The sequence below is a fragment of the Botryllus schlosseri genome, chromosome 15 (genome assembly GCF_051294905.1).
Source record: "Botryllus schlosseri isolate E-star chromosome 15, Bs_hap1, whole genome shotgun sequence".
In the NCBI taxonomy this organism is placed as follows: domain Eukaryota; kingdom Metazoa; phylum Chordata; class Ascidiacea; order Stolidobranchia; family Styelidae; genus Botryllus; species Botryllus schlosseri.
In genome coordinates, this window is record NC_137250.1 from 16,855,595 (window position 1) to 16,927,051 (window position 71,457).

Sequence of the window (71,457 nt, forward strand, 5' to 3'; positions counted from 1 at the left end):
TACATACAATTTTAATCAACCCTGATTGGTACTGCAGGATTATTCTCGTTATCTGGTCATGCATAAACCTACGAGTTGCTTTGTAACTTGATACGAATAGCATAATATAGTCTTCGAATCTCATATAGTTGCGTATTGTTAGGCGGCATTGATATTTCAACAAAACAGAACGTTCCCGCCGAGAATACTGCCTTGAGAAGTGGCTGTAAAGAGAGATCTGTCTTTGTATTGAATAGTAAACTATTGTTCGAATTGTATGCTTTGGAACAATGTTGATGCCAGGAGTAGGCCGCGTGTCTCCGCTACAAACCGCGGAGGTGTCTGAAGCTGAACAGCTAAATAGTTAAATAGCGATCATAATAGCGAGGTGATAACTGGAATCAAAATGGAAATGCAGACAAATAGCAAAATATATGTAGCAAAGAGTAAGAATGAGGGTAAAACATGAAAATCACACATCTTCGCGGTAATCTAAATTCAGGTACAATGTAAACATTGAACTATATACCTATACCGCCCTACATGATAACATGCATTTCTTACGTAATGGCTTCCCAAATGCATTCATTTTGGTTTACAGGCGTTTGCGCTAACATAGTATGGGCACGGTCATGCGTAGTTCGAGTCCATGCTAATTCAAGGATTCTGGAAAATAGTCGTCTTAATGCGTATTACGATATGCTGAGCGATCGATCAGACAACGCTGTAACATTTCAGTCAAACTCTGACACGGTGTATTCTACTCGCCGTTTGTCTTCTAGTTCTGCAAGCGTCCAAGGAAATACGAGTGGTTCTTCATCATCATCTTCCGCGGAGAACGCAAATGGCCGCTCGGTGAACCGAGGTGCCCCACTCCCTGGTTACACGAGGGAGGAAGAAGACTGCGATCAGTCACCCCCGGATTACCCGAACTCTGCCATGTCGACGCCTAACTTCCGAATTAGTAGCGGAAGCCTGGCAACGATGAGGTACTCCCAAAATGGAGATGCAACTATTGAGCCGCCGAATTATACAGAATGCACCTTTCCGCCACCAACATATGACGACTTGTATACGACACGTTCCGTGGAGCCAAAACGAATCAACGTTCAAAGCAAAATGCAAGGTTATCAATATGCACTGTGTGTTGTGTATACTATTTATAGCCTACATATTTTTATGGCTACTATTGAAATATTCGATCCCGATATTAATACGTACGTACACGTACAATTGTGCAGCGTGATCATGCGAATGAACATTTTGGATTGGACTTATACAACCACTATTCAGTGATGAAGTGATGTCACTTAAAAATTGTCCGAATCAACGATGATGATGATGTCACATATAGTTATACTCATGCCCAATTCGTGTCATGTAAAGTAACTGAGAGTGGTGATGTGAAAACGAAATCTCCCCGAGAAGCAAAATGTGACACGATTTCAAAATTTTGAAAGTAGAATTATTTTCAGCAAACCCCACCACATATCGCTGTGATTATAGATTTTCCGTGTTAAGCGTAAGAAATAGAAAACTGTCAATAACTACGATTCAACCTTATTTTGAATTTACAGTTATGAAGAGATCTTTTGTATGCTTTTGCATCATTTCCCTGTCCGTTGTCCTAATGGCGATTGGTAAGATGATATTATACGTACGTAACCTAAGTATCATATAACAATAGCTACCAATATTCACAGGCGCGAAGCATATGGTACTGGGAACATGTGCAAGTCACCGTTTTCTCGAGATTTGGTGCATTGCGACGGGAACGTTTCTTATTCTATGCGTGGTGGTTGCCGTATGCAAGCCGTTGCAAAATGCGTTATGGAAAATTGAGAGTTTGGCGCCAATACTGGTTTACACCATATCCGTGCTAGCTATATCTTGGTTCATCGGAGGTGAGAATTTTTCGATGCAGTCAATTAAACGTAGTTTAGAAGCACCGGCATACAAGAATAGAATGAGCTAAACCGGGTAGAGCCATGCACGCTATTTCCACACATGAACCGCATAGTGTATTTGCAGAGGTGGTCAAAGTAGTCAAGAAAGCTACTCAAGTAGAAGTAGAAGTAGCGACGAAAAAATCTACTCAAGTACAAGTAGAAGTACTTTTTCCATGAGCAACCTAAAACTACTTGAAGTAGAAGTAGAATTGACCGACTTTAAATCTACTCAAGTAAGTAAGTAGTTGTGAAAACGATCCTAATTCGGTCTCATGAATTGTCAAAAGGTGCAAATTGAACTATGCGAAAGGTGCCGAGCTCGATCATGGGATGAAAATAATAGTATTGGTATGGAAATGCGATACTAATCCTCTGTTTTCTCAAACAGCACGTTTTAGAAAATATCATGGTATGGCAGCCTCCGCCATATTATAAGACCCGTAGTTTAGTCGAAGAGCAATACGGAGAAGTTGTATAGGATACGGTGTAAATCAAGCCTGGGCAAAGTGCGGCCCACGGAGCTATTCTGTGCGGCCCGCGAAAGGTTGCTTGAAATTCAAAATAATACACCTATTTTTTAATGCTGCTGCGTGGACGAAAACCATAGGATGTATTAATAACTTACAGCAAATTCGTTTACTATCAAGCATGTTCATTAACATGCCGCGATGATTAAGCAGCCTATTGCCTACCTCACGTGCGTAATCCAGATTCAAAATAAACTAAATGTAGCAAATTCTGCCGTTACAATTAAAGTCACAAGAAGTCTTTGTTGCCATTGTCACATTACGCATTTCACGTTCTGTGTTTAAAATTGTTACGTGATGCGTTTTCAAATCCCTAATTCGTAAAACAAGTAAATCAGTGCCCGTGATTTTTATGAGTCATCATTACCTATAAAAGACGTCAAAAAAGAAAGCCTAAAGTTGAAGTTCAAAGAAGGTTCGGAGGGGGAGTCAGAGGTAACCCGTCTTTTTAGTAGTTATTGCCGAGCAGGTCGCCATAGTTAAGGAGTATAATTTAATTCGGTTCTGTGACAAAAACACAAGGACATGCACTCGGTCAAGGGACGACGAATTTCGGAGGAACTGCAAGCTTGGCTCAACAACAAGGTCACTTCGCCAAGCTGCACTCTGCTTGGAAACCAGCGACCAAGACAATTGGCTCTATAGTATGCTCAGAACCGTAACTGCCGCTCCCAAAACCCCCCATTTGGAGGGGGCGAGCTCGAAGATGGCCCGAAATTATATCGTGAAGGAGCATAAATTATAGAATATTTCTTTATAAATTTATGCAACTTCTTTCAAAATTTAGATTTAGAAAGCAATGGTTTTAGCAATGGTATTTCGGTGTCAGCTATTACCGCGCCACGACGCCCCAATACATATGAAGTTTAGACCAACACGGGACTCCGAGAAGGCACTGCAAATGCAACTGCAACTGCTGATCAAATTAACTAAGTAAAGGGAAAAAAAGTTCGACAACGAAAAAACCTTGGCTAAGAAGCAATACCCTTATGTTGACCGAAAACCACGGTGTCCAATTGTCCCGAGGCAATATTTGGCAGTGAAGAAATACCAATTCGGAATCGTGGGCGTCTTTTAGTTTAATACGCTTTCACATAGCAGACGGGATGTCACAAAATATGTAACGAAGTAATTATATCAACGGGCCTTTCCGAATATTTCGAACACCTCACTCATCTCAAGCGGTAAAACATGAGTACGTGGGTTGAGAGAGGTTAAAATATGTAGCAATATAAATGCAATTACCAATATTATTGACCGATTGAATCATGAATCATTGAAAAATTAGTGCATTAAATGCTACCAACTAGTGTATACAAGGAATCTTTTTCGGAAGCAGTGTTAAAACGTCAATCCTGATAGGGTCTGGTCTAGTCTGGCCCCCATAAGTTTGTTTTATAACTCTATGGGGGCCCAAGACCAACGTTTTTTGGGGTGGCTGACGACGTGCTGTATCGGCCATCCCAAATGCATTTTAATGTATTGATAGAAAAACGCCGATAGGGGTTTAAAGAGAGTTCAAAATGCATCCTGTTTAACATTGTTTCGAAATATGACGGCAATCAAATAGTTTTTTTGTTGGTAATTAACCGTCCATTTCTCATTCCCCAATATCAGCACATCCACTGGGCACCATTTAGTGTGATTCACTGCTTTCAATTTAGAAAAAAATCAACACGCTGAAGAATAAAGTTAGAATTTTTGACTCGGTCCGCGAACATATTTTCTGCTTCTCATTTGGCCCACGGAGTAAAATAATTGCCCATCCCTGGTGTAAACACTTGGCGCGATTAGTAAACGGTAATAAAAAAAATGGTGGACCGTAAAATTGCCACATTGTGTAGCTTTATTTCCGGAAAATAAAGGCATTGCTACACTTGCTTTTATACTTCAACATGTATGTTATCCAGACAAAAGAACTGATATTAATTAGAACTCAACGTATATGATACTGGGAGTTGAAAGTGAAGTATAAATACTATTTCTAAAAGCAGAACATGTATTTCATGTCTTTAGTCCAGAAAGTTTCAAAGCCCAAAGGTGGTATGCTGAAACAGCGCTAAAACTAAAAGATAAGTCAGAGTCCACTTTTTCAGATTATGACACACCATGGACATGCTAGATTACGATATGATATGTTAGATTGCGAAATATCAGTTTCAAACGTTGTGATGGGCCATACATACTGTGATGAAATCTTTCATATGCGCGAAGGGCGACAATGTGGTGTGAACGGAACCACGCCAACCCGCTACCTAAATTATATTCACCGATAATCTCGTGAAACCATAGTGGTTACTCCATATCCATTGCGCGCGAAGCGCGACGAAAATTCTGGGCTCTACTCTACTTTTATGAAAATTAAATGTTAATACTCCATGAAAACAGCCCCGAAAATCCTCAAGCTATCTTCCTGATTGGAGGATTGAATTACTTCTACTTGACAAACTGAAAATAGCGAAAAGTAAGTAAGTAGATCACAAAATATTATGAAGTAGAAGTAGAAGTAGCGAAAATCATATCTACTTGAGTAAGTACCAGAAGTAGAGCAAAACTACTTGAGTACTTCGAAAAAGTAGAAGTACTTCGTTACTGACCACCTCTGTGTATTTGTCTACCTAACTTTACCATGTTGTCCCCCCGCCCACACATATAATCGTTGTGATTAGAGGCGTCAACCAAGATGGAAAAAGACTGTACTGTAGACCAAGATTAGACATAATCATTTTTAGTATATGGAGCAAAGAATTCCAGTAACGATGCTTGTATAGTCTTGGTACTGACCGAAGCAAACGTCTTTGCGATATTGGAAGCGGGAAATATTGCTTTGAACAATTACGATGTGCAATGATTGGCGAGGAATATGATTGCTGGTGTTTGACAGTATGGAATGCCCACTTGCCCAGCCCAGGTATACCCTCAGCAGCAGCTGTCTTGTATGGTCTGGGGTCGTTTATGGTACTGATCGACTTGTGAAATATTTTTCATCGACTGGAGCGAATTAAACATTATGACACACTTCTTGTGTTTTGGGGTATCAATGTGAGTTAAAATAGCGGTCTTTCCTATGGCCTTAGGTTAATGTCACAATTGCAGATATTGCAATGTTCGAAACACTCAAGCTTCGTTTGATACCTTCGAATTCTCTCTCATAATCGTCACTAAAAACGTGTTTACGTGTTTACATTTTATCCAAGCCGATTTACCTTTATTAGTAGCTAAAACTATATGCACAATATAATTTAGATAAATTTATCAATGATTTATAGCTTTACTGCTTTTTAACCCAAGTTTCGACTGCACTCACTGCCCTATAGCTATCTCACCACTTCGAAGTCATATCATGTGGTGTGTATACGCCACGGGAGCTCCTTTCATTTACGATGTCATGAAATCTCGACGCCAAAAGCATAATTTTATAATATTATGCAACACAGATATTAGAGGAAAACGATCAAAGTTCTGTAGTTGTTGAAACTAAGAAAAAATATGGACGCAAGTCGAAAACAAGGACTTTTCTTAGAAATAAGGACAGTTGAGTTTTCTAAGACGTGACCCTTCAAAATAAGGACAAATCTTAGAAATGAGGACAGTATGGCAAACCTGCATATAATGCGTGTAGCCTACTATTTATGGAGGTGGTTAAAGCAGTCGTTATCACTCGCGTAGGAGAGGAATTAATGCCACAGATTTTTACTCTATTACAATGGGGGATATCTTTTTACTTCACCTAGAAGTAGAAAACGAAAGTCCTCGCAAGTATCCAAGTATAAGTATATTGAAGAATTGCATTGGCACGAGAGGGCATATACTTTTGTTGGTCAATAACCTGGGACAGTTCGTAAAATCGAAAGATGGATCTTCGCGACTAATGAAGAATGTCTAATGGCGATCAAAATAGCTGCAATTTCAGAAGTTATAAGTTATAAACATTCCGCATCGCTATTTTTTTTGGAAATTCACGGGTGAAAATGATCCGAATCTTTGGAAATCCTACTTTTAAAGATGTAACTGCGTGAGTACGTATAGTGGAAGTATAAACAAACCCACTCGACTTATTCGAAAAAGTATAAGAAATATACTTCGCTATTCTCCCCCCCTGGGATAACTGAAATCAAATTATCTGTAATGATGTCTTGACTAAATATTTCATCCTCCCAAACTGAATGCAAGTTTCAGATGAAAGGTCGCCGTCGCTCTAACAGCAGCCGAAGACGCAGTGATGAGCGGATATTGATTTCTGAGAATCCTAATCCGTCCAACAGCTTTGGTCTCTGAGGAACAATCCGTCCGAATCCGAAAAACCTCATCTAAAAATCCATGCGAATCCTAAAATTATCCACCATAATCCTAAAAAATCAAAATTTAAATATTTTTTCCGAAGAATCCTAATTGTACAGCTCGCGATCTAAGATCCAGCTATAGCTAGGGCATATGGTTAGGGTCACCTTTTATGTGTGTTTATATCTTTGACTGAACAACTTGAGAGTGCTACCAGTCCTAGCACAAGGTAATCACATGTCTGTTTTTTGGTGTCAAGCTGCAGATTTTTCTTTCGGCTTGATATCAAAATTCGTGTCTGGCCGGAACTATCCAGAAATGTCCGAAGCAAACGTTACAGCTATCAGAAAATATCCGAAATAAAATCTACAATAGAATCCGAATTCGACTGTCTCAAAATTGTACAAAATCCGGTCCGAATGCTATCCGAGTCCATCCGATGCTCATCACTGAGACCAACACAAGTCGTCTTCATCTGTTTTCCTTCCCAAAGGTTGGAGCTAACCCGAACAATGCCATTAAAACTAAATTAGGCCATGTCCGATTTGTCCATTGGTCGTCGAGGACTCAGTGAAACCGTCATCGCTATAGGTGATCGATTTGAGGCTTAGAAGTGACGTATTTATGGCATGTTACTTTGCATCCGTGACGTAGATTTACCTACCCCTGTCTTAAGGCATTCATTCACAATTCGACAGTGTTTGTCTCGCTTTCAGGTCTGATATATTCCTGGGACCAGCTGCAAGATTATCGCTGTGATTCGGAGGTTCCAAGGGTAGCTTTTACGGCATGCGTTTTCATATTTTGCTTCGTGGTGTTTGTATGTTGTTGCGGGAAGGAATTTGTCCACCGCGGCAGAACCGGACCAGATAACTGAAGGAAGATTCACACCCGTCTTAACCTGCAATAGCCCACTCCACCATCGCGTTGTTTTTGCAACTAATACGATCGGTATCGTCCTGTAAGATAGGCCGTCTGGTTTTACTTTGATAGACATCGCTATTTGCTCGACCTTGGACTGAGTATATTATAGTGGGTACCTCGAGTCACGTCATGCTAATTGCTCGTCAACTCGAGCATGATTCCCAATACATCGACAATGAATGGCGCCACTATGTCTCTGGGTATTGTGATAACAAGCGCAACGCGCAGGAAGTTCAGTCGTACCTATTGATCAGTATATTTGAAACTATATTAGTTTCTTTGTCCTTTCGCACATATATACGAATTGCCTTTTTCATACTCGTCAGTGTTACTTGAATTGATTTACTTCCGAGGATCCTATGCAAGAGTGATACTTGCTTCACAAAAACGCGAATTGTGTGCCCGGGGCACTGTGTGCCATTTTCCTGATATATATATATATAAATCTATTGTTGATCAGGATTTGTGTTTTGTTATGACTTTTGTGGCCTACCTCTACCGCGCACGATGTCGCAGTATTCGGATTTTATTGTTATAGCGTCAATGTGTTGGTGATCTACGATTGTAGTTGACGTCTACTGTAATCGTATCAGTCAATTGATTGTTCAACCACCAGTATGTTATGACTCTACGTTCCCACTCTCTGGTTACGAACGTAAAGTATATTTCCCTTACCGAGCTATGATGAAATTCCACTAAATAATGATAATACCGCCGTGATCAGCAGTTTTGTCGATATATTTCATAAATGCTATCATAGACCATCCCCAAACTATGCAAACACCGCGCGTCCACTCGTGTACTCCTGTGACTTGGCTACACCCGCTCACATAGAAAATCGGCTAAGTTAATTCCATTGTTACGTTTCATAACGCGAACGCTAAGTCCATTGCTCCGAACAAAAGACCTATAAGACGGTTAGAGTTCATCACTAGAGGAACGTCTAGTACCATGACTTGTCACTTCGTGGTGACAGTGACAAAGTATACTTATACGAGCCTAAGCGTGAGGCTATATTGTGAGCTAAACGACTTGAATTATTCAATTCGACTTGAAGGAACCTACGGGACTCACATGGTTGTAGGCAACTTGCCAGTGATTGAATATTTCATCGTTTGTTCCCGGAGTAGTTTGTTGGTATGTATTTAACAAGTGTTTGAGAACAGGTCAGATCATAAGCTACTCGGTTGCCATTTAACTGGTGAATTTTTAAACCTCAGGAAGGAACAACCAGCAGCATTCCCGCACTCAAGTCATATCAAGCATTAGGATTCTGTATTAGTGACGTGCTATTCGCAGTGGTTGATTGTGCACTGTGCAGTGCGCAAAGAGTCTTGTATAGCAACAAATTGATGATCCCAAGCCCTTTTGAGGAGTATCCTACAGCGTTTAAAGCTGGAATCATGTCATAATAACAATTCCGTGAGAATCGGACAATTATTAACGTTGTCTATTGAGAGACCACTTTTACGCAAGACATAATATTAAGCAAATATAGTCGGAAAGTTTTAAGCGATGTTGGAACGATGTTAGAAGTTGCTTATCAATGCCAAAACGGTGTAATGAATTTTGGGAACATAACTTTCGATTAACGATACTATTCATAATAGTTATGAAATACCTGTTGATCCTGAATATCCGCGACAGGTGACCTACTAATAACACGCCGTACTGACTATGGCAGTGGTTCTCAACCGGGGGTCCGCTAAGCAATTTCAGGGGGTCCGCGAGACCTCTAAATTTGCAAAATGATTATTAACCTAATTTTTAGTTTTTTTGAATTAGGGAAAGAATGAGGCAGTTATCCTCCACAACCACTAAAACCTCATTACTCACATTCTCACAATAATCGTCTGAAATGAAATATCCTACTGTGCAAATCCATTTTAATTGTCAAATTGCTAATAACCTACTGATACGAACATATTGCTGTTTAGAGACGTTTTGTTGGGGTTTGTGGAAAAAATATAAATGTGGAGATCGTAAGATAAATCAGGATGTCTTCGTAATGTTTAAGGAACCTCTTCGATTTGAAGTTGTCAGTGTCATCAAATTAGTGAACAGTCGTTTGAAATAAAGCTCCTGAAGTATTTCGCCTAATTTCCCGATGGAGGGATTGAAACCTCGCCATGAAATCCATTATATCCTGTGATATACATAACCACCATTCGATAATAACTTCAAGATGAGATGCTAGATAAAAAGAAAAGTCTTTGAGTTGCTGTTTATCACAAGCCTACAGTTCATGTTTGCACAAGACAGATGACGGTCGCACCATAATTGAGCCAAATTTCATCTAAAACTTGAGGGGGTCCGCGCGGGTCCGTGACGGTCAAAAGGGGTCCGCAAAGCCAAAAAGGTTGAGAACGACATGACTATGGTTTACGTTCAGAATAACAAGTGCCCAAGAGTGTCATAATACCGTGGCATTCAACACAGCAAATGCTATAATAGCACGGCATGAAGTGAGACATTAAAATAACTTAACCGCACCGCCAACCCTATCACAAACTGATATGAACCAAACTCCGAACGTCCATGTAGCAGGGAATAGGCTAAATGCCTAAGTCTAGAACACAGAACGTCATATGTAAAACACGTACGATAAGTTGCGATAAATTGGGACCAAACAGTCTGTACTGTTGGTAGCTAGCCGCTATTCATGAATCGGCGAGCTTTTACCAACGCTAATCGCTGTTACAAAATTGTCGAAGACTAAAGTCGTTTCTCCACATTCCGAATGTGCAAACTTTCTAAAGATCAGCCGATTGTTAAAATGCGATCGTGCGACGATACAAATAAAACCACTCTTGATCATAAATTATATAGGCTAGCTAGACTACACAATATATAGATGTGTGCCTACAAGTTTTGTAAATAGCTACTTAGTCACGCCCCATGCAGTCATACATATCCATAATTTGAAACCTCACAGCTATATAGACATATGGATTTGTTTTCGAACTGCTAACCGCTGAAGATGGACGAGAAGACTGCGTCTGCACAGACGGGCGCGTCTACCAGTCGGCGGCACACGGAGTCAACAAGCTCTCTAGGATCATCACATCAGACAGAGATATTCGCAGTTTCTCTATTCGATCCCCAGGAAGGGTATATTAATCCAGCTTACGATTATGATGAACTGCACAAACTTCCCCCGCCTCCACCGTTTCCTTCGTCGCGTCCGGTGTCGTCGATAAGTCGGCGAGTCCATCTTCCTGGTTCCGTCGTAGATACTGAGGATACCAGTGTTCCGCCGCCTCCAAACTATGTAGATTGTTCTTTCCCGCCTCCAACCTACGACGATCTTCATCCAAGTACGGAGAAAAATTCAACGCAAACACCAGAAAAAAGTGAGACGCGTCACTAGCCATCTTGGCCGCTTATACATGTAGATCAGTGGTGTGCACTGCTGTGCTACCTCTCAACCTCTATAAATAACGTATTAACGTTATGAAATCACCGGTCGTATATAGACTTTCTAGTAGTTGCAATTGCAATGCCCGCCATCCATTGAGGAATTGACAATAATGATGGCGAAAATTATCAATAAAATACGGTATTGGACCAATACCATAGAGCAAATCGTGCGAAACAAATTTTCATATAATCGAGTAAATTTTGTCAAACGGTGATTTATTTTCAAAGGCAGCATATGCCTATTTTAGTAGTATTTTAACCTTTCCCTTATCCCATAGGGGTGTCAAACATGCGGCCGGCTGGCCGCATCCGGCCCGCCAGACGATTTCATCCGGCCCGCGAAGCAATTCGGAGTAGATTGCAAAATGCTTGTCATATCCAGCACATTTGTAACAAATGTTGGGATGTTTTGAAGCAAACCCTTCCATTGATTAAATAATCCCTCAAGAAAGAAAAAGTTGAATATGCTTATAGAACGCTCGACTGTAGTTGTTGTGGTTTCACTCTAGTTCTTGTTAACACTATAAGAACAAGTCGGTTACATTGACACCCTATTTGAGAAAACAAAAAGTGCACATTGAGTTCAGAGTTTTTAAGGAAAATGGAACAATAAATAGTTATTCACAGAAGCGAAAACGCCAATGCGGAACCGTTTATGCAGTTTACATGTAGAATATATTAGATATACAAAAATATCATTCAAATATTGTGGTCGCACCGCTGTGTCACTTGCAACTCAAAAGGTTCCCGGAATCCGGAGAAACTCGAATCGCGATTTAATAATAATGAACCAATTCCAACGTCCGCATATACAGTTGAATCTTTTATATTCCTCGCAACGCACACACGCATGACTAGCGTAAGATTACGAGTAAAGCAAACGCTGCATAGAAATAATGCCGACTTATATCGTCGTACCACCACTATTTTAGCGGTTCATATATATTCTACCGACCAATCATCGTATTTTTTACCGATTCCATTGTTCGCGAATAAAACCTCTATGGTCCGCGATACAATGTAACGTTGTTTCTAATGTATGCTTGATGAAAAATCGTCGCAGTGGAATTAAAGTGGCTTATGTCCTGTTTTCAAATTTTGCAGGTTCATTTTTAAAACTGAAAAAAAATGATCTTTTCGAAATTTTTTGAAATTCTTCCGGTCATATCTTGGCCATGGTTATGTCTGTCTCAGTTTTTCAAAGTTAATCGGGGCCAATCTATGGCTGAGGCTGAAAGAAGATGAAAACTTCAAGTTAAGTTAATATTCTCAAAATGTGCAAAACGGACATAAGATACTTTGATTCCACTGCGACGAAATATTCAAGTGAAAAGGTGACTGGTGCGACCCGCGAGCAATTCGAAGGTTTGAATCTGGCCCTCGACGTAACTTTCTATGCGAACCGCACTGGGCCAGCGGGTTGCACATTCCTGCAATAAAAATTTTCTATTCTATTAGGTTTCAGTACTATCAGAGTTGATACCGACTCAAATCTGGTTAACCGAATGGTCACCTGGAGGTTTAGCGCATATATAATGAAATTGAACTCCCCATTCTTTGCTTTTGAGTTGGTTACCTTTGTCGCAATTAGGCATTGGATCGCTATTTAATTAGAAAGTTTTGAAATTTTGAAATTTTACCGGTCCACAAGTTAGAAAGGCTGATATCCATTGTTCACTGCAATATGCACATTATAAAGCAGCGGTTCGAAAACTTTTCTGGACAACCCCCCGATGCTAGTGAAAAATTTCGCGCCACATTTATCGTTATCAAAAATATTTAAAATACCATCTAGAATTTTGAAATCCCAACGCATAGTTTGATGATATGGAAGGTTATCACTGGACTATACACAGAGCGATAATTATGATATGGAAGCGAATCGCACGGAGCACGGAAAAGCGCTCAGTTGAAATTTTTGTCAAGAAAAATTATGTGCAATGATAGAACGTAGCATGTACATATTTTAGCGATTTTTGTGTCTAATCCAGGGTTGCAATTACTCGAGTCATGACTCGACTTAAGTTCGACTCTGGTCACGATTCTTTGGTGTCTGGGCTTGACTCGAGTCATTTCTTTCAAATGCGTAAAATGACTCGACTCGACTCAACTCGAGTCAATTGTGTATTGAATCGACTTGTATTCGAGTGATTGTGCATGACTTGAACCAAGTCATATGACTCGAGACTATTATAGGACGCCCATGACAGACGTTTCATTGTAACTTCGAAGAATAGTAAGGTCTCAACATCATCGGTATTTCGTCTATCAGTGCCGATGCTTGGAAAATAGGGCCAGAAAATGTTGGGACCGAGGAAAATTACGATATTATGAATGAGAGCCATTCTATATCACTCGAGCAGTGATGAAAAGGGTGGATTAAACCGGATTGAGCTCAAAACTGAACGGTGAACACAATGACTTGGACTCGGACTTGACTCGGTGGTGAATTGAAAATTACTCGACTTGACTCGAGTCAAAACTGTTGAAGATTGACTTGTGACTGGGAACCTTGTGACTTGGTTACAACCCTGGTCTACTCCCTTCTATTTATTGACCCGGGTTTGCTTCAAACGTATCCGACCATAAGCTAAAAAACGGCACGGGTAGCACACCATTCGAACTTCGCACTTCTTACGGGACAAACAAACTTTTCTTTGGGTCGTAAGAGCTCAGCAAGAGAATCATTCGAATAATTACTTTTAGGTTGCCAAAAATGAGCTTCTTTAGAGTGGCATTCTATAAAATGTGTCCTAACTGTACCTCTGATGCTGTTTTTTGGTTCCTACAGAGAAAAGAAGAATCATTTTCTGGCTTTGTCTTGGTTGCTTATCCATTGCACTTCTGACGATCGGTAAGTAAAACTGCAGTGGAAGTGCAAAGTTCTGCCAATCGCAAAATGTATAAATGCTCTATATTCGCCAGGTATCCTGGGAATATTTAATTGCGAGATGCTATTTCTCGTTCTTTGGAACATCGTAACAGGAGCGATGTTGCTTTTGGTGGTTATTCTGGGGCTGGTGAAGTCTTTGCGTAAAATCATTTCAAGAAGGCGAAACTTAACTCAAATACTCATCTACCTTGGAGCGATAATAACTGCATGCTGGTTAATAGCGGGTGAGTGGATCGAGAGAAATTGCTGAATTGTTCAGGTTCATATTTTCTTGTTCTTTCATATGACTGATAAATCAGACTGTTTCCGTTTAAAATCCAATGTCTTAGCTTTATTTCACCAGAGTGGTAACTAAATGCAGGCGAAGGCCTATAAGCCCGCGTTATCGTGACAAACTATAGATAACTTTAACTAACCTACGGATATATACGCAGCACCCGTCGTCACGCTTGCTTGCCCGGAGGGAATTACTGCTGGTCAGCAATCTGAACGCAACATAATTGCTAATCCCATAGCTGACGACCCGCGTGCTTGAATTCAATAAAATTGATCTTATTTAAAAGCTACTGTCGCACTGATTCCGAAAAAATACATTACAATCTAATCAGGGCAATGGAACCCCCTTGAAATACACCTCAAAGTCTGAAAATTGACATTGTTCTGAACAATCGCAGCCACGCAAAGGACATTGTTCCTGCATTCTCTATACCAGTGGTTCCCAACGTAAGCGATTTCGCGGTCCAGTGGGGCGAAAATACTGAAGGGGGCGATAGGGGGCGAAAACGGACGAAGGGGGCGATAGGGTGCGAAAACAACGGAGGGGGTGATAGGGGGGCGATGGCACGTTAAAACGGCTACATGGACCGTAACCCCCGCACCCAAACTCCCAATTTGGGGGGGGGGCGAACTAAAAGGGGCCCAAAATTATTTCGTGAATTAACATAAATTATAGAGTAATTTTTTTAGAAATTCTTCCAACTTTTTCAAAAAAATTTTCGCGCTAGGCGCGATTTAATATTGTCATATATATTGATTTTGTGGTACCCTTCCCCCAACAACAATACGCATGATTTATGGAAATGGAGACTTTGGCGACAGCCATTACTGTGCCACGACGCTTCAAGACATATGAAGTTATAGGCCATGTAACATAAGACTCCGAGAAGTATGCCAGAACGATCAGAAGCGAGAAGACCTTGGCCGAAAAGGAATGCCCTTGTGCTGACCGAAAACTTCGATATATATACATATATGTTTAATTGTCCATAGGCGCAACCAACGAAAAGTTAGCTGCAAAAGTTTAATTTCGAGGTCGAGCCGAAAAGTTTACCTTTTTCGGTTCCCAATATTTGTGGGGCGATGATCGGTGTGGAGCTTCAGAAGGGGGCGATGAGTCGAAAAAGGTTGCGAACCACTGCTCTATACTGTCACGGACCCCGTGTGGTGATTACGATTGTGCAACACATAGGCTACGAGTTGCACTACCCTCGGCCTGTCTAGGCTTCTCCTCGCCTTATCATCCGTGGAAGCGGTGTCTTATAAAAGTCTAGAAGTGGGACGTGCTACAAGTCGGCAGCTGCGGAATAAAAAAAAAGTGAGGAACTATTGGCCTGGTGTAAATGACCATAGTAGTCGACAAACACCATGAATACCACAAACAACAGCAACCGGCCTTACGCGTACAATAAAATAGGCCAGCATGTACGTACATTATACAACGATAAAAATATTTTTTTTAATAATTGTTTTCATAAGCTTGTGCAGTAGGGTTGTTAAAAAAAACCTTTTTTTCCAAATCTCACTCGCCTACTGACTAAATCGTCAGGTTGTCCAAGAAAACGATGCACACCAAATTTGACTCAATTCCAACCAGTCAAGGCCGTGCAATCTTGAATTGAAATTTTTAATTTATTAAAAAAAATTAAAAAAAAAAATTTCTCAAATTTTTCTATCAACCCCATGAAATTGTTGAGCAGTCTTCAAAGACAATGCAAAACAAATTTGAGTCAATTCCGACTTGTAGAAGCTGAGTTATTCGCGTTTTTCGTTGATATTTGTCGGATTATCCTTGATCCGGGGATTATCAACGAAAAACTCAAATAGCTCCGCTTCTACAAGTCGGAATTGACTCAAATTTGTTTTGCATCGTCTTTGAAGACAGCTCAACAATTTCACGGGGTTGATAGAAAAATTTGAGAAATTTTTTTTTTTAATTTTTTTTAATAAATTGAAAATTTCAATTCAAGATTGCACGGCCTTGACTGGTTGGAATTGAGTCAAATTTGGTGTGCATCGTTTTCTTGGACAACCTGACGATTTAGTCAGTAGGCGAGTGGGATTTGGAAAAAAAATTTTTTTTTGAACAACCCTATTGTGCAGTGTGCACCCGAAATTGATTCTGCTATCTCATTTCGAGCCTCATGTGAATACCGTAGTTTTGCAGTCACTAACTATAACATGTCCATGTCCATGTCCATGAAATGAAAAAAATAGAAATCGAACCGCATGGTAGTAAAATCATTGTGACACACATGATTCACATGAAGTATGTAACTTGCAAATTGATTTTTACAGGTACGGTGGTATCATTGCAGGAAGATACTGCTGAATGCAGCCGAGAAGTGTCCGACATGGCGATCGCCGCTACTATAATCTTATGTGCGTTTTCTGTGATAACCTGCTTGTGCGGTGACTCTATCTTTAAATCAACACGAACTCATCCCGATGCGGGTTGAGAATTGAGACGCTGCATATACTAATTGCGGCATGCAATCGTGCGAACGATTTGGAAGATCCATTTGCGCCGCGAATGAAACGAGAATGTGCCGCGTCTCCGCCAAGATCCACTCGCCAAGATCCGCTGAGCAGCTCAGGAAATATCTATCATCGGTATAATCCTGAATGTAATTCCACGCCTAGCAATGGTGTTACCAAATGAAACTGTTTACGTGTTGTCGAATAGGCAATTGGCCTAGCTCCAGAGCTCTTCAACCCTTTCGGAGTAGTGCGCCCTTCAATGTTGCAGTTCATGCACGGCTTTCAGCGTTATCGTTGACGGTAGAATAGATGTGATGACTAAAAAAGGTCATCACACCTCGTGGCCGCCGAGTATCGGTTTGCTTGCTTCCAAATATTCTACTAAAATAAATGATCGCGTGCCATAACTGTTGAACCAACGACGAGTTCGATAACTCCAACCGCTCCAAATCGTATGCGTCGACCATGTCGGGTGCAAATAGTCTGTATATATATAGGTTCATACTAGCCTACATTTTTTTCGAAAGTATTTAAACAATTATGACATAATTATATAATTTTTGAATTTTTTTTTTAAAACAGTGTTTTACAGATCAAGTTTAAAATGCAGACGTAGCGGAAATCTACCGTTACATTGGGATTGGTTTCATTATGGGGCACCATACATCAAATGAGATGTCTACTTTTACTGTAAAGCCTATGTCTTTTTAAGTTATTTATACCAGAGTGTTAGCGTCGGTTAGTATACTACATATTTTAGCCCTTTGAAAATCGCTTCATATCAGAGCTATCTATCGCATAGCTTAATTTTATATGGAACGTTGCACTGTGAAGAATCGTCCATTGCTTTTGATTTCAAGCGTGAGTCGATACCCATATTCAGTATTCGCGATCCTACGTTGAGCATCCAATTCTACATTGTCGCAAGAATTTTTATGTATGGATCCTTGCTAAATACTTGATGAGTGCGAGTTTCCCGTGAACTGATTGTCAGTTTTCGTATGCTCCGTTAGCGGAAAAATCCGTGATTAAGATGCTGCCACCGACTCATGTATTATGAAGTAACTGGCGTGAGGGTAGGGTTTGGCACAATGAGTTACACAGCGTGAATCTACCAGCTTCTACGTCAGCGGTATGTCATGTCAGTGTCAGTACGGTCACTCACGTCTAAAATGATGAGTTGAGAAACTCAATATTATGAGCACCGTCTATCAACAGTCTTCTCTGCTTAGGGGCTCCACCATATGACAGCCATAACAATACCATGCATCGTTAAAATAACATTTTTCATGTCCTGTTGCCATCAAACTCAAAACTGAACGTATTGGGAGCGGTAGCCGCTTTTAATTAATTCTATTAAAAACCACAGCGTCAAATTGTATGTTAATTCAGGGAAAGCACATACAGTGTTGAACTACCTACCTGAAACTGAAGTTGACCGCAAGAGAAATCAACACACGAGTCATATCGCATACACACGCCACACATCAAGTAATTTGAAAGTGAATATATTTAGATTTTCGCCATTTAAAAGGTATAAAAACGAAGATATGACAGTAAATTTCTTTCAACTATCAGGAATGAATTCCCCGCACGATACTATCTTGCATTCCGACTTCGGCCTTTCGTTGAACGTCGACAGTTCTTCGATTCGATTCAGCAGTTCCGTTCCTTCCACGAGTTTGCTAAATTCCAACGTAAATTGATTAACATCTGTCAGTGTAATATGTGCAATTGTGTAACTATCAATTCCCAGTGACTGCGCCCCGATTAACAGTTACTATGCTTGGTTAGAAAGAGATTGATTTTCCAGTGTGACGCCGCGGTGTTGCTAATCAATAATTCCGGCGAGGATCTTTTGGCCTCAAAGGGGTCAGTAACTAAGTACTTCTACTGAAGGGGAATTTGTCTACTTCCAGTAAGGTACTTGAGTACTTACCTAAGCGGATGTGTTCAAGGCTGCTACTTCCATTACGTCTTCCAGTTTTATGAATACTCGTGATACTCAAGTAGAAGTAGAAGTAATGCCGCAAATTTCTAGAATTTCATCATTTCAAAACCCCACAAGATTGCGATACCACGAAAAGATAAGGTGTCAAAACGACTTGGAGTAGTCTTTGAAATCCGACACCCACCTGGGCCTGGGCGATGTAAAGAGGTACACTATGATTGTTTAAAATAATTTTTTTTCGGATTCGGGGATTCACTTATTAAATTGTTAGCAAAAACGATGTAAAATAAATTTGACACAATTCCAACCTGTAGAGGCGAAGTTATTTGAGTTTTTCATTCATAATTCTGGGATCACCCAACATCAATGGTATTATTTGCAAATCCGAATATTTCAACTGCATAAAACTACGCTTCTACCGCTTGGAAGGGAGTAAAAATTGTTACGCATCGTTCTTTCAGGCAACTCAACGATTTCACGGGGTTGACAGAAAGTCTGAAAATTTGAAATTTTTTTAATAACAAATTCAAAGATTCAATTGATGCTGCGTCAGCTTCTACTGGTTGGAATTGAGCTAAATTTGGTGTGCAGCGTTTTTTAGGTAACCTAACAATTTCATCAGTGAATCTCCGGAATCTGGAAAAAATGTTATTTTTAAACAATCCTAATATACACCGAATGAAAAGTAAAGGAAGATAATAAAAAAAACACGTGATTACGTAGTTCAAGCAGGCAAGACCTACTTGAGTACTCTACTGAAGTGACTTGAGTACTCTAGTACTTGAGTACTTTAGTGAAGCAAAAGTACTTCATACTGTCCAAGAAGTTTTAGCATGTATTGAAAATCGCTACTTATACTTCTAATTGCGTTGAATTTCAGGGTATTGCTTCTATAGTTTTACTGGAGTAGCAAAAACAACTACTATGACCATAACCACCTCTCCAAATTTATCTATGTCACGTAGTCGGGCCAGATAAAAATAACCAAGTGAAATTACAGGCCGCACATATGTTTTGCAGTAGCTGCGAAGTTCACCATCACGTTAGGAATTGCTGTGGTGATTGTGAGACTTACCGATGAAGTTGAATATCGCACTACGCTTAATAATCTCGAACAACTGAAGCAAAATGGTGTGACGCCCCACAAATATTTTTAAAGTACGGAAAATATGTTGACAAAAATATTCATGTGCATAGTATGCATTTGCGATGCATATTTGAGCATTCTCAGTGTTTCTGGCCTCCTCTTAGCCCACTTGAGCTTAGCTTAATGTAATATCGCAGTGTTTCTTACCCAAAAGCGACAAACTGACAGTCCATCCAAGTTGCCGGTTGTAATGTAATATAGAATTGTGAGCCGTTGGTGTGTCTTCCCTTATTCGCCATCCCCAAAATTCCTCGCTTCGAGTGCGAAATCGCAAAGTTCTCATCTTCAAACACTCCCCCGAAAATACTCTCGCCCGCGTCTCCTCTGCTGTGAAAAATGTCTAAACAGAAAGGCGAGGGCAGGTTAATTGAAAGATGTCTCGTTGAGGATTCATTCGCGATGTAGAAGTGTACAGATAGGGAAATTCATATCTACTATGACAGCATAAATAGTGAGGGAGGTGGCATGACATAGATATGACGTAAACTCACATCCTCACTCATAAGAAATAACGCATCAAGCCTGGACTTTGGGTAAATCAAAATGGTTTTGTGACAGAAAACCAAGTGAGATAGTGTAATGGTTATGCGTCCGGCTTCTCGAGCCGTAGGTCGTAGGTTCGATCCCCGGCCGGGTCATACCAAAGACTCGAAAATTGGTATCCGCAGCTATCCTGCTAGACGCTCAGCAATTACGGATAGCCTGGAGGAGAAAAAAAACGGGGGCGCAGACTAGATGACCTCATGGAGCCGTATCGCAACTCCGTCGTCAAAGCATCTCGATGGTGCAGGCGAAAAAGAATATCATATCTCTCTCTCTCTCAGAAATCCAGCTATTACAGCAACGATAATGGATATATTAATCGAGAGATAGACAAGCGATGCCAAAACTAGATGGCCGTCACCGAAAATAGCGATGTAAAGGTCTATTTGCTTTTTATAACATATTTTTCAGTTGACTCCAATCGACCAGACTCCCGTCGACGAATAATACCAACTCGTAGTTTGTCATAGATTAATTCACTCGTGAGTTGGGTGAAAGGTAATTGTCTATTGTATATCGTCAAATTGTTGACGTCAGTCAGGATCACCATCATCTCTCCCTTATCTGCATTGAATAGCAGATAGATATTCAACCAAGATATATAGACACTATAGGCGGTGTAGAATGGTGTTTTGTGTGAAGAGGTGACCAATACGGAATTACTTATCCATTTTCAGAGTATTCGAATAGGTTTTACTAACACTACTTACTCAATTGGTTATATTTTTGGACTACTTTCGCTCCTACTTACGCAAAACTACTTACTTCATTTCACCCTGTACTTTCTAAAGTAGAAAGCAGTTTGGGGATATGCGGCATCACTTTATAAATGAAATTGTGTGACATCTGGCAAAAAAAAACCTCTGTATCGCTGTTCCCGTAACCAAATCTATTTATTAAAATTCACCTATTTTTAATGTCATCAGTCATTTTGCGTTAGTCGCGAAGACCCATCTTGCAGTTCCAGAAGTAACCACATCTGATTAACTGATAAAGTTTTGCTTGAATAATTTCATTAGCTAATTTTGCTAGTTTTGGCTTGTCACGAAAATGGCTACTTCAACTTTTACTCGAGCACAAATCTACAACTACTTTGACCAGGGTTGTAACCAAGTCACAATGCTCCGAGTCACAAGTCAAATTCACTTTTATTGTTTTGACTCGAGTCAAGTCGAGTCATTTTCAATTCATCACCGAGTCAAGTCCGAGTCCAAGTCATCGATCAGAGGGCCAAGTCCGAGTCATAGTATTATGACTCCTGACTCGAGTCCAAGCCATTATGTTGACTGCTCAGTTTCCTGTTAAAGTCTCGTTAAACTCACTTTATATAACTATATTTGGTGATAGCGAATGTTTCGCATTTATAATATACTAATTTTCCTCACTTTTAGCAGTTTCTGGTCGCATTTTCAAGTACCAGTACCAATCAGACGAAATCCCAGAAGGGTGGTTGCTTCACAATTCTTCGAAATTACAAGAAATGTCGGTCTTGGCCGTCTGAGTCTCGAGTCAATGACTTGGTTCAAGTCATGCGCAACGAGTCGAGTCCAAGTCGAGTCAATACACAGATTGACTTGAGTCGAGTCGAGTCAATTCCGTATTTTGAAAAAATGACTCGAGTCAAATCGAGTCATCAGAAAATCGTGACTCGAGTCGGACTCGAGTCGAGTCGGACTCGAGTCGAGTCGTGACTCGAGTCATTACAACCCTGACTTTGACCACCTTAGCTAGGAAGCAAAAACGTTCTAACCTCCGCCCTGTACCCATCCGTTGGGAACAACTCTGTGTATGAGACAGCCTTGATAAGTCAAAGAAAGTCCGCTTGGTAGTGATCCCTTTTCTCCAGTGCACAGCGCTTTGAAGTTCGCACTTGTCTTCGGGCATATATCTGACTCCAGTTCGAATAATAATTGTCCCGCATCTTCGCCATCGATCGTAATGTTCATGTATGTGAACATGTGCTGCAGATTGTGAGCAAACGGGACAGGTAAAAAACATCCAATACCGAAAAATGACAGCAAGTCACTTTTTATAAGCATTGGAACATATTTTTAAACTGAAAAGATACTGCATGCAATAGGAACATCAATTAAACAATTCACTTGATGATGCATTAAATACACAACATGATGAAAGTGCAGAATCGTGAGGAAAGTGTTGCCCTTTTGTTTCATATACATATAGTTTCATGAGTAGGATCCTCTCATTATAGAATTTCAGTGTATTCACAGTGATTTGGTTGACAAACCGTGTAAAACTCTAGAAATGAGTGTGACATGGGAACTTTTTTGCCATATAATCTATGGAAATGTCACGGAAAGTGATATTCTATTATGGCGCATAATTTCATAAAAAGTTTGTGGCGCAGTACAAGAAGCAGCAAGGCTAACGGGGTTGGAAAAGTAACCACCCGAAATAAAGGTGGAAGATCAGCGGACAGTTGCAGGGATGTAAGCAAGTAACATTAAAAACATAGTTGTGGTTTAAGATTTCATTTTACCCAAAATATTGTGACAATCATGAAACTTTCAAAATATCAAGGAATCACTACCAATATAGGCTGACTAATACTGATTGAGTCAAGGAGATACATTGTAGTATATATATTCACCACGTCTCAAGATAAAAGAAGGCACGATAGTGGAATGTGAGGAAGCACACTACCTGTATGTAAGTAATTTGTTTATGTAACTTCATTCAAGTGTTTTGGCACTGTCCTCATATTCAGATCTCCTACACGGTAAGAAATTATCAACTTGCAGCCAAACCTGATTTTTCAAAAAATAATCTCTGTACTCTTCTCTGGCGACGGCTGCATACCAAGGTTCAGGGCGGAAGTCCTCATAGCTGAACTCTTCGTGCGCCCATCGAAGCAGCTCTTCGTGATTGCCCTCAAAGTTATCACCAAGAAAACACATCACAGAGTCGGAATAGGCCCATGTGTCGCCTCTTATTTCCTGAAATAGAGAAAACAATGATGAGAATCAGTTGAGACATCGTTCCACATTCCTACAGAGTTGGTACGCTTATGTTCACGATAAGGACAGTTTTGTTGTTCAAAATAAGGTCACATTATGCCACGTTCACAATGAGGTCAGTCTCATGCTCACAATGAGGTTAGTTATGTTTAAAATAAGGTCAGTCGCATGATTACAATAAGGCCAGTCATATTCAAAATAAGGTTAGTTGCCTGTTCACAATAAGGTTGACCATGTTTAAAATAAGGTAAATCTCAAGTTCACAATAAGATCAGTCGCAACACCAACATATCCCAGGTATGTTCAGGCATCATGTCTTGGGTGTGTTTGGACTGCATTGCCAATCGGAAATCGTGTCTGGGGTGTTCAAACTGCGTGGACACTTGTACATCGTGTCTGGCAGTGTACAGACATTATGTCTGATTGTCTGGGGTGTGTTGGTGCTGCAACTGACCATATTTTGAACATGAGGCTGACTTGATTTTAAACATGACTATTTTTATTGTGGACAATGGACATGTAAAAGACCTTATTTTGAACATGAATGGCCTCATTGTGAACATCCGACTGATCTCATTTTGAGCAAATCTGTCCTTATTGACAATATATTACTGTACGTTATGTAATTCTAATGACAGCTCTTAAGTTTTTTCCTCCTCTCAACCTAAAAACGAATGAAGGATTCGACATTTCCGGTGATGTGTACGGTACTGGGCAGTTTGTCAAGAGCTGCATGATACATAGCTTGTATCTGTATAGATAGGTATATACTATGCAGCACGATATATTTTGAACATGTATTTAGGTACTTACAATTTTCTTTAGGCTTACGAATTCATTCCACTCGCACTCCAACATTGGTGTTATTTCTGGTGAGTGAAATTTATCCGGAAATTTCTCAAAAAGATCTTCGGCGCAGCATCTTGCAACGTGGAATGTTTCGGAGTTCAGTAGTCCATATACTTTCACAGTGACAGTCGTCATATTTGGTCTCCCAGTTCTCTGTTATCCGGGCTATTATCAATTTCACTGGAGATCTCGTAGCGAGGGCTATTCGTTATTGAACCTATTGATGGTGCGCACGAGAAGGAACTATAGTCTCAAGCCCTCATACCGCAAATTCAATACTGCAAGCAAGCGGCGTCAGGTAGAGCGTAACGTATCCATGGAAATAGAAACTATTTTTAGCGCCATCGTGCGTTTTACTGGTCTACCATAGCATAGATCAGCATTTCCAACCGGCCTCCAGCAATCGAATTTGTAGATTATTTTCCATATGAGAAGCTTTCGGTGATTTTTAAGAATTTTTAACTTGGATCAGATCTTTTGGACTCTTAATTACAAACTTTTAGCTGTATCAGTACCGACCCGGAAGATAGTGCACCCCCCATGCCATGTCCAGTGTCCACACATCCTTAAGTCGTTCATAAATTAATGCATATTCACAATAGTTAAATAAAATAGTAGGTAGTTCAACCAATAAATAACAATGACTGAATGACTGCCCTGTGTCCAGTGTCCCCTGCAGGCGACTGTGATATATGAACAACAGTGGGCTAACTGAGAAGCTGGTACCATAGCCTTTTACATCACTTATTCTATCTTGACCGAGTGAAAATAATAAAACAGCTACTTGTTATGATAGCAATTAGGCTATGTTTGTATGTGTCCTACGTACGTAACAATGATATACAAAACCCATTACCCAACCCAGAAGAAGAAATGACCGTGTTAACTAGAGCGTGAAGAGCGCAATTTTGAAAAATGATTGCAGCACTAAACTTGCAATTCATTTTCTGTCAATGCTCTTACTGTTTGTTGACCGATTACCGATTACTTACTTACTGTTCAATACCGCGAGTCTGACTAGAAAGAGTCCCTATCGCTTGTTGCTGGTACGAAGCAATGGACGCGACCATTTCTAAATCACTCATTGACTGGGTAAAGTCTGAGCAATTGCTTTGTTGATGAAATTCTTGATAAACTGCAGTTATATGATCATTTTAGGTGAACACAGTCACTGGAAGCGTTGCAAGCATTGAGGAAATGCGAGATCCTCGCACGATGCTCAATATCATCGATCACATGCAAAGAACTGAACCGTAAGCCCTTCTGCCCTTAGAAATGCAGCAAAGCAATGTTATTGTTATTGTTTTGATGATTGAATTTTACGGAATAATGAGAAGAAGATATTAACGTATATTAATAGTTTTGTGTTACTCTTCTGGTTCGTTTGTATCTTCTTTTATTAATACCTGTAGGCTTGAGATCAGTTATGTGATCAGGCTATTCCAAGTCGGTTCAACCATCTTTTTATAATATCACAGTCTTGTGATCAATGTGATGCTTTGAAGTGATGAATTGTTGATACACTGAACTGAACCTCAAGTGTGGAAATAGTGTAAATTTGATTACTGTACCCATCATAGCCACCATCCATGAGTGCAATATTTTTACACATAGCCTAGATGTTGCCTGTTGACTGAGCCCTTCTCAACTACTTTGTGTGAGTTTCCACTGTTAGCTGTACTACTACTACTACTACATACGTAGTGTAGTGTTGGGCAATTTTCAGCATGGTCATTGGTCATATTCTGGTGATTCCGGCTGTGCAAATGCTAGCTTTGAGAACCCTATTATTTCATGCTAACGAAGTACCTGTTGTTAACGATTACTTGTTCGCAAGCCACAAAAAAGGTTAACGTCACCACTTTTCTGAAACGTGGGCGTGGCCCTTCAAGTCCATCCCGACTGACACCGGTCAACTGAATGATATGGAACTTCTTTTACATAAATGAAGAGCTTATTTACATAAATAGGTTTAAACCGTGTTACAGGGGCTCTGAATCAAAGAAGATCATGCTCATGCGAAATAAATGTCAGGAGTCTCATGCTACCCAACCATGTAATTCCTACCCTTCGGAAGTCGCTTATTTGATACTGCTTCTGTAGGCAAGGCAACGTTCTAGCAGTGCTCAGAATGCTTCTGTGTGATATTCGCAGAGCAGTACTAGCGGTTTACCATAGGCAGTTCTGCATTAAAATCGACTACTTTTTATTCTGGTAGCGAGTTGGAGAATTCAATTTGCAAAGAGGAAAAAGATTGGGAATCTGTCAAGCTTTACCTCAACGGTGACTAGAGCAGTAATTTGTGTAGAGTATAAACACGGTTTTTACACTCGCATGTGTTTAGCAACAGCAACGGATTATCGACAGGAAACTGAAGCTTTGAACTTCGATGATGTCAAACGGGGGATTGAAACCGAGATCGCAAAGGTATGTGGTGTAGATAAGATTTTATCCTAGGCGGTCGAAATGGTCATCGTTCATACTCAACTAGAATTAGCTCTTCAAATTTATATTCAGTACCAGTAGCGGTTTCCAAGTAAGTACAAAAGTTAGCATTCTGTTCCTAGTTTTGTCAAAAAGAAGTCTAAAATCATAATCACATTGTTAAATGTGAGATTACTCTGAAAAAGTACAAGGGCTTGGTTACTTACCACCTCTGCATTTTATTGTCATAATCTTTGGATCAGTGCGTTGTTGTAACATGTCTCTCAGAAATGTACTGCCTCGTGAACTAAGATAAATTAATATCCCAAATATTATACAAGACATTTACTTGAGTAGGCTAATAGATTTTGCACGCCTAGCTCAAGCAAGTATTAGACGTCTCATTCCTTCTATTCCGAGTTGCTTCTATTTTCAGATCGTCGTACTGCTCCTGACCTTGACTATCTCGTGTCCGAACAGCCGAAAAATGATTCACGACATCACCAAGTTGTCTGTTGACTCGCAATGGGGAATCAGATATATCTTGAGTAAGACTCTCGACGAAAACAAATCACCGATCGACCTATACGATATTGTGACGAAAGAAGGTAAGTTGAAACAAACTTCGGCCGAAAACTGAGTCGAAGAGATTACGGACTTGTTTTGAGGTTGGTTTTATTGAGACACACAGGATTTGCAAGGCGTTGTAGTCATTAACGAGTCACTACCATACCACAATGTAAAAGTTATTCCCTTATCAGCCATCTTGGTGAATTATGACAAGTATATAAAAATATTACTATTTGATTAGTACTGTGAAAAACGGTGCATTCGAGGTAATGGTATGAAAAAATGGTAGTTTGCTTTTGCTCGCTCTTGTCTACTAGCAGCCAACATTCTGTTTGACCATGGGTTCCCAACCTTTTTGTTCTCACGGACTCCTTCAGAGAAATTAATAATTCTGCGGACCCCTGCCTAAATTTTGCCATCAACTGAATTAACATACTATTGGCTGGTGTCATAATTATGCTTTATGATACTGTACTCAGCTACTGTACTGCGTCAAATTGTTGTTGGTGTTGAGCAAGAAAGAAGAACAGATCGAATGAAAGAACCATAGTTGAATACACCATTGGCATAAAATTGAATAAACAATTGACATACCGGTAATACTAAAATAAACTAGAAAAAATTGATGGAAATATATAAATGGAGATAATGTTAGGACCAGCCTGATACATCTGCACCGCAGGGGGAGAGCACCAGAGTAGTTGCGCCTCACACTGTTAGGACCTGGCCGCCCTTCACCAAGCGGTTTTCTTCGGGGGTATAAATCTGAAGAAATGACCAAAGATGGCACGTTGAAACTTTTTCAACCTAAACCAATGTTATTAAGAGGGGTACAGGTAGCCTATGTTGTGAATACATTTCCACCAAGTGCTGGCTGTGATATGTATTACAAGCTGTGTCGATTTGATTTAAGTTAGAGTTAGCTTTGCACTTAGCCTTTTTTCATTAGTCGGCTTACTACAGAGCTTTTGCTGGTTTTGTTTTAATACTTGAGCGGGCCTGCGTGTATTGGAGTCTCGAGTCTTTTTGTGTACAGTTCTGCAGGTCTAAGACGCGATGTGTTCGTGGTAATGAACATTTGTGTGTTGAATTATCTCTATTAGGCTCGTCGAATTGAAACGGTATCGGTGCGTTGAATTCTTATTCGGCTGCATGGTTTTCTTTTTGCAGTTTCCACGTGCTGCCAAGACGCGGACAACAACACCTTGTCACCAGTACAGGAATCGTCCTCAGCCACATTCACCGTAAATACACAATTATTGCTTGATTTTTTTATGACTATCCGGACACTAGCCTCGCGTGAAATGACTCAAATCGAGTCAATTTTTGTATTGACTAGACTTGTATACGAGTTGTTGTGCACGACTCAGACCAATTCATATGACTCGAGACTAGGACGGCCAAGACGGACATTTCGTTGTAACTTCGAAGAATTGCGAGTCAAGTCCGCGTCCAAGTCTGCTAGTAGAGGGACGAGTCTGAGTCATAGCGTTTTGAGTGAGTCCGAGGCCAAGTCATTATGTTCACTGCTAGGGCAATTTTTTTTCGACCTCATAAACGTAAGATTTTGACGTAATAAAAACAAAATTTTGACATTTTTTTTACCTTTGAACTTAATTTTGTCCCAGCGTATGCAATTTAGGTGTTTTCCCACATAATGTTAGAATTGTGCTACTTATCATCATTTCTAGTTCGAACTGTCTGTCCTTACGTAGTAGTTCGACCTGGAAAAACTTTTTGACCCAAAAACTGACAAATTTTTTTAATGAAAAAACTTGATTTTAACGAAATCTGGCTCTATGAAGAATTCCAGTAGTTACATCCTGTATTGCGGTAGAAATAATTAAAATCTGTTGTAGTAGGCCTACAACAAAAGACACTTTCCTACGTTCTCTGGTAGAAAGTGTCTAAGTAGCTTGCCAAGAATGGAGAAAGAACGTTAAACAGCAGCAGTTGTTGGCTGACGACGCTGAAGTGGTGTGTGGATGCCGTACGCTGCTTACACACCGTGTCGCTTCATTCTGACAATGGTGTCTACGTCACAATTTTTCATTATGCGCTTCTTGATATATGAACCATGCAATGCCCACGCAGTCTTGCTTCAGTTAGGATTTTGCGGTACGTTGAGCATAACACCATGTCAACCTATTTCTGTTTTATTTAATGTTAATGAGTCGGAATGAGCGGACAATGGGCTGTCTACAACGGTAGGCCTATAAAGTAGGCTGTAAAATGTGAAATGATGATAAGTTTCCCCGACAGTGCAAAATCTACGATGCAAACGAAATGCAGGTTATAAAAATATTTTGACTTTGTTTACAATTTTGACATTGTTCGACGTAACGCTACAATTTTGACCTGATTTTCATTTTTTTTTTTGACATTGAAAAAAATTGCCCTACTGATCACTTTTCAGCTTTTCAGCTCAATCGGGTTTGCGTTTAACCCACTTTTTTCAACTCAAGAGTTGTATAGAATGGCTCGCATTCATAATACGGGACTTTTCCTCGGTCTTAACAGTTTCTGACCCTATTTCCCAAGTATCAGGACCAATAGACGAAATACCAATAATCTGGTAACTTTACTATTCTTCGAAGTTACAATGAAGTCTCCTCCGTCTTGCTTGTTCTGGTCTTGAGTCATATGACTTGGTTCGAGACATCACAATGACTCGAGTCAGCATAATAATTGACTCGGGTTGAGTCAATCTACGCATTTGAATAATTGACTCGAGTCGAGTCGACAAAAATCGCGACTGGAGTCGAACCATTACAACTAGGGTTGGATTATCCGGATAACGGTTAACCGGTTAACCGCAGGTGTTTTTGTTATCCGATATCCGGATATAAATCTGCCGGTTAACCGCATAAAATAGTATCGTTAATATTGCGTTTTACACTTTTAGGAAGCTTCAATAAATCGTATTATCAGTGTTGCGCGGGGCCAATCAGCGAGAAGCGTGTCGCCAGTTAGCGAGATACGTCAATGCAGTTTGTGACGCGACGCAATTTCCCGCTGAGAAGATCGCCATATTAGGTCATTGATTGCTGCGAACTCGGCTATCGTTGCTGGCCTGATTTTTCGTGTCTTCAACAAGCCTATAGTTCCGCTGGCAGAATCACATCTTCAATAGGCTCTGTGGACTTTATACCATCACCGGTCCACATAATCGCATTGGCTTGGTACTCACGATATTATCTCTGGCCTACACAATCGCATCTGCAATAGGCATGGTACGAACGATATCATCGCTGGCGTAACCATCGAGTCTCGGGCCTGGCATGCGTTGGCTTCTAGCTCTTGGTGGCTTGGAGACAATATGCCGCTAAGACTTATGATCCGCGATTGTGATTAATGAGTGACATCGCGAAACTGAATGACATCGAATGTTCGCATTTCGCAAACATGTTCGTGCGTGCAAGCGTAATTGATTTCCGCTGATACTAAATTCGAAAAAAAATCGAACCCCCCTCGTTTTATTTCAAACACCCACCCACCCCCTTATTTTTCGGCTGGCTACGGGCCTGATCATGTGAATTTCCCATGGAGGAATTAGAGCGAGCTATCATGTCGGCCTCGATTCCAGTATCAGCTACTCGTCCTTGCAGTACTGGACACCTAAACAGAAGAATGGGCAAAAAGGAAGCGCTGCTTACTATATTCAGCCCATTTTGTGGAAGCAGAAAGGGCATTTAATACGTGTGGACTCTTTGTTACAAATCTCCGGTCCCGGCTACAGGATACCACTATTGATGTAGTGTACTTTATAAGGAGGGAGTTGCAGAAGCAGTGAACATGAAATTTGCATGATTTTTCTCGTATTCGCTCGTACTGCGCGTGTGCGTATAAATCTACCATAACACTGTGTAATGATTTTGCGATCCATTTTTCATGCAGACCTCGTGAAATCGATTATCTCACTTAGCATTCATTATCCGGTTAACCGGTTAGCTAAATTTCAAATATCCGGATATATCCGTTATCCGGATAGTGAAAATTATTGATATCCGAACTAACCCTAATTACAACCCTGATGTCAAGGTGCTAGGTAAATGGTGTTCACTCAAAAATCAAATATCGGTCGGCTCTACATCTACATCCCACTATGTGCCATCGCTCACGGAGGGATTTTTTCCATCCATTACCAAGCATCGTATCGTAACTTGATGACCCACCCACTCACCGACTCCCTTTTGTCTCATTAGACGCCGGGCAATGCAAGCGCCGCGTTGACCAGCTCCAAAAATCGCACGCCGAATATCGGTAACAGATCAACCAACTGGACTCCGACGTCCACTCCCAAGATGGCGACGCTGGCCAGACAGATATTCAAACCGCTCGGGGTAGGTGGTGGGGGACTCGGCGTTTTTTTTTCGTCGCGCCATGAATTTCTGGTGGTCGTGCCTACAGGATGAAGAGGTGTTTTACTCGGCGCCCGCCAGCTGTCCTCCTCAGCTCAGAGTGATGTGTCACGAGTCGCCTTTCGCGGCCGTTTCTGAATGCTCGCCGATGCAGGAGTTTTTGGCTAGCCCGACGGTTAGTTACAAGGTGAGGGATTTTTTAGGTTGACCACTTGTCCTACTAGTCTGTTGAACATATATCTGATTATCCGAGTTTTCGTGTTTGGTGACAGACTTGGACTTGTAATTGAGAAAACTTTCAGTTTTTCAGGATTAGATTAGAACTATACAGTTTTTTTAATAAATTAATGTAGAATTAGCCTATAACAGTACAGTTTTATCTAAATTACCCTAATTTTCCATGTATAATCCGCAAAATTTTCCCGATTTTTTTTGTCCTAAAATTGGGGTTGAGTATTAAGCATGGTTGCAACAAGCCTTGAACAAAATCTCCCTCGAAATATATCGTAATTTTCGGAATATAGTGCGCCCCCATGTGTAATACGCACCCTTAAAATGGCGTGTAAATTCTGTGAAAAAGCCTGTACCCATGCATAGTACGCACCCTGCATTCGCAGTACATGAATAGTTGTGTTTCAGTACACGATGTTGTTTTGTTTTGCGATGTCACTGTGGAACAATAATGACATAACCATCGCTAATCATAATACCATTAACGGCATTGTCTCTAAACGAGAGTAGATAGTAGCCAAAGCCTGCGAGGCCGGCGCCGCGATAGTTCAGGCTAGCGACACACGACATCTTGCGCACGAGGCCTATTACAATTACAGATGCGATTGCTCAGGCTAACGGTTATGTCGGGCCCACCAGTCCTGTTGGAGATGCGACTGATTGCGAAAGCGATTATATCTTGCGCACATGGCCTCTTCTGCATGCGATTGTTGAGGTCTGTTGTTGACGCGATGAATCGGCAAGGATTGCCGCGGACGCTTGTAGCAATCAGCGACCTAATTTCGCTCGCGTACAAACGGATAACCAACTCAGCAAGCGCTATGCAGACCACTCTCGTTAATTAGAAACATGCTTTTCGTTAATTGGCAACACGCTTGTATATTTGACAGCGCGTAACACTCTATAATATGAATTAGGGGGCCCAATGGCTAGAGGTGATGCGCGATTTAAACAAACATGAAGAAAGGTGTGATTTCAAGTTTTTGATTGAGGGATTTTTTTTCAAGGCTTGCTCTTACCCATGTATAATATGCACCCCCTATTTTAGGGCAAAAAATCGGTAAAATTTTGCGCATTATACATGGAAAATTACGGTAACTTGAAATCACACCTTACTTCATGTTTGTTTTAATCGCGCATCACATTCAGCCATCATGCCCCGTTATTCGTATTATCAGCGTTACGCGCTGCCAATTAGCGAGAAGTGTGTTGTCTGAGCTGCACAACAGCAAGCGATCTCCTGCTGAGTTGGTTTGCCGTTGGTACGAGAGCGAAATTAGAGCGTTGATTGCTGCATGCGCCCGCGGCCATCACTAATTCATCATGTCAATGACAGGCCTGAAAAATCGCATATGCAACACGCCATGTACTCAAGATATAATCGCTTGCGTAATCAGTCTCATCTCCAACAGGCCTGGTGCGCACGACATAACCGTTGGCCTGAGCAATCGCGTCTGTAATAGGCCTCGTGCACAAGAAGTCATGTCGCTGGCCTGAACTATCGTGTCTCCGGTCTCGCAGGCTTTGGCCGCTGTCTACTATCGTTTAGAGACGACGCCGTTAATTGTATGGCATAACGATTTTCGATCGTTATGTCATGATTGTTCAACAGTGACATCGCAAAACAGAATGACATCGTCGTATACTAAAACACAACTATTCATGTACTGCGAATGTCGGGTGCGTACTATACATGGGTACAAGCTTTTTCCCAGAATTTGCATGGCATTTTAAGGGTGCGTGTTATACATGGAGGCGTACTATACTTGGAAAATTACGGTAGATTAGAATTAGAATTATAGCTACACCGGTTACCAAAATTAGAATTAGAATTATAGCTACACCGGTTACCAAAATTGTAGAAACTTGTACATTGAATGAAGCTCGGTTCATATCAAATCCGAGCTCATCAGAAGCGTGACAACAGCAAATGTCTCTACAGCAAGCTTGGCTCGTTTCCCCATTTTACAGTTCTGCAGGAAAACCATAAGTTAGATTAGTGTTATAATTAAAACAATTAGACTTTTAGGTTTATTTCAATGCAAATGTATTCTGCGACCGTACATTCGAGTTCTGTGCCTCGGGGGAGTCTTTACAGGGAATAATTTTTCCGTGCTCCGTGCCTATTTAGATAAAGATCCGTAATTTGAACCAGAAGATCGCCGTACTCCGTAAAAACCTCGAAACCGAGCACTGTACTTACGAGGAATGTCAGAGATTGCTCGCCGAAAAAGACTCGGCCATCACGGATCTGGGTAAGCGGTTAGGCGCAGCGGTTTTTCACACATGTTTCCTTGGCAAACCGTTACGCTAATCTACACGCCTGCGGGGGCTTCGGCAAACCCCAAATTTTTGCCTAGTCTCGAAATAAAAATTCAGTCGATCATACGTCTGACACAATGCTTTAGCAGGCCAAGGCTCTATTGGTGCACAAAATGAACAGGACGAAACCATTAAAGCATGACACAAAACGAAATGAAAGTGATTGAGGAAAATTTTCTGCGTATCAGTGCGACTTTTGGTGTACGAGTCGAGCGTGCGACTGGTTTAACGCAGACCCGTGGGTCAGATATGGCTCGAGACTCGAAAATCGGCTTGAATTGGAAGCACTAAATATTTGTTTACTGAAGTCTGATGTAAACCTGCCACTTTAGTTTCGATTGTGGTGACCAGCTCGGCATTATGAGGAAAAACACTCAGTGAAATGCAGGCTGTCGGCTGAGGCTGACGGAGCACGAATTTGTACAGACATATTTGTGAAGCTAGTAAATCAACAATTCTATTTCACCAAGCTACACACACACACACACACAGCTCAGGATGTAGCGACCAAGACCAGCTCTGTAACATTCCAAATACATTTCGGGTCTTGATAGTAAAAAAGGCTCTACGAGTTGATTTGATTTAAAAAAAGTTAAAAATGCTTCCTGATTATTGCTTAGAATAATGGCACTTCATCTTGAAATGAAACTGAATATTTTTAGATGACATTCGTCAGCAGTAATGGTCAGCAACTGGTCGAGAATGGAAACGGACACCATATACCAACAACCACAATGTTGATATACGATGTTCTTTTCCATTCTCTACTAGTTGCTGACGATTACCCCTGACGAGTGTCAGCCGAAAATATTCGGGCTCATTTCAATATCAATATACTATTCAATTATATATTGAAGTTCTGGACCTTCAAGAAGCTGTTCAAATATTGGCACTGGATAAATACTATTATATATAAATTATTCCTAAATTTTCCTTTACCTAATAGGAACACTTCCACTTATCAGCCTTTTTTAACAATGTAATTCACTGCATTCAATTTAGAAATATATTAATTCGCCGAGGAATATGTTTCAAACTTTTGGCTTGGCCTGCCAGCATACTGTTTATCATTTGGACCATCGGGGAAAATAATTGCCGACCCCTGGGTTCAGCAGATGACGCGCTTGGTTTTTCACGGCTTATCACTGTAACAGAACAAAAGGTGAGGCACCTGTCCCTGGCTTCGGTGGAGAAGAAACGTCTCTTCGACGAGATTGATGAGATGCGCGAAGTCCGCTACGAAAGAGACATGCTGTTGAAAGAGAATTCCACGTAAGTCTAGAATTTCTCTGCAAGATACGATGTCGGCACTCCGGTGGAGAGTAAAGGAAGAACTGCAGTAGTTGTGCTTTGGTGTCGGCTGACTTTCCTTTGGGGTTCTGCTTGCGATTTGACTACCGTATCGCCCTGTGATTGATCTCGCTTTTCTTGCTACTAAGTCGTAAAGTGGCCTGCCGTCATCGTAGGCAATTCGTTGCCTGTGATATGACGCGAATGGCCTTTCGGATTGAAAATCAGGGATGTCTCTGTTAGCTTGTGAAATGGTTAGAGATGGTCAGAGTAGTCATTAGGGGTGTTCAGAATAAACTTTTTATCAAATTTCATCGGCTTCGTTGTCAAATCGTCAGGTTACCTAAAAAAACGTTGCGCAGCAAATTTTAATCAATTCCAACCAGTAGAAGCCGAGGTCAGTCAAATTGAAATTTCGTTCGTTTTAGAATTAGTAGTATTTACGGTGGCCAATTCCGTCACACCGACACGATAAAAAAATCGTGTTCCAGGTATGCCTGAAGAGGCAGGGATATTTTTTCACTTGTTTTGATCTCGTCAAGGGCTATGGTGGAGTTTAACGTGGCTATTTCAATGAAGTGGACTAATTTCCAGCTAATCTGTGTCGTATCTGTTTTGCGTTTATTGGCGATGTCTTCATCCAAACACCGCCATACCTGGAACACGATTGTTGGTTGAACCTTTTTTAGCTTAGTCGTTATGCACTGTTGTCCAAGGGGCAGCGCAGTGAGTTGTGAGTGCCCGCAGAAGAAAAACTCGTGAAAAATTAGTTGGAACATTGCCTGGCACAGCTCTGATATTGCGCCCTTTGTGTTGTCGGCGTTTGCAAAATAGAGGTTTAAGCGGAAAAAAGCCCCGAATGCTTTGGTTCATTTCTGGCGATACTGAATGCCCGGAAGGGCTCGCGGCACAAAATTTTGCCCTGGCCAATTGCCACGCGCGTTCCGTTGACGATGTGCGCTTTCCAGCTTGAAGCGCAAGCTTGACAAGTGCGACACTTACGCTAACGAGAGTAAGGACGTGAAGAAGCTGCTTGACGCCCAGATCAAAGATAACGCCGAACTAGAGAAAAAGGTAACGAAACGACGTAATATCGCCAACGTGCAACTGGCACTGGCCTTACGGCTATTTCAGTCATTAGTTAGTAGGCTATGTTGTGTGATTCGAGATTGCCACGATGCAAAGTAAATTTCAAGTACTTTCGAAAAGATTGTGCCCCTTCTATTTGCAATTCTCTCTAGTCACTTGCGATTGGCATTGATTTTCCGTTTGATTTGTTAGTCGTCGTGATTGCAATATTCGAAACCTAGATTTGTCTTTGTCTCGTTTGTCATTCGGCAACAGCTATAACGTTGCACGTTTATCGGCAACCGCCAAAATTGCAACGTGTACCTTGGCGACTAACGAAAAAATGACCAATGACAACGAAGTATGTCGCGTGTAGTTTTCAAATATATTGCTGTTATCGGTATTAAGGAGCTTGGTCCAGTTGTCATGCGGATTTCGCTTGAATGAGCTATACAGGCATATCCCTAAAAGTGATTTCCACTTTACAAATTCCAAAGTACAATTGACTAGTATATTCGTATTGAAATGAACCTGAATGTTTTCGGCTGACTCTAGTCAGGGGTAATCGTCAGCAACTAGTAGAGAATGGAAAAGAACATGGTATATCAACAATCGTATCATAAAATATGACATCGGTAGACTCAATACCGCATCAGCGCACGCAGACCCTGCCGTGCTCTACTCAAATAACGTACCTACTACTGTGATACGATTGTTGATATACAATGTTCTTTCAAATCTCCCCACTTGTTGCTGAGGATTACCCCTGACGAGTGTCAGCCGAAAATATTCGGGTTAACTTCAATATGAATGTAATGTTCAATTGCATATTGAAGTTCGGCCCGTTTGGTAATTCATGCCGCTGTTCCCACACACCAGATCAAAGTCCTGCGGAATTCTCTGGCCCAGCTGGAAGAGAAGAACCGGGACGACGGAGAGTGGACGGAATCGATGAAAGCCTTGCAAGAGAGGAACTCGGCCGTGGTACGTGCGGGTTAAATTTGTTTGGGCGGGAGTCGCGAAAGCGGGTCAATATGAAGCGCGAGATGTTTGAATCAGAGTTCGGTGCTTGAATCGAAGTTAGGCTGGGCATAAACGATTACTGGAATGATTTGCTTCTCGGTTGTGAATACATAGGTTTGCCGGCAGTATGGAGCCGATATTAACTTCAAAACGAATATCGGTATTCACCATTAGAGGTAAAAAATAAAGGCGTTTATTGTGAAGTCACAGCATGTTAACAATCTGCCACTGCTAAACTGTGATTATTGATATATTTTTTGTAGCTTACAGGCTTTCTAGGTGCGACCTTCCTTGTTTATTTCATGTCTGAGCATAGCTCGATTGTTTTCGAAATGCGCCTTAAGCTGTATGCGATATCTGTTGAATATCAACTGAATATATTCGGGTTGGCATCATTGGTGAAGGTGATGTCTGTCCCTGTCCGGCTCTAGTGTAGAGACCAAGCTCTCCGACCGCAAGCAGCACTCAAAACTGAATGTTTTGCTTCGTTCGTGTTTAGGAGCAGGAATTGCAGGACACGGTTGTGCAACTTTACAAAGCGAAGAACGAAATCGCGGAGCAGAAGGCATATTACGAGTCCGCCATCGCCGAATACAAGTCTGCACTGGAAGACGCAGGTTGGATACGCTTTGTCTCGTGCCCGTTCGATGCTGTTTTTGGAGTGACATCTCTGGTGATGTCATTTGAGTGACTGATAATTCAAGTTGGGGTCGGGGGTTACATAATTTGTTGATTGGAAAAGAACACTTTGTCAATGTATCCATCGAAAACTTTTGTAAAAAAGCAAGTATAATTTTTGAGATTAGCAAGCTGTATGCCCGTTTGGTGTTGGTTTTTTTTATGCTGCAAGCGTCATGCATAGAGCGGTTCGTTTGTGAACGTGAACCTGTAAATTTCTAAGGTTCACACACAGAAATCGAACGTGAACCTCACGCTCACCCCATCCCTAATCGCATTCCTAATGCAGTAATTTTCCTCAGTCCCAACAATTTCCGGCCCTATTTTCCAAGGATCAGGACTGATAGACGAAATACCAATAACGTGGTATTTTTCTATTCTTCGAAGTTACAATGAAATGTCTGTCTGGGCCGTTCCGGTCTCGAGTTTTATGGCTTGGTTCGAGTCATGCATAACGACTCGAGTACAAGTCTAGTCAATACACAAATTGACTCAACCCTTGTCGTTTTACGGATTTGAAAAATGAATCGAGTCCAGTCTGGATACCATCGCTCGAATAATTTGTCGCTGAAAACAGGAAACGCCACTTTTGTTGATTGTCTTTTTAAAAACAAGATTTTGTCGCTTGTATGAGCTGCGGCTTGTTATTTTCCTGGAACTTGTCGAGTTTATGACAGTGGTCGTTTATTTTCAGAGCCTGTACAAGGAGAGTCTATGGGAATCTATGTGGATCTCAAGGTAGGACCATTGTTTGAATTTCGGATATCATCCGACTGGTGCTGCACAATCCAAAGTTTTTGTTGAACTTGCAAGTTATTATTCCAATATCCCTGTAATAAAGTTGGATCACGTCTACAGTAGTAACTAGGGCAAGTTTTTGTTGCATTTGAATCCCGCAGAGCTCTCAAATTTGGAACTTTCCCGTTTCACGGACGCCCTGGCGAGACCGCCGATCGCATGTTTTGCCTATACGCAGCAAGGAAATAACGCAGTGCGGGAATAATTTTCCACTAAAATCCAAACAGCAAAGCGATTATCCACAAAACAAGTCAACTATACCACACCCCGATCCCCCCAGGTCAGCAGACCCAATGCATTGCAGCAAAACTCAGTGTTTGAGAAAAGGTGACCCAGTGGAAAATGTAATCGTTATCAGTCTCGCTTGGGCGTCCGTCAAAGGGGAAAGGACCTCAAATTTAAACGACATTGAATCAATCAAGCGATACATTTACATATAGGTCAGGCACTGTTGGGCTTGGCTGTGGTTTTTGAACTTCGAGCATGCAAGCCGTTAGGTCATAGACAACATCAAGATGCAGCTATTCCATCGCATAGCTCCTTGTTGAGCAAATCAAAAAGAGAACCGTGCTAGAAATTGATTTATAGTATGCTTTAAGATCACACTTTTACATTTCGCGCAATACTTGATAAAAGTTGCAGTAAAAAACGGCATGAAATAATAGGGACAGTTGCAAAAAGTTGCAATATAAAACTTCTTCAAACAGCTTGAAACACCATGATACATGCATTCTGAGTATTTAGGAAGCTCCAGGAAGCTGTAAAAAAAAGTTGCGAAACTTGCCCTGTAGCGTACCAAAGTATGTTCGGGGAGTAATAAAATTGGGATAGAACATTACAAAAATAGACATTTTTTGTCCTTCATTACATTTTATTCGACTTAATGTTGGGGAAGAAGAAAACAGAAAAAAGTGTGTGAAATAACGTTTTTAGTCATTTTTTTTCAACGTATTTTTGCTATTTCTGATGTGTTTTTCCTGTTGATTGCAGGTCGAGGAACTGCAACGCAAAAACGAAGACCTTTCGCTGACCGTCGACTCGCAAGAGCGAGACCTGTCCTCGCTGCGAGATTCTCTCGAGGAAAAAGACAAATCCGTAAGCGCCGCACGCGCGGAAGCGCAGCGATTGAAAGGAGAGAACGCCGCGCTGCACGAAAGCTTCGAGATGCTGCGCGACGAGAAGAGAAAACTGGACGTGTCGTTGAACTCGACCATGTGCGAATGCGAAAAAAGGGATGCCGTCATCGCGGAATTGAGAGATCAGTTGCACGACGCGGGGCGCGAGATTTTAGACAAAAAAGGAGACGTGATTTTACTCGAAGAAAAACTGCGTACCGCGACGCACGGGCTGGAATCGGCGATGCGAGAGAACTCAAAGACGGCCGGCGAACTGGCGTCGGCCGCGGACGCGCTGGCCCGGGCCGAAACCGACGCCGACCGTGCCAGGGCGGAACTCGAACAGTACCAAGAAGCCGTGGGTAAATTGGAGGATCGTCTGGAGGAGGAAGTGGAGAAATCTTCGATTTTAGAAATCAAGCTTCGCGAGAAAGAAGACGCGAGGAAGGAGTGTTTCTCTCGTGCCGAGGCGTTGGAGGAACGGTTGCGTTCGCGGGATCGCGATGTAGAAGCTCTCCAACACAAAGTGGACGCGTTGCACGAACGGATAGCGCTTGAAGCTGCGGAAAAGAACAAGAACGTATTGGATTTGATGCGTGCCGAGCGCGAATATGACTCTTCCAACGAACGCAGGGCTGACGAAGCTAGGCAGCTTCGTTTGAAGATTGAAACTCTTAAAAGCGACCTTTCCGAGCAGGACTTGCGTTGTAAGGAATTGCGCGAACGGTGCGACAAACTACGTCGCGAAAACGACGAGCTGAGACGCGAAAACTGGCATCACGTGTCGCTCAGCGAGGTCTGCGACACTCTGCGAAGCTCGGTCGAGAGTCTACGCGAGGAAAACAGCGTGCTGGTGATCTCCAACGAGGATTTGCGATCTCAGAACGAAAGCCTGCGTTCCGAGCTTAACGATAGCCGCGAGTTGCAAAAGTCTTTGGAGATGAAGCTGGGCGACGCGGACGAATGTGCGGCGTCTGCGAAGGCCGAGAACGGCGAGCTGCGTGCGAAAGAGGACAGGTTGAACAGGAGGCTGGACGAATTTTCGAGGACCGTGGACGGGTTGAGGGAGACGCTCACGCGGGCGCAGTCGGATGTTAAGTCGAAGAAGGACGAGATTGCGACTTTGTGGAGTGAAAGGGAAAGGTTTATCGCGGAGAAGGATTCGGGGACTTCGGCGGCCCGAGACGGTAATCATTTGTGTTTTCGGAATGAATAATAGGAGTTAATTTTTTGGGTTGGAAAGCTCGACGCGATTATCGAACGGTATATTCCTATTGAAATGAACCTGAATATTTTCGGCTGACACTCATCACGGGTAATCGTCAGCGACTGGTAGAGAATTGGAATGAACATTGAATATTAACAATCGTATCACAGAATATGCCGTCACCAGCGTGAAATTTCGAATAAGAGACCATTCAATGTGCGATTTTTAAATATTTTCAGCCGAAAATATTCGGGCTCGTTTCAATATGGATATACTATGCAGTTGTATATTGATATTCTGTCTGTACCTCCAAGAAGTACTGTGTTCAGTTTTTTAGGCCTGGGATGCTTTCTTTTTTACTTGAAAATTGCTACTTCTTCTAGTAGTCGAGTAGAAATTTATAAAAATTATTACTAGGCTACTTGAGTAACTACAATGGATACTTGAAGTATCATACTTGACCCACTAACAGTAGTTTCTGGGGTTTCCAACCTTTTTTTACACCCCTTGGAAAATTTTAAAATCCTCAATAGCCCCCAATGACTTTCAAAAGAAATTGAAAAAGCACTATTTTAATTGAATAACTGTACAAAATATAATTATGGTAGAGTGGGCATAGAGATGATAAATGAAAAAAGCTCGTGGCCCAGGTTGGGAACCCCCGCGTAGATACTAGCGCGGTGCGATATCGCAATTGTTCTTGAACCTGCGTTCCGATTTCCAGAACTGCTGGACGCCCAAAGCCGGATTATCGATTTGCAGACTCGGGTAAGGGCGGTTTAAATTGCGGACGCAAGCGCACAGCCGCTAAGAGTCGGCCTTTGTTTTTCAGTTGCAAGACGCCGACAAGGAACTTCAAGGGTACGCGAGTCGTCTGTCGACTCTGCAAAACGAAATGGACGCGCTGCATGACGAGATTCGCGAGCAGAAAACTCGTGCAGAACGGTACGTGGCCGTTATGGGTTATACAAGATTCGTTTTTTTTTTACATGTCAGTTTTGGTTTTCTTACCAAAATTAGACATAGAATACTCGTCTTTTTACTTGGCACTTGTACTCGAGTGTAAGTTTACGACATTACTTCTACTTATGCTTGAGTGTCAACGATGAGTACTTGACCACCTTTGAAAACACAAAAGAATCGAATTACATGCTGCACGGAAAACGCTTTCTGCCAGGTTGAGATTTGAGAAGATCGACTTGGAGACGGAGGTCAAGTCTCAGCGCAAACTGACCGCCGACGCTGAAGAGAATTTGAGGCTCGTACGTTCTGAATTTGCCGAGCGTTACCGAGAGAAGCAACAAAAGTATGTGACGGCTCTTCCGTTAAGCGATTGGCCCCTAAAGCAAGGGGGCTCTACCTACAAATTGGGCGATTGAAGGGTGCTGGGGGCAAAGGGTGTGTTGTGGGCTATAGAAAACTGTCAAAGGGGCACCGCACTCTAAAAATGATGTGGTCTCAAATTGAAGGGCAAAACGAAAGAAAAATTTTGGCCGCAGCCGTTTTCTTTAGAATGCCACCGTAATGGAGCTGTAATTTATTGAAATTTCCGCAGTTGCATCACGCTCCAGCAGTCACGCAGAGATCGAACTTTATATATAGTTGTCAGCTGATGTTATGAAGGAAATAGAATACACTAGGCCCGATTTTGACATATTTCTCCTGACTGGACATCTTCCGTTGAACGCGGTATCTAAACCACCTTGGCGTGTGCGACATATTTCCTTCATAACATCGGCTGACAACTAAAGTTCGATCTCTGCGTGACTGCCGGAGCGTGATGCAACTGTGGAAATTTCAATAAATTACAGTTCCATTACGGTGGCGTTCTGAAGAAAACGGCTGCGGCCAAAATTTTTCTTAGGTTTTGCCCTTCAATTTGAGACCACGTCATTTTTAGAGTGCAGTGCCCCTTTAAGGAGGACCCGTGAATGAATGTGTGAAAAACATTTGGGAAACACTGCAGTTAGGCTTTGATCGGATCGAGACATAATCTATCGGAAGAGATTTCGTTCTAACCCCCAGTTCGAGAACCACTGTTGCACGGCAACAATTGAAACATTATAAAAGTTGGCACAAAATTTCTTGTCCAAATCCGACCCGCGTCGTCACATTTCAAATCCGAATCCGTGGTCGTCGCGATCAGACGTTTCTATCGTTTTGAAGATGCGTCGCGGTGGAGCGTCAGCTGAAAGAATGGCAGGACAGGGCGGAGGAGCAGACGGCCAAATACGACACCGTATCTCGCTTGTACAACGAGAAACGCTCGCAGCTCGAAGACGCCGACCGTTGTCTGCAGCAGGTTTGTGCGCGTTTTCTTCGTGCTTGCGGGCTTGTCTCGACAAGAGATCCGTGATTAGTGACTAATTACTTTGGCCCTTTATTACTAATCAAGTGTAACTTTATCATCTATTTGTGTATATTGCCCGAGAATTCATAGTTCCGGTATCGTTCTTTTTACATCTCTCTCTTTATTTTGGTTGTGGAAAGCGAATAGTTTTGGGATAAGCTTGCATCAATTTTTATGAGTAAAATTTTCATAGGAACCACATAAATAGAATCTGTATCACGGTGTTTTCGGACATATTACCAATTTGTAGTGTCGTTTGCCCGTCTTACCAAGTCGCGAACATGCACCTTGCTAAACGTATGTGAACGCATGATTAGACTTCTTTTTGATATCTATAATGTTCTACTAATTAAACTAGAAATCTGTAGCGCTACTTCTGCTTAGGGAGCTACGATAGAGTCACGGAGCAGTTCTGAGCTCAGCATTGGATTCAGCAGCCATTATCAATGATAATGTTAGTTTTGATACTTTTTCCCACCGTTGAAGTCTTGAAACCTTAATGGGACGTATGGCAACGTCCTAAACCCTTGGTAAAAAAACTCTGTACGTTGTTGTAGACGGCATTTCCAAAGTCATCATCAAATAGCATTGTCACAAAGCGCAGTGAGATTGATATCTTCAAGCAAATACCTAATTATCTTCAATGTGATCTAGAACGGGCTTTATTTTCGTTATGATCGCAGGCAGAGAGACTGTATTCGGGATTGAATCACTCTGGTAGGGTGGCTCAGATGCGTCACTCTTTTTAGGCCCAGGAAGAAATGAAAAGTCTCAGGTGCCTCAACGATGATTTGATGCGTAACACGTCGCAGACGAACGGAGACCAAAAAAAGATTGCGGCACTATCCGGCGAAGTACGTTACCTAGGCTACTCTTACATTGCATTAGTTTTGTGTGAAGTGAAAGCCTGCTTTTATCTGTTAAGGCTTGCCAACTGGGCTTGTTTGGTCTAACGGTGAAGTTATTACCGGAATTTTATACATTGGGTTGTCATCTATCAGACACTAAGAACGGCCAAAACCTCACGAGTAGTTTAACACTCTCGCCCAGTTCTAATATCACCTGTGTGTTGCCTTTTTGGTAAGTTGAATCGTAACGTGGCCTTTTCCATCCCACTCAGGTCCGGCAATTGAAGACAGCGCTGAACCTTGCCGACCGTAAGCTTCGGGAAGCCATTCGAAACGACAGGTCGTTGTACAGGCCTTCTTCGATCAGCGGCAACATTCTTAGTGCCGTTGAAGAGGTGGGTGGGTTTGTAGCCGCGTTGCCGAATAAATTATTGAGATTGTTATCGTTCCTTGAAGGACGTCAGCCAGAGCCAGAGGAGGAGAAGCCTGAATATCAACCAGTTTCGGCCCTTCGAGTTCAATGTAAGAAAACGTTTCATCTTACGTGTAGCAGTTCTTAACCTTCTCGTGGTTGTGAGAGTGTTCTGTGGCCTACTACCCGAATATGTAGTTTGCCTTTGCACTGGTACTTGCTGGTCCTAGTCATTTGGGCTTGTATCAATTGATAAATAAGTTAGGAGATATGAATATGTGACTTTTTACCCTCATGATTTTTCCAAATTGTATTATTATGAATCTAAGGCCTTCGATAGCACCAACAAGTTTCACTAAAGAGAGTAGGATCAGTCTTGAACTTGATACTGAAAAGTCAACACCAAATGTCTAGGACCCGTTTCTCCCCGACTTGGACGAACTCGAACTTTACTCGGGTCAAAACTGTAAAAGTCAAATTGACTCGTGACTCAGAACCTTGTGACTTTGTTCCAACCCTGGCTGATACCGATATTTATACCGAGACAGATATTGGTCGGACTCATTCTTGATGTCGTAATGTCTTAAAGCAGGGGTGGCCAACCTTTGTTGCTGTTCACGGACGCAATTCGATTACACATGTAGCTTACGGCCGCATTCCAGTAAACTGGACGTCAAATGCATGTGTTGAAGTGTCGATGTCATTTCCGGTGAACTACGGGCTAATCTACTTCCTCATATCGGCATACTCACCGAAATCGCGAAATGTTCACTGGTCAGGTTGTGAGTAGTCGGTGGCATCCGTCATTTTTGAGATTCACGATTTAATTTCGTCATTAATATCAGTAGTTTCACATATTACAATCAAATTTATCCTTTCTCAGCCCATGTGATCAGATTCACCGGTAGAGTTCAGAGAGAAATTGTTTTCGAAGATTTAGGGCAAGTTATATATGATGATGCATCTTTGGGCAGGCCAATTGTTTTTATTCATATCGTTAGTTGCGTGCTGTTATTTCTTGACCTCTCATCAGGATTGTCCGTATAGTGGAAAGATATCAGAATCGCCCAAACGTGCCAGAAACAAATTTCTTTCGTGAGAAGCACACGATTCCAAGTTGGTATTTCTGTATGGGGCGTTTCATTTTCCTCTGCTATTCGCATCTGTACTGTGGGGCTCATATTACAAAGGGCGCTACTAAATTAAAATTGAAAGAATGAAGTGGAATTGAATTGCGAAAATAACTTCGAAAATTTGGGAGTCAAATTCAATTTGCATGTCAACGGCCGCCATCATATACTAATTGAATTATGTGTCGACGGTCGCACAAATTTCCTTTTGCGGCCGCTGGTTGACCACCCCTGTCTTAGAGCATATCAATACTGCATTGTACCCTTTCTTGAATTGAACTGAGCGCATTGCGTTAATTTGTGCTGGGATCAAATTTGTCGACTTCAAAACTCTAATCAATCCGTTGATATCTGTGTTCCAGCTTTTTCGCAGCCAAAGCGACACAGTACTAGATTCTCCTTCGCGCGACAATAAGATACTGGATGATTCGCTGGTAAGATACTTGCCCCGTAATGCTTGAAGTGGCGATGGTCTCCATGTTCTTGGTGGTCGCATGCTTTATATTTTAAGCCGCGTTGCAGTCAATGCCGAGCGCCAGACTAGGTTTGATGGAAAATACGCATGATTCGATGATATATTTTGTTTATGGTTATCACACTACTGAATTTCCTGTAAATATAAGCATCCCATCTGCATAAGCATTGAATCCCCGCAAAATCGCTCCAAATTTGCAAGTTGCAACGGAACAGTGTGCTACCAATGTCAGCACCTATTGTGTTGCAATACTCAACTGACATTAGACCCTGGTCTTGGTTCAGTGGTTCTTTAATTCATTTTGAGGGTTACTTGGACCTTCTTGATAATATAATAGTTTTGAACAATCAACAACAGCTACCGTCTGAGCCATTGACAAGTTTCAGAGCTGTCGAGTGATGATGACTCAAAGCGAACATTGCTTGAAATCGTCATGAGATATTGAACCTTTGCTTGAACGGTGTTCAATTCAGCTGATACTCCATTTTCCTACTCGGAAGATATCTGAAGTGAGGTTAACCTATTTTCCACCAACCTGCCCCATGTAAGATTGTCCGTATCAGCATATTCAATGTACACAACCGTAACATTTAAAATTGCTTTGCGACCCACCTAAAATGGTTTCACGACCCACTGGTTGGGAAGCACTGAGCTAATCTAAGTTGAGGTATTTGGCTAGTTAACATCTAGTCTAGCTGCAACTGATATCAAGTCCGTTGTTCTTTCTGCTACCAACCGAGATGTGCAATCCGTTTCAGGAGGAAATCATGCGGACGCCGACTAATGACGGAAGCATGGCCTCTATCGACAATCTTGCAACTGTGAAACGTGAGTGACCACTTTTGTTGTGCTAGTTGGCGGGTTGGTGTGTGTGGTGATACTTGTAACATGGGACTTTGAATTAGGACATAAAATTGGTAAAGGAATTTGGATATGAATAACCAATATGCAACGAAGCTGGAAACCCGAGAAGAAATTGCCCTGATAAGGAAAGGAATTTTCAAAGCTTTCATATAGTCATATTCATACATTCCCCTATCAATAGTGACTGATGATATAAAGTTTCCACTCCTGCACAGGAAGTGGAGCTTTATTGAGTTACGTCACACTGTCAACTTTATTCGCACATGGCCATAAGTGCCATCACTGATTCATATCTATTTATACCCGCTTTGTTCAATGAAATCACGAATCGAATTTGGATATTGATTTGGGCTGTCTTTGGAGATCACAAATTTAGAGACGTTACTGTTTCTTAATTTTAAAGTGAAGTCCAGGTTATATTTTTGTTATTTCTATTGTGATTCACTGTCTTGGCACGGAGTCTAAATAGCGTTAGGGAGAAATGATGCTAATGCAAAGTGCGGGTGCCGTGGTGCTGCATCAGGGTTCCCAGCTCCGTAAAATCTATCCTCTCTTTTAGGTGCAGAGTGCGATTTGTGTAACCGATTAAGATTCGTAATCGGGGTTGTGATCCCAAGTCGTTTGGTTCTCGATGTCGCCGTTGCCAAACCTTGAAGTTTTACAAAAATTGATGAACATAAATCTACAATTAAGCAGTTTATTCATATTGATATAAACCCAAATATTTTCTGCCAACACTCATCGTGGGTAATCGTCAGTAAGTAGTATTACCTATGACGAGTGTCAGCCAAAAGATTCGGGTTTTGTATCAATACGGATATGCTGTTCAATTGTATAGTGAAGCTCCTGTAGCTCCCAAGTAGATCAGTTTTGATCTCGCAATATTGCTTACCTGTCGGCAGGCAGCTACATTCCTGTGCCGTACGATCTTTGTTGACTGATATATCGACCTTCGAAGGTACCTAACCTTGAAAATAATCACAGGTCGTAGCGGAATGAACGTTGACCGTTCTAATATGGGTTCGTCGCACGGGGACCTAGTTCTGGCGCAACGCCGCAGCAGCACCGCGAAAGCTGCCGATTTCAATATGAACTCCACCACATTGCCCGAAGGAGCTATGGACTGTGGCTCGGCTAGGAACAACGTTCTAGCAACGCTACCGAAGGGATTAGGTAATCAAAAGTTGGCTGTCGCCGACTAATTGCTTGCTTGTATCGTCTATCTGCCATGTCGTGTCCGTGCACCGTATTGATATCGTGACGAAAGCTCTGATCGTAACGGGCTAGTACCATACTGGACTTCCGTTTTGAAATGATACACGGTGCATTATCAAGGTGCGAGACTGCGGAGAAGTGCTTGAATAAGTAAGGTCACACTATTCAATTGAATAATTTTGACTGTCACGCGTAAGGGTTAATCGTCAGCAACTAGTAGAGATTTGAAAATTACTTGGTATATCGACAGACGTATCACCAAATATGATGTCACTGAAATGAAAATCCGAATAATCGAGGCAAACAGATTGCTTCAGGTCAATTTACAGTGCCGAAAATAATTCTGGGTGATTTCAATAAGAATTTATCTCTCAATTGTATGTTTTCTCTCGCACTATTTAGTTTTTTGCAACCATGAATGTGTCGGCAGTGAAAATTGACCTACATGTTAAATGATTAAAAATAACTTCAAGTAGGCCCTAGGTAATATGTGTTCACACGATGGGGACACTTTTGGGTACGGTAACCACTAGTCCGAATGAAATCGAGTGCTTGACTGAGTTTTAGTGTTGAAATTTGTGTGCCCAACCACAGCGTTATAGGGGCATGGTTTCTTGTGAACTCTAACCGTCGCAGGCCTGTTTCGATAACGTCTCCGTGTGAATTTGCAATTCAGATAAAAGTTGCGCCGTCGCCGAATCCAGACCCGTGAATAATCCGGTCCTAATGTCGCAAAGTATGAGATCGATTGAGACGATGCTTGCTTTGATTAACAAGCATTTTGATTGTATATTTTTACTAACCCGAACGAATTCCCCGACATAGATATGTTGGGATTGATCGGATTTTCTGTATCTGTCGTGGCTTGGCATGGCTCATGCATGTTCTTGCGTTGCTTTTTGCGTCTGTCATTCTTTTTGCTCCAGTTCCAATTAAATTGGTTCTCTTACACTAGTGTTTTTCGGGGATTTTCATCAATTGCCATTTCGTTAAAACAAAATTACCTTTCTGTGGACCGATTCGTATTTTGAATACACCCCCGACAGGCTCCGAAAAGATTTTTGCCTCGTTCCACGTCTAAAGTACGAATACGAATGATTCACATGTGCGGAAATAAATGTGATATACGCCCATAATCTCACACATAACTCAGTATTTTAATCAGTGATTACTTCCCTATTCATGTAAACATTTTTGATTTATTATTTCCGTTTCATTTATTTATTTTCCGCTTCTTTCGTTATTATTTCTAACTTAGTTATTGCTTCTTGCATTTCTTGAATATTAAGGTGTTTACGAATGCTTTCGATGTGACATTGGCTTTTGGTTTTCATCTGTTCGTCTCTTGTCTGGTTCGATCCGATGGAACTTATATAAAAACGAAGGATTCGAAATAATTGAGAATTGTAGCTTTTTTTGCTCTCGTCAGCTATCACCTCAATTTCAGCGCTCCATACCGAGGAGGAGCCGGCCCACGACTACGACAACGATTTCGGCTCGCTGTCCCGGGTGGCTGAGCTCCAAGGCCGCAACGCCGGCGCCCTGCCGCACCTGAAAAGCTCGTACCCGGTGGAGACCCAAGGCCAGACGCCCAGCAGGTGCGACGAGTCTGTGCGCGTCGGCAGCAAGCACGACACAGTCCGACGTATCACGATGACGCAGCAGAATTTGTCAAGGAGCTTGGCGGCCGCGTCTATGGACGATATCTTGCGCGGTTCTAGTAGCAGGAGGTCTCTCGGTGAGCTTGCTGGGTGATGTATGTGATCTGGACGTGAATGTTTGTGGACATGGCCTATACTATATTTCATGGTTGACGAATAAAAGAATTCTCTCTCTCTCTCTCTGATCAGTGATGAAGTACTTCTACTCTTTAGGAGTACTTCAGTTGGTTTTCCTTGTTATGCTACGCCACGGTAGCATGAGCTATTTTACGTGCGCTTCTGTATTTTCCTCCACTATTTTCGAGCTTGAAGTCAAAACAGCGCACTGCCGCGCGCCTTTTCCCGTAATTCCGTCTCGCTCTTTCTCAGAACATCATCCCAACGGCAGACGCCGATCCGCCGCACTGCACGAGCTTCAATCTCACAATATACCGGAAAACAGCCAGCCTCAAAAGGTGGGACAGGATCGGTGTCGCGAATAACGCCACCGTGTCTTTATCGTTGTAATTTCCGCACCTAGACGCAGCCTGCCGCATCTAGGGAACGTGCCGCCAGCTGCAGTTTGGAGGAGAACGTCTGGAACGATGGCTTATCCGAGAACGAATCACAAGTTGGTAGATTTGCCTTTTGCGGCCGCTCCGCACGTTTGGCGGGATACACAAAAACCAGATTAGAATGAATTTCAACTACTGTTAAACTCATGTCCGAACAGAATATTGATCTTCCATTTTACGCGTAGACCAGCGATTCCCAACCGCTGCTCCAAGGTAGCCTTCTTGCGGCTCTGTTTGACCTCTAACTATACCAAAAATGTATAATTGACGACGTTTGTGGTTTGTTTCTGTGAATAGTAGTAGTAAATTTCTGTGTATGAATGCTAAAATGAGGGATTAGTGATGTCTAAAGCCGTCAAAGACATCTTTTGAAAACCGAGAAAGAGAATTCTTCCAGATTAGCCTCGAACGCACCCAACAGACTAGGATATATCTCGAGCTCTGCTGGTCATAGACCTTTTTATATCGTATCTCTGAAGAGTAAATTTCGGCACCATTCTACTAACATCAAAATAACGGCTCATAGTCAAGTATATATTGCAAGAAGTCCAATATTACTCGGCGTATAATCCCCCACAAACGTGTGCATCAAGTGCCGGAATGTATGAAGAGCTATCACATAAACGACATACTAGCATGCTGTGGTAATGATATGAAGTTTCAGTTTATATCAATGTATAGCACTCGCCAATCTGCGTGTATGAATGCTAAAATAACCGATATAGCATCTATAGAAGTCTATGTATTGTGCGATGTGCATGCTTTAGAATTAGCTGGACGGTGGGATACTGAGGTTGGCTAGCTGCCTCTAAATGTTTGTTACAAGTACTCTAGTGTTTTCATGCGGCTCCATAAGCACTCTGGAGTTTGAAATGCGGCTCTGACATCCAAAAATGTTGGGAACCACTGGTCTAAAACACAACCACTTTGAGCGGTGGAGACACTTCACATGAGGATATCCCGAAACCGCTTTCTACTTCACTAAAAACTGTAGAAGTAGTCTAAAAAACATGCTCGAGCAACTGATAAAGCGCAAGTACTTCGTTCTGATCACCTGAGCGCAGGCAGGTAACGCCTAACCGAATTCTCGTAAAAAAAACGCCATTGTCTTCTCCTCTTCCCCAGACAAGAGCATGATTCTAATCTAATTTGAGAAATTTCTCCATGCTCATTCATCCTTCATGCCGTTTTGATAGTAAACTGATTGCTGGTTTTCCTGAAAATGCTACAGGAGAGCTGCATCGTACGGAACGAGCCAGGCTTACTGTACAGATATTAGCCTTTCTCGTGCTTGTGGGGAGGAACCGTGATTTGATATGAACTGAACTCGATTTTTGTTATATTTCTTCTAATTCGAGAAAAAACTGTAGCTATAATTCCAATTCTGCAAATCTTTAACGATGTCATCTTTCAAATTGGCAGGAACAACAGGATCTGCGTCGCCAAAGCACGGCGTTCGAGATACCCAACACGCCGCGCGGCGCTTCCAATCGTAATCGGAGCAGGAGAGCCGCGGCCGATAAAAAAGGCAAGAGCCGTGGTGGTAAGTGTCGCCGCCGTAAAACCAACAGCGGATACGCAGTTAACCCTGTGTTTTTGTTTATACACGACGCAGCGTCTTTGCTCAAGACGCCGGACTCTAGGAAAGCGAAGAAGGAGGAGAAAGGTCGCACTCCTGGTTTGGTACGATAGCTCAATTCGTCGACGCGGTTGCGTGGTCCTGTCACCCGTACGTTTGCGTTTAGATGGAGCGCATGAGGAAACCCTTTGCGAAGAAATGATTCCGAAACGAACCCGTCTAAAGAGTTTTTTAGTGAACTGTAAATAGTTGTTTTCGTGTCTTTTTTCCTTTATTTCAACTGTACGGTTGTTTTCTTTGATTGCCTATCATGGTGTTAGTGTGGTAAGTATCTTCTTTTATCTCGGCTTTTGTCGTTTTACTTCCTCTCTAGTCATTTGAATCCGTTATGTGTAATGCCCGTGCTGCTTCTCTTTAAACTGGAATCAATCATTCGATATTGTTGTTGGTGGTGGTGTGTGTGGGTGGGAGAACAGGGTAAGCGTGAGATTAGGATAGTGTTGCCATGCGTCCCGAATTTCCCGGACATGTCGGGAATTTGACTGTTCGAAGTGCATCCGGGAGGAAATTGTAAAATAGGTCCGTAATTTTGAAGGCTTTTTGAGGTAGGTTAAAAAATTGTTCGTAAATCAACATGAATAATATTATTATTAAGCAGATGTTCGTTACTTAACTTTTTCCTTGTGCCGGGTGCAATTTAGCGTGTTGTAACCAAGTCGCAAGTCAAGTCATTTTCAATTCGCCGCTGAGTCAAGTCATTGAGCAAAGGTTCGAGTCCGAGTCATTGTGTTGACTGCTCAGTTTCCAGATAAAGTATTGTTAAACCCACTGTTATAACTCTGTTCGGTGATGTCGAATGGTTCGCATTTCTAATTTACTAATTTCCCTCACTTTTGGTAGTTTCTGGTCGCATTTTCAAGTAGGGTGGTTATACTTTACTACTCATCGAAATTACAATGAAACGTCGCTCTTGACCGTTTGAGTCTCGAGTCATTTCCATATTTTGAGAAAATGACTCGAGTCATCAGAAAATCGTGACTCGAATCGAGTCATTATACAACCATGCAATTTAGAGCCACATATATTGAATTCAATATGGGGCCCACCGTTATCGCAAAAATGCGATAAAAAAGAAGAAAACATTTACTGAGATGAGTCTAATTGTAATGCAATGATAAGACTACGGTATGTTCCTAGAGTTGGTTGAGGTTAATTTGAAAATCTTCTGTTCACCCCATGAAAGTGCTAGGCTGTCTACAGAAACGATGCTCACCAAATTCGGTTCAATTCCAACCAGTGGAAGCGCAGTTATTGCCGTCGAAAAATTTGGATTTGAATAAAATAGTGTTAACGGTGAGCACAACTATAATACATAAACAAAGAATCGGTCACCGTAAATACTATTTTATTCAATTCCAAATTTTTCGACGGAAATAACTCCGCTTGCACTGGTTGGAATTGAGCCGAATTTGATGAGCATCGTTTCTATAGACAGCCTAGCACTTTCATGGGTTGAACAGAAAATTTTCAAATTTTTTATTATTTATTTTTATATAATAAATAGAAACTTTCTTCTCCTGTAGCAAAGCGGTTACTGGCTGGAATTGAACCAAATTGTGTGTGTAGGCTTAAATTAGGTAACCTAACAATTTTATCAAGTAGCCAGTACGAATTGAGAAAAAAAATCATTTTTGAAGAGACGTACTATACAGTCGATAGACATAGTCTTGATAGTGTGACGTCATGTTGACCAACAATGTGTTCATCCCTCATTTTAAAACCCGCTAGTAGGCGCTAAAGAGTGCCCGGAATTTGAGCCACAAAAACATGGTAGCGCTAGATTAGGATGGCAGGGTGGATATACCGTTAAGGATGATAATACATTTTGAGTATCAAAGCATCTGGTTATTAATAATAGATCAGATCGCCATAAGACTGCGATCGGAAAGATTCGAAACGACTTGAAGTTGACCCTGTAGTCAGACTCCCAAATTGCCGTAGCGAAGGGGGTGTATTTTCTGTCTGTACTAGGCGTCAATCTACAGTGCGATGTGCAGATAGCATGTTAAAACGACCATCTGCTGTCCATCAATCTTAAACGCCCACTGCCCTAACTTAACGTTGTCTTCTCTTCCTGTCACTGCCTGCCTGCTCTTTCAATCTCTTCCCGTGCATGCGTCATTCGTGAGGTGATTGTTGGTCTGTTGGAGCTTTTTTGTAATACGCCGCATAATCAGGGGAAAAACACATACAAATTCTTGTAACATGCCATTGCCGAGCCTCTGGCCGGCAATTCCAAAGGTGGTCGCATTAACCGACTGAATGTCGACTGTTCCACCCAATGTGGTCTTATATTCGATGTAATTAGCCTACATGGGGTGAGTTGGTGGTCCTGCAACATTTTGATATATTTATCAAGTTATTAAGAGTTCTTCACCTTAGATTAGTTGACTAGCTTTACGGGATCCATAAAAGGCCAACGTGGAAACAACTATAAAACAAACTACATCATCATTTAAAGGTACGTCCTTGTTTTTGACGCGTGTCCATATTTTGTTATATTTCCGGTGCTACCACAGCAGACAATTAGCGGGGTACGTACACTAATGATTGAACTCCAACTGATCACGCCCGATATGCCACGACGAGGACTGGGCGAAAGTGATGAACTTTTACTTTGGTCATCAGTAGGGCGATTTTTTTTACCTAAAAAACGGAAGACTTTGACCTAAAAAATCAAAATGTTGACATTTTTTTACCTTAAAATTATTCGCTTTGTCTAAATTTGACCTAACGTATGCAAATTAGGTTTTTTTCACATAATGTTAGAATTGTACTACTTATCTTCATACCTGGTTGGAACTGTCTGTCCTTACGAAATAGTCTCGCCTGAAAAAAATCTTTTTGCCTCAAAAACTGACAACTTTACATGAAAAAATTATTTTCACGAAATCTGGCCCTGAATAATCCCAGTAGTGAAATTACGCATTGTAGGCATTGTACGCATGGTAGAAATAATTGGAATTTTTTGTAGTACAACGAAAGATACTTTCCTATGTTTTTGGGTAGTAAGTGTCTGTCCTTACTAAGTAGGTTGTCAAGAATCGAGAAAGAACATTCAACAGCAGCAGTTGTTAGCTGGCAACACTGAAGTTGTGCGTACACTGCTGGTGACAAACCGTGTTACTTCATTCTGGCAGGGTGTGGTATGGTATGGAATGGGAATCTTCCATACTCCATACCCGCCCAATCGTTCCATACCATACTTAACAACTTTCCATACCATAGCAACATTATTCCATACCATACTTAACAACTTTCCATACCATAGCAACATTATTCCATACCATATTTGATACTTTTTCCATACTTTCGCATCTTGCCTTGCCTAAGATATTATATTTTTGATATGTGGAAATGTTGCGACGTTTTTATTCTATTTATTTTGGATGAAATTATCCATTCAAACAGCCCTGATGCACCATTGATATCCCCAGTTACCTCATATCATATGTCGTTAGCAATGTATGTTGCCTAATCACAACAGAATCACATGACATATAAAAATCTAGTATATGGTTACGCACTGCCAGCAGTAACATAATCTACAAAATTACATTGACCAAAGGTATTGTGAAATTAGAAGATTGGTTTCCAACCTTTTTTTCTTTATCCCCGCAACCTGAAATCTATATTTCCACCCTTTAAAATTGCTCCCTCCAATAAAATTCGATAAGAATTGTTTTATAAAGGCTTGATTGGTGTAAGTTAGGACCCCCAGAATCGGACAGCGCGCAATTATTGAGCACTGAGCAGTGAACTGGTAACCGTGAACGCAATGTTGCGCCTCCGTCAAATGTGTGTGTAAGCCGACAGAAACATAGGAAGAGTTTGAAATATTTCCAAATGTAGCGAGGTAGCATTAATTTACAGATGTAAATGCCAAATAATGCATTGGCTAGATAAACTTCCTGCTGTTAACGAACCAATGCGTATGGTAGATATAAGCCGCCATCAGCTACACTTTCGCACACTACTATAACTCGAAAAGAAATATTTCATTTCATCTGTATCGAGTCCGGCTATGCTATAATCAATTAACGCGTCCGCGATCTTCCTTGAGTACATATACAATATACATATGAACTCTTATTATAACCAATCAGGTGATTTCAATTACACCATTGCGCATACGACTAAATAACAACCTATAATGCGGGAGATTGCGTGCATGCCGCTGTCCAGTCGATTCTCGCTAATTGGCGGAACTGATAATACGAATTGCTGAATTGCAAATGAGCTAATAGGCCTAAATATTAACGTTTAGTAAACGTTTAATAAACGAGGTTGATAAGGAAAAGATTTTTTTAAGTGAGTCTATTCCCGACCAAAAACCCCTAAATCCCACATCGGTTAGAAACCACTGCATCAGATATATCTTGGAATATAAATTTACATCACTACAATCATTTCGGTACAGCGGATCAAATGTCAATTCTTCCTGTCAATCTGTGGGCCACACATTAAATTCATTAGCCAACATCAGGGTGTCTATTCTTTTATCAGATATAACCAGATTTCATGAAGTTTTTGAATTACAATGATGGTTATTCAAATAGATCTTGCGTGATGATCATCCTACCAAAGCGCAGAAAATTATATCCTGTTCAACAAATTGATAAAATATTCATGTAACTTCTACATTCTCAGAGTCTACGGATTTAAAACTCCCTTGGTAGTTTACGGAGTGGAAGTTACGATAAGCAAAATGCAGGTTGTAACGCGACAGCGGTCGAATATAAATATAATTCATTTCATGATATTTTGATTGGATATATCATTCATATCATATTCCTTCTTATGCGCGTTGCGCAACTTTGTTGTCTTCAAATAGATGTCGATGACTGGGGTGTGTGATTCATGAATCGCAATTTGAGATATGAGCGAGCATATAGATAGTGATCGATTTTCTGAGATATGCAATCAATTTGTCGAATCGAAAATAGGATAATTGTCATGGTTCTGACAAAACTGTCAAAGTATGGAAAAAGAATGGAAGTATGGAAATTACATTCCATACCATACTTGGGAAAGTTCCATACCATACCATACTTGCACATTTTCATATTCCATACCGAAATTCCGTTCCATACCATACCATACTTCCCTACCATACCATACCATACCATACCATGCCCTGCATTCTGGTAATGGTGTCTACATCACAATTTTTCATCATGCGCCTCTTGATATAAGAACCATGCAATGCCCACGCAGTCTTGCTTCAGTTGGGATAAGCATACCACGATGTCAACCTGTTTGTTTCATTTGAATGTTTATGATTCACAATGAGCAGACAGGGCCGTCTACAACGCTAGTCTTATAAAATAGGCTAAAAGCTATAAAATGTCAAATGATAAGTTCACCAACAGTGCAAAATCTACGATGCAAACGAAATGCTAGGTTGCAAAAAAGTTTTAACTTTGTAAAAAAATTTTGACATTTTTCACCTAATTTTGACTTTTTTTGACATGTCAAAAAATCGGCCCCGTCATCAGGTATCTTTTAGACCATATGGCAACGAGACCGAGGTCCGTGATTAGGATTAGAACTTGGCGAACTTGAAAAAAGTGACGTTGCCAGAACGTTACCTTGGGCACAAATATTATCCTCGTAGAAATGACTTCGCCGACCAGTTAGTATGTTTCATATAAAGTCCAAAATTTTCTTGTATACGTATCGTACCCAGTTGCACCTCTATATGCACTCTGCACGCGTCTATGAGAGCCCGGAAGTGCGGAGGTTGCAACTATGACGAAACATGGCTACCGCTTTCTGTGGTATTTTCTCGGTGTGGAAATTCACTTTCGTAAATTCCAGATTCCAGAATGCTGATCTGAAGGTGCTTATTTTTGGAATGAATCTAAATATAGCCGGCCTGTCGCAATTATCATAGTCACCATATTGTACTATTTATATATAATATTATATCACATGTATTTATGTAGGCTATATTTCTATTTAAAGTACACGCATTCTAGTACCATTCGGTGAAAAAGACGAATAAAACGGTTCGTTTATGGCTTAAGGTCGCAGACCTATCGGCAGACTACAGAAGTTAGCATTACTGTGTTTGCGTATGGTTATCCAAGCGGGATTCGCTACAGATTGAGCCCGAGGAGAGCAAAAATTTACGACAATGAGACGCTACTGAGAACAGAACCGAAGAATAGATAGTTGAATAATATATTTATAACTGACGAACGCTTTACAAGCTGACGCTATAGTTTCAACTTCAAAGCAGGGTAGAGAGAGGTATTTGATAATGTCTTGTTGACATAGACTGGTTTGACGAAGTGTAAGATTAGTGAGCTCAAGAACAGATAAACGGAATATTTTGCGACGGTTTGCCAAGATAGAGAACCTGTTTTCTCGTTAGTTGGCAGCATAGTTGTTATATGTTCCGCAAGTTAATATTAACGAAATAACATCAACAGTTTGAGACATAAATGATGAATGGATGCGTGACTGGAAGACGTCCGAGAAGAGTACCAAGGCAAAGACCAATGAACATTAGGCTACTACATTCATTATCATGACGCAAATAACCCGATAAGGCGATAAGCGTCAAAATTGTTCAATAAAACACAAACAAAAATAGTGTGAGATAGATAAAATACGGATGCTGTCAAAGTAACTCCAGTATCTTGGCCTTGGTGACGTAGCAATATTAAGTAAACACAATCGAAGATCGTATACAATGACAACCGTGCATGACCCATAGGACTTTAGAATTATTTCAATAGGATTGTGTTGGTTTTCAGTTGTTTTAGAGCCGAATCTCTACCCGTTATCAGTGAGTTGATGAGTTATACATAGTCAGTCTATTTATTTGTCACGATAACGTCGTAACAAAATTTCTTCAGTGTTCCGATATTGGATTACGCAATTAATAACCTTGGGCTGGAATAAAATTGACAATATAAATAGATTGTTAGCTGGAATAAACGAAATAAACCAATGAATTAAACGATATAAAGTAACATTGAATCAACGACCATCTTAATTTTATTTAATTTGACCCACCAGTTTGAGATTACAGATACCATATACCCGCTCGTTGCTCGTGTAACAAATAGACATCGCGCTCCCCATCATTATTATCGCGTCAAACAGCATACCCGTTGCTTAATTATTCATATATTACCAAGTTTATTCTACTTCGATAGTTTTGACTCTCATCGCAAAGTCAGAATTAGGCGACGTATTGTACTATCACGGAACATCATTTCATAGATCGCCACGCCGGTACCCAGACTTGCACGTATGAACAAAGTAACAATCTAGTTAGGTAGATAACTAACTACTGTTTTTAAGAGTAGCCCAGTTCCCTAGTTTTAGTTCTAGATCAGTGGTTCTCAACCTTTTTGTCTTCGCGGACCCCTTTCTGACCGTGACGGACCCCCACGAAGTTTTAGATCCAATTTAGCTCAATTATCGTGCAATCGTCATCTCTCTTGTGCAAATGATAACTGTAGACTTGGTGATGAACAGCAACAAAATGACTTTTCTTGAAAATAAGATCATATACCATTCACGTAGAAATTGGGTTGACTATTATTGCAAAGCTAATTCTGTACCTGCATTTCATGAAATACGTGGTAGTGTCTTGAAAATCCGCCCCTTCGATTCGATATGGACGAGTGCGGGTAGTGGTGGAGAATGTAATTATAACGATTAACGCTTCCGACGATACATTTGGGGTATGATCGCAACAAACATGGCACCGAAATTGACTAACAAATTCAGTCAATGAGCATATAACGTCACGCCTGGCCATCTAGCAACTTATCCTGAAGTCATTATGGAAATATTTGACTCAATTCCAACCAGTATGGAAGCGGAGTTATTGTCACCGAAACTTTTGGATTTGAATAAAATCGTATTTACGGTGGCCAACAAATTGCAGTCAAATTTGGTGAACATGGTTTCAAATTTTTCGATGGCAATAACTCCGCTTCCACTGGTTGGAATTGAGTCAAATTTGGTGAACATCGTTTCTATAGATAACCTAACACTTTCTTGGGGTAAAGAGAAAATTTTGAAAATTTTTTATCACTTTTTTATAATAAATAAAAACTTTCTTTTCCTGTAGATATGTGTCTATACTGGTTGGAATTGAACGAAATTTGGTGTGTAGGCTTAAATTAGGTAGCCTAACAACATTATCAAATAGCCAGTGCAATTTGAGAAATAAAAGTCATTTTTGAACACCCCTAGCGTAGATAGATGTACCGTCGGCTTTGTGATTGATGCAATTTCTATCCACCCACGTGATAAAAATATGAAACAATGTCACTATTCATTGAAATTGCTACGCTAAATTGCAAGTATGTGAATAATAACATTACCACCGATCGAAGTTAGTCACATTTCAATTACCAATATAATTAATGATGACTTGATCATGATCATATGACTGAGTAATGAGCCGTGCGTAACCGATGTTTTCACTCGCCGGCTGTTCCAGAGGCAGTTTGATACTTACCATTACTTTATGCTCATTCATGTGGAAATGAATAAAAATTAATAATCATCAGCTGACGGGATAATAACTCAAGCCTACCATTATAAGCGTTGCAGGATTTGAGGTATTAAACCTTTTCTTTAAGTAACCCTTCGTTGGTGTTCGTATTGGTTTTATGGGATTTTGTGGAAAAGGTAAGACGCTAAATGCAGAAGGATTACCAACAGCCGGGCAGAATTGCAATCTCGTTATGGCAGTAACTCTGACGGCGTTGTCACTGGCTAGCTTGCCGTCGAAATATAGGAAATGAAGTTTTTTAATTGATTACGTCAGTATTGCGTTATAATTTTAAGCTACCAAAGCCACGTGGCAGAAAGACGTGTACCGATAACGTTTTTAATGTCGGTGTCTTCGTTGCTTACTGCAGTTGTATGCTAATCCACCTTCATAACGTCTGCAGTCAAATCAATAGTTGGCTGCGATTATTGGTATTAAGTACTGGGAATGCACATGGACAGTTAATAGCATATGCGGGATTTTGGTATTTGTCTAAACGCAGGTATAGACATTCTAATGCGACGGAAATCACGGACTATCGCATGCAAGACAACATGATGCAGTGCTTAATCTGAAAGGCCGGAAAATCGTCAACGCTAGATCCTGTATTGCATACTATCTAATTTGCGTCGATTCTTGGGAGTACTTGGATCGCCACTTTCGCTTTGGAACGTGCGACAGAATAACAATCATGGCTAACAGCACGGACATGGAATATTTGGGCTATAATTCTGAAAATAATTCGGGAAGCAATGCTGTCGCCAATGGTGTTACCGTGGAGTCAGCAAACGTGGGAAATGAAGACAGCAGTTCCAGAGCGTATCTTTACTTTTTCCAAGCGATCAACATCGTAATGATTATTACGATTATGTGGGTACTTGCGAATATGATCATTTTCGGTAAAAGGACCCGGAAATGGAGATCGTCGACCGATAAGACAAAGGTCGACAGCGGAAATATATTCATCGTCTGCATAGTGGCGGTAGGAGCTACCTTGCCGAGGTTAGTTTTCAGTCAGCTGCTCTTCCACGAAGAATTATTCCATTACTGTGAAGTCACTATGGACCTTGGCATCGCTGCGTATTCAATATCGATGTGGTTGGTGTACTTTTTCTTGTGGCTTCGCCACAGAGCCATATACGCACACCCAACGGTGAAGCAAGTCATGGGAAAATACTCGAACTGTATCAGCTGGTTTTTACTGTCGATTGTCACGGCTGCGTCGCTGGCCGTGACGGTTGGATTTGTGTATCCGGTAGACTTCACCAGTGAGAAGGATGGCTGTGTTGTACGCAAGAAAACAGTGAACAATACAGACTCTTTGACTTTCTGGGATCTAAGCGCCAATTACATCCTCGGCGGGTTCCTATTTGTATCCCAGTTCAATTTCCTGCTGTTGTTCATATACCCTATGATTGTGACGAGGAAAATCAGGAAAGAACAGCGAACGCCAGAATGCAACCATAATCATAACGCCCACTCAAAACGACATTTGGGGCGCATTGTTGCGGGATCGTGCGCGCGGGTTTGCAAGAAAAAAGAAATCGACAACATATCCGGGATTATCTACCGCTCCGTTGTGAGTTCTACTATCGCGGTCTCGACAGACTTGGTTGTGGCTTTTCTTGTGGCTATGGTGGTTCCGGGTACTGTTTCGAGGGCTATTACTGTGTCGCTATACGACGTGAGCCTTGTCATCAACGTTTTTTGTATGCTGGCGACTTTTGGAGGCAACGGCAAAATTCTATTCACCGTCTGCAGGCAATCAATGTCTCGTTCGTCATCGTCGAGCAGTTTGAATTCATTCCCGAAGTCTGTCAATAGAACCGCGAGCACTGAGATGGTCTGACATTCTGGAACCTACGCCGTTGGATTGTATCCAATGCCCCGTTCGACTGTGGATTGACAGAAAGCTCAAACGCCTCATTGCTCTGTGGCACTGAGTAAACAATATGGGTGCGGTGATGGCCTGACTTGCGCATTTGATGTCTAAGTTTATCTGTGTCCTGATCGACTTGGGATTGACAGAACGCTGAAATGCTTTATCGCTCTGTAACACCGTGACTACGATAAGGTTGTGACCGTGGGGATTGCCGTGCCGATTTGGGCTTCAATCGCTCGTATATTGGCCTACGCGAGCGAAACTGGTACCTTATTGCGTATATTGATTTTATATTTTGTATTGAATTTGTGAGGTAATATAAATTCTTGTCGAAAATGCTTTTGCTGGTCGATTGTTGTCTTGAATATCTCGGGCTGTGGCCGATTAGGAAGTGGTGGGCGCGAAGTTACAAGTCCCGCAAGACTAATTGCTGTAACCAGGGCTAAGCGGAAATAACAATGAGAGATCGTTTCTCCGCATCCGCAATGTGCTCTTTGTAGGTAGAATCGGCATTTAATTTTTTTTACGCGTTACTCGTCATGCCACACATTTGATGGGTTTCGTTGTATTACAAATCCAAAAACAAACAACAGGGCAATAAATCTCGCATAGGATGGCTCCGTTTACAAGCCTCACACTCCAGACTAGTGGTTCACAGTGACGTTGTCAGGAAGGGGACCTTGAGCTTGAAATATTCCGTCGAAGAGTTCGTGACTAGTAAGTGGCCACTGATTGAACGCATATTTCTCAATACGAAAATGTATGATGGAAAAATTTCAGTGACACCAAACTCACTGAATCAATGAATTTTTTGTAATGAATCATGTTTGATATAACTGTGATGCGTATACGTTTGATTTTCTGAACATCATTTTTTACACATGCCTGTACGAACGGATCATACTTGCATTAGAATGGGTTTCCTTCTGCTAATAAAACTGAGATTTTGGTCGCGCTCTAAAAACTTTGAGAGCCACTGGCCTTGAACATGTAAATAAGAGGAATGTAAATGTTCATTGGATGAAGAGTAACACAATACAACACAAAAAAGGACAAGCAGTGAAAAAGAAATGACTTGTGTCGGCAGGCGAAATCGATATGCGAGATCGTGATCCGAAAAGCTCAAGCTCAGACTATAGTTGCTATTGTTTTCATATATTCCTTTCCCATACGCACAAGGGCATAAACCACGATAGGCGCGACTTCCGATCCAACATAAATAATAATACGAGTGACGTTTATAAGCGTTTACGCTTTGGTTATTTCGATAAAAAGCAAGAGTAATCAGTAGGGCAAGTTTTTGTTGCAAATAGATCCGTGGAAAGTTGCATTTATTTTCCACAAAAGTTGCACAAAAAAGTTGCAGTTATGGACAAGTTCCTTGAAATTATTAGGGCATGAGAAGCTCGAAACGATCCGTATCCAAGGCATTGTAGCAAAACTCAGTGTTGGCGACTTCAACAAAATCAATAACCTGAAAAAATTGATCCAGTGAAAATACAATTTTCGGAGGTCTAGCCTGAAGGTAAGTCAAATCAGGAAGGACCTCAAATTTAAACGACAAAGAAATAATCAATCGATCTATTAGGATATAGTGCCAAATATTTCCAGTAAAGAGTTAGTGGAATGAAAAATTGAAGAAACTTGCAAAATGTTTCATGAAAAATCGAAAAAGTTGCAAAAATATGCAAGAAAAATCGATAAAGTTGGAAAAAGTTGCATGAAAAATTGGAGAAAAGTTGCAACAAGTTGCTATATAAAATTCCTCCAAGCAGCATAAAACACCATACTACATAATTTCTGAGTATTTAGGAAGCTGCCGAAAGCTGTAAAAAGAAGTTGCAAAAGTTGCAAAAACTTGCCCTAGTAATCAGAGATTCACTTCGATTCCTATGAATACTTATTATGCATTTTGCGTAGGGTGATTGAACGTAAATTTTAGAGTTTGTTTACTAGACCGAAACTAACGATTCGTTTCCTGATTGACCGTTGATTATTATTATTATTACAGATGGTAAAAATGAAGTAGGGCATATCACCATGAAAGGTCTGTTGCACCACGTGATGACCGTTGATATAGTATTGCCGCACCCTGAAGACTTGCTAGTTTCTTGTCGCGGTGGTGGAAATCAGTCATAATGTAATTTAATAATAATCGCTTTCACGTGAATAGATATTGCAATAGTATAGGGTTACCATAAGCTCTCTTTTAAGAGGATTTGTCCTCTTTTTTGACTTTTCTGAAAGTGTCGTTGGAGGACGCCCTTTTTTCCTCTTTTTTGAGAATTTTGGTCAAATTTACGGCCGAATTCGACTGAGATAACGTAAATCAGCACCGAAGTAACGCTCCGGCGGGTATTTCGGGACCTGACCGTAAAGTTGACCTTTTTTTTATAATTTTTTTTAGTCAACCACCTGATAGTGTGAAGGAAAAAACTGTGTTTTGGGCGCTGACCTTTTTTTAGTCAACCGACCACGAAGTGGTAAAATTTATCGTTTTTTCTTCAGGATTTTCCTCCGGTTTTGCAAGTATGAAAATTCTGAAAAGGTGTTCTCTTAGCAGATTTTCAAAATGTGGTGACCCTACAATAGTACAACTATATGGTCCAGTCTTGATTTACTCACCCAGAAAATTGGTTTATTACGAACGATTACTGTTCGTTAATGCGTTGGTATCTCCGGATATGGTGTAATCCGAATCGTGTTACGGAGGATATATGTATGACAACAGTTACTTCACTGTTTCTGAACCGAATGGATGCTGCCAAATGAGTGCTACGCAATTCAAATAGCAATGTTACTGAGTCCGACTCGCGCTCCGTTACTACATATCCGGCCGCTATCGCCAGAATTCGCAGACGTCATATCCGTCCGCAGGACCGTATGTCGCGAAGCCGCGGAAAGCATTACGCGATCGACAGCTCGCATACGGTATTGCAACGGTATCGCCTTTGCTATCGTAAGAGTCGCTGGCTTGATCTCGAGAACACGCACACGCGTATGGTCACAGGGTTTTATTGCGTCTGATCAGACGTGTTTCAAAATGACGAAGCAATTAATGTTATCGAAGAAGGTTTTATAATCCCTTAAACGTAACATTGGAACGTACATTTATACCGGGATGGTACTGGTGGGACAATGTCATAATTCCATTCTGAAAACTTGGCCTACGAGACGGCGAAATCGGCCAGTTAGAAATTGGGAGGCATGCGAAAAATATCCTGCGCTTTTCTTGAAATGTCATCAGCATGCCTAACATACTCATAACGAGGCCGACATCATATAAAGTAAACTTGACCGCGGTTGGGACTCGTTCTGGTACAGCCACAAATACCAACAAAGTTACGATGGAATCCGCCACTACCGTGAATAATGTACCAGATATAGACCGCGCTAACGTAGAGGATATTATGTCACGTTTTGATCGCGGGGAGCATATAATCCGCATAATTTTCACCGCCGTGGAGCGATGGGTTACGGCTGGAGTTGCAGGATCTCTCACAACGCCAGCGTCGCGGTTAGCGGTAGCTCTTATAAGCTTGTACATTGGGTATACGAATAAAACCATGAGCGTGAATTGAAATAATACCAGATAAGTAACAAGTATAACATTCGGTATTAGATATATATTTCCGGCTTTGGGCACTACTACACAGCCATATTCTCCTTCAACATGAGTTTCAATGGCAAAATAAGTGGACAACGCGCCAATAGCAATTGCAAATATGCATACAATCGTCGCGATACTTGCGACTTTATACCAGACACCGACCGACAGCGTTATCCTCGGATGATTGGATATCATGCGGTGTCTTAACCACAAGAAAAGATACACTTGGCAAATAACAACAGTATAAGCGCCCACGCCTATATTCACAAAAATATTGCAATTGAGGAAGCCTCGCGAATAGAGCAGTGACGACGAAAGTACAAGTCTTGGAAAGCTAGAGGCAACTGTAACTACACACGATGTGAATATCGCCCCTCTGTCAAAACTATTGAATTGATTCGCTTCCGATCTCCGAGTCCTTATCCAGTTGGATAACAGTCCAGTCAAGATCCACGTAACAGCGCATATTAAAACTATATTGATGACTTTGCACATGTCAATGTATGTCCGCATATCTGTCGTGTTTGTGGTCGTTGTAGTCCTTTCAAATCGCATGCTTGCAATTGTTTCACCGATTGCAGTAGTGTTGAACTGATCCATATCATCGCATTTTATGCTGTCTAATAACTATACGCTTTGATACCCAAGTTGCCGGGTAAACCATCTAGCTAAAACGTCACACTGTATTCAGCATTTCGTCTGCCGCCACCAACTCCGTATCCGCAATTACGTAATGTACACTATCTATAGAAAAATATTCCTTAGTAGGCTTCGTAATTGCGAGAATTGCATAGTTGCATGTTTCATTGAATCGGTAGAACTTTATATAGGGTTTGTTTTACTGGTCTCTCAAATGGTGGTATTCATATTATGGTAAAGTTGAGTCAGTCTTGAATCGCGATATACGAATTGTAAGTATAGAGCTTATGACGCGTGCAGTAACATTCCTGGTTATAACTACGTCGAGTGGAACCGGGCAGGAAATGCGTGGTCACTACGTCTTTCATCTGTGTTATGACTGAGGATTATGATCATGTTTATCAGTTGATTTGAGGGGTGGACGCCTCTAAATACTATTACTGTGTTGTACTGTTGAAACCTTGATTGGCGGTATCGTAGTTGTGATATTGGGCTGACAAGGACACAAGCGTGTTATCTGCTCTAGGCTCCTCCTCGCCATCTCTTCCGCGTAGGTGGTGTCTCAAAAAGCCTAGAAGTGGACGGTGCTACAATCGGCAGCCATGGATGATATTGAAGAATATAGCCCTGATGCAAATGACCATTGTGTGATTGTGTTTAACGTGATGATTACACTGGTCAACAAAATGAAAAAAAAAATTTTAGGCAGAACATCTGAGAGCCGTTTCTGGGGTTTTTGAGGTTGCTGATTACGAATATCACATTAGTTTTGTCAGATTGGCTCTCTGTCAGAAGATATTTATACCCCTAAAAAAGCCCAAAATTACTGTATTTACCCTTAAATATTTCACTTGGTGGGAAGAAAATCGTAGTTTTTTCTAATTTTATACTGCGCATAAATGGCTAATTGACTATGAAGAGCCCTCATGTCATTCTCAGTCATTCTATCAATATTAACATGGCATGATGCGAAATATTTGTTTGTCAAAGAAGCAGTTTGTCAAGCCTAAAAGTTGTACTTTTCCGAAACGGAAATTCATCTTCTCCTGTATCAATTGGTCATTCTACCAAGATTAAAGAGGAGTATAAAACTATAAAATTTGTTCTTGAAAGGCTTAACTACAATACTTATTTGTGTCTCATTTCTTTTGACTGGTAAATGGATAATTTTCCACTGAGTCAACGAAGTGGGTATACCTAGTAACCCTATCAAACGAGAAGCTTAAATCTGGTATCTGGTATATTCGGATACCGATGAAAGATTCCAATTTCACATTAGGAGGAGTTCACAGCATGTAATTTCTCCTAAGATGTAGTAAATAAAACCTTTTAGCTGATCACAGAGCACCCAACTACAAACAGTTGGTCCGAAAATTCGTATCTGCATATCGAAGACTTGGAACAAACATGAGCATAAAAGTTCACTTCCTGTTCAGTCATCTTGATATATTTCCCGATCATCATGTTGATTAGCAAGGGGAGATGTTCTAACAAGACATCAGAACAACAATAGAAAGATACCAGGGCAGATGAGATGAACCATTGATCATATTATGTCAGACCGTTGCCGGAACCTTTCGAGAAACTGCACTAAATAGCTTACGGGCGAAAATCGTATAAAAAAAAACAATTTCGATTTAAAAATATATCAATAATATTGTATTCCAACTGATGATTTCAAATTTACAATAGGTGGTTGACGTAAAACTGATTGAATTAATGCCACGTTATTTCAGTATCTAGGTAAATACTTCTATACATCACTGGAGTTTATTTGTGTACACATGATATCCGTGAAAGTCTGTAACTATGATAAATCTAATACCCCAAAATATAGTGCTGTTGCTGTATTTTGATTTAGTATAGTCTTCTGTGTGTAAAAATAATAAGTATATTGGATTTCTAAACTTTATAGTACCACTAAGCCGATTTTATATCTAGTCATTACCGCGAAAATGGGAGATTTTGGTCAAAACAGCCCCATGGGTTATCTCCACAACAAGAGCCAATTTGAAAAAACTAAGGTCATATTCGGAATCAGTGCCCTTCAGAAACCCCCAAAACCACTCTTACTTTGTCTGCCTAAAAATATGTGTTGACCAGTGTTATATGTGTGCTCCTGACGCTCCGGTCACGCGATCGACAGAACGGGCTCGAAGGCGAGAGGACTGGTTGTGCGGTTTTTACTGGAACGTTTTAAATACATTGAACTATATTACACATTGTAGTTGGAAAGCATCAGGAATACCATAAACAGCAACAACGAGTGTCTTTGTCTGTGGTGCAAAAGACCGGCAGGCGATAAGAGCCAATATTTTTGTTTAATAAAGAACAGTAATGACAATAACAACACCTATGCGAAGAGGATGTTATAATGAACAAGTTATTGTGTCTGTGTCAAGTTGGTGTATTGTATGGCGAAATAATTGACAGCCTGTGCTCGTCGGATATCGATTTTGCACGCTTGTTAGGCTTACATGCTTGGCCATGGACTGCGTCATATGCGCAATGCGCATTATACCTACGCAATGCGTCGGATCTACATCAAGTCTGATGGTGACCTCACACCTTCATACGAGCCAAAAGTCGACATGCGCAAGCATCATGACGGTGCCCCGCCATTATGATAGCTCTGCAGCCACTGCAAGCGTCATTTCCGATGACGATTAATCGACAGGAGGAATCCCGCCCTTCGTTAAGGAGCAGTCACATCCGCTAAACTATCATCATCAACCCTAAACCTCCCAGCGTACTGCAAACTTCCATAATAGCACAAACAATAACCCACGAGTATACAGAATTTCCGTGAAATCATTTTATTGAAGGAATTGAATTAAGGCTGAAAATAGGCGAATAGAAAACGTTATTTATATGACACTGAACATTGTTGGTCGCGATCGGGCGTGTGCAATGTGCATAATAAAAAAAAAAGAATTGAAATTGTGAAAAAACGGTTGGCCCCTTGAGCTTTGACTCTTTTCATGCGTGATACGTGTGCTTGTGCAGTGTGCACTGTGCATGTGCAGAGTGCACTGGGCATCTAAGGTCGTAGAAGAGAATTCCATCTACTAATTTCTCTCCGGGCCGCTTTAGAAAGCCGATATTTCAGGCCGAACTCTATTAATAACCTCATCCGTTATAGGATCAATCGAAAATCTCAGTACTCATAGTCCTGGATCGATTACTGTCAGTAGACGTGGGCCGGACGTTCTTGGTCTTTTTACAGAATATGAGAATGATATTCATATTAGCGCCGAACGTGCCCATGATCCCGAGCAAGCTTATTACGAGGCTCAAGTCGTAAATCGTCACAGTGATAGCTCGCGGTATGTGTCCGGGAATGAAAAAGGCGGCCAGAAACGCAACCGCCAAGTCCGAAGTGACAGCTACCGAAGCCCCGATAACAGAGCGTATGAGAGTAGCTGATATTGTGTCGACGCTTTCTTTTTTATTACCGGCAAGGCGTCTGATAGTAGGGCACTTATTTTCTCCAACGCAAGCCACCGTTTCTTTCATTTTGTCTTTCATTCGTACTGATAGTCTTTTGGGGGTTGATTTTGTGGAGGAACCGAAAGATTGTTGTCTCATTTTCTTAGTGATGACCATCGGATAAATAAAGAGGCTTAGAAACGTGCCTTGCGACAACACGAGGAACACGCCGAGTATCAAGTTGGCACTGACATTCCACGCCATGACGCCGTCTATGTTTTCCGAAATTACGCAGCCAATATCTATAGTTTTGTACGAGTGGGGTATAGTAAAGCCGCACAGAACTCCAACGGAAATGAGAGACAGGGTTATCAGCATGGTCCAGCTGACACAGTTCGAATAACGTCCCATCATGCCCTTTACAGTCGGGTGCGCATAAATTGCTCTATGGCGTAACCACAAGAAGAAGTACACCTGCCAAAGTACGACGTAATAAGCGACCACGCCGATGTCCATGATTAATTCGCAGTACGGGAAAAACCGTGGGTGAAAAAGCAGCTGGCTAAGCGCAAGTCTCGGTATACTCCATGCTACTGCCACAATGCAGGCCACGTATATTTTTCCGCCGTCGAGTTTGGCTCGTTCTGACGACGGCACTCTCCATTTCCTGGTCGCTTTTCCGTAGATAAACATGCAGATTAATATCCAGCTGACCAGACATAACATCGCGATGTTGACGGCCTCACAAATCGGTATTAAAACCTCGATGGTATCGTACGCCGGTTCCGCGGCGGATAAATTTGAGCGGGGTATCGCTGTGGTCGCGGCTTGCTCTTGTACCGGTGCAGCTATGATCGAATTGAGCGTAGGCATCTCTGGAGGAATCGATGGACGGGTTGCAAATTACAAGTTATCTACGCAGCATACAGCCAGGCTGCTT

General features: G+C 41.3%; 6 protein-coding genes across 7 annotated transcripts in view; 4 read left to right on the top strand and 2 right to left on the bottom strand.

The window, feature by feature from the left end:
• The first annotated feature begins 210 nt into the window (after positions 1-210).
• LOC145457999 (uncharacterized) lies at positions 211-8,122 on the top strand. Its single transcript, XM_080336287.1, has 4 exons — positions 211-1,105; positions 1,557-1,619; positions 1,683-1,883; positions 7,453-8,122. The coding sequence occupies exons 1-4, from the start codon at positions 523-525 to the stop codon at positions 7,611-7,613; spliced, it is 1,008 nt and encodes a 335-aa protein (XP_080192413.1). The 5' UTR covers positions 211-522; the 3' UTR covers positions 7,614-8,122.
• A 616-nt stretch (positions 8,123-8,738) lies between these two features.
• On the top strand, positions 8,739-17,776 carry LOC145458001 (uncharacterized). The gene is made up of 4 exons (XM_080336290.1): positions 8,739-11,013; positions 13,872-13,934; positions 14,006-14,197; positions 16,548-17,776. The coding sequence occupies exons 1-4, from the start codon at positions 10,641-10,643 to the stop codon at positions 16,706-16,708; spliced, it is 789 nt and encodes a 262-aa protein (XP_080192416.1). The 5' UTR covers positions 8,739-10,640; the 3' UTR covers positions 16,709-17,776.
• A 446-nt stretch (positions 17,777-18,222) lies between these two features.
• Positions 18,223-24,489, bottom strand: LOC145458000 (putative inactive peptidyl-prolyl cis-trans isomerase-like 6). The gene is made up of 5 exons (XM_080336289.1): positions 24,163-24,489; positions 23,140-23,328; positions 22,122-22,332; positions 19,976-20,168; positions 18,223-18,415 (listed from the first exon to the last, which is right to left on the bottom strand). Exons 1-5 carry the CDS (start codon positions 24,331-24,333, stop codon positions 18,298-18,300), a joined length of 882 nt encoding a protein of 293 aa, XP_080192415.1. The 5' UTR covers positions 24,334-24,489; the 3' UTR covers positions 18,223-18,297.
• Positions 24,490-25,104: 615 nt separating this feature from the next.
• On the top strand, positions 25,105-52,814 carry LOC145457998 (uncharacterized). Of its 2 annotated transcripts, XM_080336285.1 has the most exons (32): positions 25,105-25,290; positions 25,357-25,451; positions 26,417-26,481; positions 26,543-26,625; positions 27,059-27,230; positions 28,363-28,436; positions 31,398-31,535; positions 31,603-31,740; positions 33,916-34,039; positions 35,261-35,378; positions 36,365-36,470; positions 37,344-37,448; positions 37,987-38,104; positions 38,860-38,903; positions 39,954-41,265; positions 42,010-42,053; positions 42,118-42,230; positions 42,463-42,591; positions 43,452-43,587; positions 44,385-44,489; positions 44,756-44,878; positions 44,940-45,005; positions 46,388-46,459; positions 47,259-47,328; positions 48,349-48,537; positions 49,256-49,315; positions 50,027-50,317; positions 50,610-50,695; positions 50,761-50,850; positions 52,217-52,337; positions 52,410-52,477; positions 52,540-52,814. In XM_080336285.1, the coding sequence occupies exons 1-32, from the start codon at positions 25,255-25,257 to the stop codon at positions 52,573-52,575; spliced, it is 4,527 nt and encodes a 1,508-aa protein (XP_080192411.1). In that variant the 5' UTR covers positions 25,105-25,254; the 3' UTR covers positions 52,576-52,814. The 2 variants fall into 2 exon arrangements, with proteins under 2 accessions (XP_080192411.1, XP_080192412.1); XM_080336286.1 differs by lacking the exon at positions 49,256-49,315.
• An 8,450-nt stretch (positions 52,815-61,264) lies between these two features.
• LOC145457775 (uncharacterized) lies at positions 61,265-63,177 on the top strand. Its single transcript, XM_080336057.1, has one exon. The coding sequence runs from the start codon at positions 61,649-61,651 to the stop codon at positions 62,804-62,806; it is 1,158 nt and encodes a 385-aa protein (XP_080192183.1). The 5' UTR covers positions 61,265-61,648; the 3' UTR covers positions 62,807-63,177.
• A 6,711-nt stretch (positions 63,178-69,888) lies between these two features.
• The window catches only part of LOC145457774 (uncharacterized), a 35,395-nt gene continuing 33,826 nt past the window's right edge, over positions 69,889-71,457 (bottom strand). Inside the window, exon 2 of the mRNA XM_080336056.1 lies at positions 69,889-71,431. Within this exon, the coding sequence (XP_080192182.1) occupies positions 70,233-71,390 (1,158 nt within the window). The 5' untranslated portion in view covers positions 71,391-71,431 and the 3' untranslated portion in view covers positions 69,889-70,232. The remainder of the gene's footprint in view (positions 71,432-71,457) is intronic.

Coding starts and splice junctions, on each gene's coding strand:
- LOC145457775 (XM_080336057.1), top strand. CDS start 61,649: ATGGCTAACAGCACGGACATGGAATATTTGGGCTATAATTCTGAAAAT.
- LOC145458000 (XM_080336289.1), bottom strand. CDS start 24,333: ATGACGACTGTCACTGTGAAAGTATATGGACTACTGAACTCCGAAACA. Junction 23,329..24,162: donor TCGTAAGCCTAAAGAAAATT/GTAAGTACCTAA, acceptor TCTCTATTTCAG/GAAATAAGAGGCGACACATG. Junction 22,333..23,139: donor ATTATTTTTTGAAAAATCAG/GTTTGGCTGCAA, acceptor CACAATCTGCAG/CACATGTTCACATACATGAA.
- LOC145458001 (XM_080336290.1), top strand. CDS start 10,641: ATGGACGAGAAGACTGCGTCTGCACAGACGGGCGCGTCTACCAGTCGG. Junction 11,014..13,871: donor AACGCAAACACCAGAAAAAA/GTGAGACGCGTC, acceptor TGGTTCCTACAG/AGAAAAGAAGAATCATTTTC. Junction 13,935..14,005: donor CATTGCACTTCTGACGATCG/GTAAGTAAAACT, acceptor TATATTCGCCAG/GTATCCTGGGAATATTTAAT.
- LOC145457999 (XM_080336287.1), top strand. CDS start 523: ATGATAACATGCATTTCTTACGTAATGGCTTCCCAAATGCATTCATTT. Junction 1,620..1,682: donor CGTTGTCCTAATGGCGATTG/GTAAGATGATAT, acceptor CAATATTCACAG/GCGCGAAGCATATGGTACTG. Junction 1,884..7,452: donor TATATCTTGGTTCATCGGAG/GTGAGAATTTTT, acceptor TCTCGCTTTCAG/GTCTGATATATTCCTGGGAC.
- LOC145457998 (XM_080336285.1), top strand. CDS start 25,255: ATGGACGCGACCATTTCTAAATCACTCATTGACTGG. Junction 25,291..25,356: donor CTAAATCACTCATTGACTGG/GTAAAGTCTGAG, acceptor TGATCATTTTAG/GTGAACACAGTCACTGGAAG. Junction 49,316..50,026: donor TCCGGTCCTAATGTCGCAAA/GTATGAGATCGA, acceptor CCTCAATTTCAG/CGCTCCATACCGAGGAGGAG.